The sequence below is a fragment of the Mauremys reevesii genome, linkage group 5 (assembly GCF_016161935.1).
Source record: "Mauremys reevesii isolate NIE-2019 linkage group 5, ASM1616193v1, whole genome shotgun sequence".
In the NCBI taxonomy this organism is placed as follows: Eukaryota; Metazoa; Chordata; order Testudines; family Geoemydidae; genus Mauremys; species Mauremys reevesii.
Window position 1 is genome coordinate 75645544 of NC_052627.1, and position 72089 is coordinate 75717632.

The 72089-nt window shown below is 40.2% G+C and overlaps 2 long non-coding RNA genes across 2 annotated transcripts; both read left to right on the forward strand.

Annotated features, from left to right (window-relative positions):
• The first annotated feature begins 10761 nt into the window (after positions 1-10761).
• Positions 10762-17229, forward strand: LOC120405536. The gene is made up of 4 exons (XR_005598649.1): positions 10762-10884; positions 13052-13192; positions 15092-15164; positions 17127-17229. It is a non-coding gene; the product is annotated as an uncharacterized LOC120405536 (long non-coding RNA).
• Positions 17230-28997: 11768 nt separating this feature from the next.
• LOC120405537 lies at positions 28998-41962 on the forward strand. Its single transcript, XR_005598650.1, has 3 exons — positions 28998-29025; positions 29923-29998; positions 41907-41962. It is a non-coding gene; the product is annotated as an uncharacterized LOC120405537 (long non-coding RNA).
• Positions 41963-72089: the final 30127 nt, after the last annotated feature.

The following is a 72089-nucleotide window of genomic DNA, read 5'->3' on the forward strand; positions in this document are numbered from 1 at the left end:
TTGTTTGCACAAATCTTTCAGGTAATCCGTTGGTGGACGGATGATATGGTGCTGACGTGATGTGGTGTATCCCATTTGCCTTCATAAAATTTTGAAACTTCTGAGAGACGAACTGCGGTCCGTTGTCGCTCACAAGTTGTTCTGGCAGACCAAAACGACTAAAGAGTCCTCGTAGTTTTTGGATAGTACTCTCTGCAGTAGTGGACTGCATTATAGAGACTTCTGGCCATTTAGAATGGGCATCTATTGCCACCAAGAACATGCTTCCTTCAAGGGGGCCAGCAAAGTCAATGTGAATACGTTGCCACGGGTTTTCAGGCCAGTCCCAGGCATTCCTCACACCCTGACATGACATACAAGCTTTTGCCTTCTCTTCAATAGCACTGTCCAATCCAGGCCACCAAAAATAGCTTCGTGCAATTTCCTTCATGCGCACTATTCCACAGTGACCAGAATGTAGCTGTTCTAACATCTGTGATCTGAGTGGTGGTGGAATAATGACACATCTTCCCCACAACAAACAACCAGATTGGACCGATAACTTCGTCCTCCTGGACATGTAGGGAACAAGGTCGGATGAGACCGGAGAGGTTTGTCGAGATTTTCCATGCATCACCAGGTCCATAACTTGGGACAATACTGGGTCAACGCGGGTTGCCTTCTTTATCTGAGCAGCAGTGATGGGTGTATTCTCTACCTGTTCAAAGTAGAAGATTTTCTTTTGGGCACTATCTTGATGTTTGACCGGCAAAGGCAACCTTGAGAGGCCATCTGCATTGCCGTGCAGAGTGGATTTCCGATATTTGATTTCATATGTGTGTGCTGAAAGTAACAATGCCCAACGTTGCATACGACCAGCAGCTAATGGGGGAATGCCTGTGTAGGGTCCAAAAATTGATGTCAGAGGTCGATGGTCTGTGAGAAGAGTAAACTTTCGTCCAAACAGGTACTGATGAAACTTCCGAATTCCAAAAACAATTCCTAATGCCTCACGTTCGATTTGGGCGTAGTTAGTTTCTGCTTTGCTTAGAGTGCGTGAAGCAAAAGCAATAGGTCTCTCTTCTCCCGAGGGCATAATGTGTGACACGACTGCTCCCACTCCATAAGGGGAGGCATCGCAGGCCAATTGTAGGAGTAAGGATGGATCAAAGTGCGTGAGAACTTCAGAATTTAGCAATGCATCCTTAGCTTTGTTAAATGCAACATCACAGGCTTCAGTCCACTTCCAGGCCTTGTTCTGCCCAAGGAGCTCATGACGTGGTTTTAGCAGTGTGGCTAACTGTGAGATGAACTTTCCATAATACTTCAGTAGTCCTAGAAACGAGCGCGGCTGGCTTACATTTCGAGGTGGGGGAGCCTCCACAATAGCTTTAACTTTTGCAGGGGCCTTATGAAGACCTGCAGAATCAATGATGTGTCCCAAATATTCAACAGAGGGCTTGAAGAATTCACACTTGTCTTTGCGAACTCGTAGGCCATACTCTTCCAGTCTTTGTAGGGTAGCCTCTAAATTCTTTAAGTGATCCTCTTCATTTCTTCCAGTGACCAGGATATCATCCAGATAGCACTGAACTCCCGACAAGCCACACAAGATCTGGTCCATAGCCCTCTGGAACAGGGCGGGAGCAGATGTTATTCCGAAGGGTAGGCGACAGTATCGATAAAGCCCCTTATGAGTCACAATAGTCAACAGCTCTTGGGACTTTTCATTGACATGCATCTGTAAATATGCTTGACTCAGATCAATCTTACTGAACTTTTGTCCCCCAGCCAGGCCTGCGAAGAGGTCATCGATGCGGGGAAGCGGGTATTGCTCTGCACACAACACTGGGTTGACAGTGACTTTAAAATCACCGCAAATCCGGAGAGAGCCATCTTTCTTCACTATTGGAATGATAGGAGTGGCCCATGAGCTATGGGTAACTGGTATTAGGCCTCCATTGGTGACCAGGCGCTCCAGGTCTGCTTCAACTTTTGGCCTGATGGCATATGGCACAGTTCGGGCTTTTAGATATTTTGGTGGACTGTCAGGTTTAATGTGCAGTGTCACAGTGATTCCCTTCATACTTCCCAAATCATCTCCAAAAACAGCAGCATGTTTCCATAGTATAGGGGTTAGACTGGTTTCTTCTTTAGTCATCCGGTGCACTTCTGCCCAGTTCAGTTGAATCTTCCCAAGCCAAGACCTACCCATTAAGGCTGGGTAGTTACCTCTCACCACAAACAGTGGCAATTTAGCCGCCTGTCCATTGAGCTCCACCTTAACATCAATAGTGCCCAACAGGAGCACAGCTTCTCCCATATACGTCTTCAGAACAGTTTTTGTTGCCTTAAGCGGAAGATGTTGTAGCTTTTCTTTATACACAGTCTCGGAGACCAGCGAGACGGCTGCACCGGTGTCCAGTTCCATGTGTATAGGTTTGCCATCCAATAACGGGGTTACCCAGTATTCATGTGAGCCCACTGGCAAAGACAAAACATGCAGTAGCACTTCCTCTTGCACTGAGGTGTCACCTTGATCATCCTGGGTCTGCTCTAGGGTATGCAAGGTTCCTCTTTTTGTCGGCCAGACCACAGGCCTCTTTTTCTTTTGTTTACAGACACACTCAATGTATCCCTTTTTGCCAGTGTCGACACACCAGGTCCTTACACCAGCATTCTGATGCCTGGTGACCCGGCTTACCACAGCGGTAACATTCTTGACTCTGCACCATTTTGTGGGTTGGTCCTTGTGACACTTTTTGCACCCTAGGGGATGCACCGATGTATTGCGCCTCCCTTGTAGCCAGTTCCATGGAGGCAGCAATATCAACAGCCTTCTGTAATGTAAGCTGAGCCTCTGTCAGTAGGTGCTTCCGTATAGCTTCACCGTAGAGGCCACACACTAACCTGTCACGCGGGGCATCATTTAACATCTCTTTAAATTCACAGTGTTCTGCTAGCTTTTTTAAAATTGCTACAAATTGTACAACTGTTTCATCTTCCTTTTGGTCTCTTTTGTGGAACCTATATCTTTCAGCAATTACCAGTGGTTTTGGGGAAAAATGGGACCCCAGGATTTCCACAATGTCACTGTAAGATTTAGTCTCAGGCTTAACAGGATGTAGTAAGCTGCATAGCAGGGAGTAGGTTTTAGCCCCTACAACATTTAAGAATATTGGCACCTTCTTCGCTTCTGTAATGTCATTTGCAATACCAAAAAGCTGAAAACGCTCAGTATACACATGCCACTGCTCTACATTCTCATCAAAAGGTTCCAGTGGCCTGGTCAGAGTAGCCATGATTTTTAGTTTCACTTTCACAGTCAGTGTAAACAAGCTGTATTATTCTTTGTTTGTTCTTTACCTTGACTTCTACTTCCTTCTGTTACTGGAGCAGCACCAGGATCCCATCCTCAACACCACTTGTTATATCCTTGGGGGCAGCCGGTTTAGGAAGAAATCACTTGAGGCCAGAGAGCAGATAGCTAACAAAACTACCATTTTATTTCCAGACACAGAGAGCTCACTCAGCCAGCCGAAGCTGGCTGAGCTATCCCCTAATAATCTAACTCAGTTGCCATAGGAACAAAAACCATGACAACCAAATACACAACAGCTATTGTGACTACATCTACCTATGGGCCATGGGTAAACATACATGATAATTTGTACTCTCAGAGAACTGCACAGCCAGCCTTCCCATCCCCTCCAAATTTCTGGACTGCATACAACCCCACTGCTGCAGTTTAGACATCCTCCTTCCTTCCCTCTCTCCCCCTGCCCACCCCACCCATGTATGACATTCCCTCTTCCCTTATACAGTTTACTGTTTACAGGAAGTTCATAATCCTGTGGTGTGGCCAATTTGCAGAGTGAGATGTACAAAAAAGGAAGGCAATAGAATGTACTAGTTTTTTATACCCCAACACATCTTTGTAAGAATGTGAGAGTATCTAGTCTATTCTCAGGACACAAGTCTGGAGACTTGGGCCAAAGCTCGAGCCACACTGCAAAATGATACACTGTGGATCTGAACTCAGATCTGTCACCTTGCTGGGTTCAAAGGACTTACTGGCCCAAGTCAGACGTGCGTAGACATAAGGGAGTTTGAGCTCAAGCCTGAGCTTAAGTCAAGACTTACATTATAGAGTGGACATACCCTGACAAGGGCATCTGGGAACAGGGGTAAGATCTTTACTTTTCTTCAGTTTTTACAAATCCAAATAAATTTCTGAAAGAGCACTGCTATTTTTTGTATTTTTTCTATATTTAGAGAGCTTGCTCTGCTTTAGCATTTAGCCATCATTTCCAGAAATGACAGGAGGCTTGGGTATTTTAGGGGAAACAGCTTTAATGAGTTCAATTATCATACACGTGTGCTCAGCACTTTCTGAAAATTAGGTGTTTCAAATTGTGTACACAAAAATGGAGGCATTCTAAATTTCTAGCTGCTTTTGAAAATCTTGGCACTGTCAGCTATTATTAATCCCTTTGAGAGACAGGCGTGTGTATTTGAGTTCTCCGTACCAAAAGCAGCATTTTCTAAAATGCCTAAGGGCCAGACTCTGTACCAAAATTATAGACATTCAAGTACCCAGGTTGGATAGTACAGAATAATGGTGAACTTAATGACAAACTTATAAGCAAATAGGAAAGGCCTGGACTAAATGGAGAGAAGAGAGTGGAATGGTCTCTGATAGGAGACTGCCTATCAAAGTAAAAAATAAGATCAACAAAATCCACACTAAGGGATGCTGAGACCAGGGGCCATGGGAGGAGCAATGAAGGCCATGCCCTCCCCCACCCCCTGCTTTTTAAATGGTATGTAGACGACTAAAGATACAGGTAAGTGTTTAATGGGATTTTCAAAAGCACTGAAGCAGCTTAGTCACCTAACTCCCATTGACTTCAATGCTCATTTTTGGGTGCTTGCAGCAGCCAGTCTGTTACTTGTCTAAAATTATTTATTGCTACTTGGTAGGGAAATGTTTTGTTAGTCAAAGCTTAATGAATGGTTATGGCAGCTAGAAATTACTATGTGGCTGTTGGTGAAATGTAGAGAAATACATAAAATATCACCATTTGGTAAACGTTACTACACAGTTGTTTCTGAGAAATTTAATTTGCCTCCTCTATTTAGACTATTTGATAACTTCAGCATCTAAAGGACCACAGTATGCTAACTTTATAAATGCAGGCATTTTTTATGGTAACCACAGAACCCAAGCCTTACAGCAAGAATATATGTAGTGTTACTCAGAAAAATCAACAAATGTGAACTTTCTTCCATTTCAGGCATAGCATATGTAAAGATACTCTTATGTCCATTAACACACTACATAAAATATAAAACTGTCACCATGTCTGTTTTTCTGTTAAACTGCTAAGTTTTCAGTGATCACTTTCTTGGAAACATAAATAGGCTCATCTTCCCCCAAATTAGAAATAATATATCTCATTGCCTGGAACAAAGAAAACTAAGTTTAAATACTGTGACCATAAGCATGAACAATTCTAAATCAATAATCTGAAATTGCTTCAGCAATCATCTATTTCTTATGTTAGAATGTTTAATTAAGTTTTATACTGGAATTGTATTAGCATATTCTACAAATGACATGTCATCACATTTATTTTTCTAATACCAATCAGTCGCTATATCTTTGCTACTACTTTTTGGTTATGCAGCTAAAATTCATAACTATTAATGGTGTCAAAATGAATACTAACATCATGGGGAATAAGAAAAATCAGAATCAAATACATGGTTCATAGAAGTAAAATGTTCCTACTTAATTTCGTAATAGATTTTGTGCGTAGCAGCTCGAGAGCTTTAAAGTAACTATCAGGTGTTAAATGATGAACTAAGGGCTCAATTGTACCTTAAAGGGAAAGTCCCATGTTGGTATGGCATGAAGCTGTGCCTCCCTGGGGAAAATCAGGAAGAAAATCAGGAGCTCACAGTGCACAAGATATACCCACTGCTATACCTCTTTAGCGTGCTAGGGTCTTGTCCCCCATCTACAGAGAATGTGCATTGCCATATGAGTAGTGGAGCTTTCTGCATACCTGAGGCCTGATTTGAAGTCACTGGGATTTGGAACAGGTCCCCACAGAGTAGCCAGGCACAATCTGGCACTAAAATATTAATTACAAATAGGGCTGTCAATCAATTAAAAATAATATGAATGTTTAGCATATCTGGCATGTAAATACCTTGCAAGGGCAGCTACAAAAGTGCCATGTGGACACCTATTCTCACTTTCAGGTGACATTGTAAATAAGAAGGGAGCAGCATTATCTCCCATAAATGTAAACAAACTTGTTTGCCTTAGCAATTAGCTGAACGAGAAGTAGGACTGAGTGGACTTGAAGGCTCTAAAGTTTTGCATTGTTTTGTTTTTGAGTGAAGTTATGTAACAAAAAATTTACATTTGTAAGCTGCACATTCACAATAAAGAGATTGCACTACAGTACTTGTATGAAGTGAATTGAAAAATACTTTCTTTTGTTAATTATTTTATAGTGCAAATATTTTTAATGAAAATAATATATAGTGAGCACTGTACACTTTGTATTCTGTGTTGTAATTGAAATCAATATATTTGAAAATGTAGAAAAACATCCAAAATATGTAATACATTTCAATTAGTATTCTATTGTTTAACAATGCAATTAAAATTCTGATTCATCATCATTCATTTTTAATCATAATTCTTTTTAGTTAATCCCATGAGTTAACTTTGATTAATCTAAGCCCTAATTACAAACAATGAGCTTGTTATAACCTGTACTGCGTCACTATATTTATGTAAAGCAAAAACTTATTTTAAATATAATTTTATTAAAGTAGTACTGCCCAGCATCTTGTCTAGTAACAATAGATAAAAAAAAATTTACCAGTGGAGTCTCAGGGTACGTCTACACTACGGGATTATTCCGAATTTGCAGAAACCGGTTTTGTAAAACAGAATTTATAAAATCGGGTGGAGCGCGGCCATACTAAGCACATTAAATCGGTGGTGTGCGTCCATGGTCCGTGGCTAGCGTCGATTTCTGGAGCGTTGCACTGTGGGTAGCTATTCCCTAGCTATCCCATAGTTCCCGCAGCCTCCCCCGCCCCTTGGAACTTCCGGGTTGAGATCCCAGTGCCTGATGGGGCAAAAATCATTGTCGCGGGTGGTTCTGGGTAAATGTCGTCAGTCACTCCTTCGTCTGGGAAAGCAATGGCAGACAAGCATTTCGCGCCTTTTTCCCCTGGATTGCCCTGGCAGATGCCATAGCATGGCAATCATGAAGCTTGTTTTGCCGTTTGTGACTCTCACCGTATGTGTACTAGATGCCGCTCACAGAGGCGATTCAGCAGCCCTACACAGAAGCATGCTTTTGCTTTTGCATGACAGCAGAGATGGTTACTAGCCATATTGCACCATCCAAACCCTTCCATAAATTGGAACTGAGGATGATCATGGCTACCAGTCCTTTTGTACCATTTGCTGCTACTGCCCCTTGCCGATCAGCCAGGGGCGCAAAAGCCAAGATTGGTTACTAGCCATATTGCACCTTCCATCGTTTTGTACCATTTGCTGCTGTCATAAGTGCCCCTGGCCGATCATCCAGGGGTGCAAAAGCAAAAATTGGGAATGACTCCCTGAGTCAATCCCTCCTTTTTGGTATCTAAAAATAGAATCAGTGCTGCCTAATATAGGCAAGTGTACTAAAGAACCACCGTATCATAGAACCAGAGAGCACAGCTGCTCTGTGTCAGAGCCTGCAGAAATTATGATCTGTATGCTATTCACAGGGGGTGCTCCTGTAACAACCCCACCTGTTGATTCCGTTCTTCCCCCAGCCTTTCTTGGCTACCGTAGCATTGTCCCCCCACTTGTGTGATGAATTAATAAAGAATGCAGGAATAAGACACACTGACTTGTTAGTGAGAAATGAGTGGAAGGCAGCCTCCAGCTGCTATGATAGTCCAGACAGGACATTAAGCAGTGTGTAGGAGAGAAGCCCAGCATCCCACTGCTAGTCCAGGGGCAACTGAATCTTTTCTTTACACATGAAGGGTGGGGGCTGATGGAGCTCAGCCCCCTGTTGCTATGATGAGGATGGTTACCAGCCATATTGCACCATCCATCCACCAGAAAAAATTAGGGCCAATAGGCTGATGATGAGGACGGTTACCAGTCCTTTTGTACCATCAGCTGTGGCTGATGATGAGGATGGATTTCCATCGTATTGTACCATCAGCCACCCATGGCGGGGGGGGGGGGGAGCAAGGATGTTGGTGTTGAGTGCTGCACTATCACGTCTATCTGCAGCATTCAGTAAAGATAGGGTGACATGTAAAAGAGTCAGAGGATTGTTTTACCTTTCGCTTCTGGGGGTGGGTGGGGGGTGGGTGAGTAGATTGCCAAGCTATGCCCTGACCCGCGGACACTGTGTTTGACCCTAGAAGCATTTGGAGCTCAGCCAAGAATACAAATACTTTTCGGAGGCTGCAGGAACTGTGGGATAGCTTCAGTCCTCCAGTCCATGAGCATCCATTTGATTCTTTGGCTTTCCGTTACGCTTGTCACGCTGCAGTGCGCTGAGTCCCTGCTATGGCGTCTGTCTGGAGATTTTTAAAAAAGGATTCTGAATTTCATCTTCTGTAACGGAGCGCTGATAGAACGGATTTGCCTGCCCTTACAGCGATCACATCCGCATGGTCCCTGCGGGAGCTCTTTTTTTATTTTGATTTCGGACTGCATCGCCACCCGTGCTGATCGGAGCTCCACGCTGGGCAAACAGGAAATATTCAAAAGTTCGCGGGGCTTTTCCTGTTTACCTGACCACTGCATCCGAGTTCAGATTGCGGTCCAGAGCGGTCACTGGTGCACTGTGGGATAGCTCCCGGAGGCCAATACCGTCGATCAGCGTCCACACTAACCCTAATCCGATATGTTAATACCGATACTAGCGTTACTCCTCTCGTTAGGGAGGAGTACAGAAAGAGGTTTAAAGAGCCATTAAAATCGATATAAGGTGCCTCCTAGTGTGGACGGTTTTGGTGTTAAATCGGTTTTACGCTCCTAAAACCGATTTAAACGCCTAGTGTAGACCAGGCCTCAATTTCCTCTGGCAATATAACACCAGGATCAAATTAGAGGCAGAAGGAGAATAAATCTTTGATTTAATAATTTAGGTGCTATACTTTCAAATGAAAATGTGAATTTGGTCACAGAATATGGTGCAGTTTATGTTAAATTATTAGAGCATTACAAGTGAAGAATCTGTGATAGAAGCAAACTGTAGAGAGAGAGAAATACAAGCAATACAATTCCTATTGTGAATCAGTCTCTGAACATCTATTGCCATCAAGTAATTAATTATTGGAAGGAGGGTTTCCTACATATTCCACATATTTGAAAGGTATTTTGTCTTACTGGTAGAAAACATCACACCTTAATATTCATATATAAAAAAGTAAAAATGCCAATAAACAGATCTATGAAAAAGAGGAAAAGAAAATGGAGCGATAGAGTACAGATGGGTGTTTTACTAAGTAAATTCAGCAGTTCCATTAGCCCATATTCTTATTATTCACAACAAGTAATTCCATTTAAAAAGTCAGTTTGGGCCAACAGCTACCACAGTGGGGCCTCTGAGACACCACTAGTAGTACAAGGAAATCATGTAGTACCATGATGTGGTAACTGACCATAAAATTTGATGTTTTAATCCTATACCTAAAACAAGATTTTTTTAAAAAATGAAAGAAAAAGATAAGATAATGTTGCTCAGATCCCATGGTTATGACTATGGTACAGACAAGAAAGTCAGACAGCTTATTTCATCACTATGTATAGCCTAGTGCCATCTGATGACAAATTTTAAAGCATCTGTAACGAGCACATTCATGCATACATGCACCAAATGCTGTGATATTTTTGTGATTCAGAAAGAGTAGACATGGATTAGTGCCCAAGTCTTGTCGGCACTGCCAGAACAACAAATTTTGGTGGCATAATGTGAGAATCCTTCAGGGAAAAATCTATTCCACTGAAAACATAATGCTGTAACAATTTGGTATTATAACACATGGCAATATAATGAGTGTTTAGTGAGTGTTTTTTTAATGGATTTTTATCTAGCTCAATATTTACTTTTATAGCAGTATTTGTGGTATTCCATATACTTAGAATAGGAATAACTCAAGCTGCAATAAATTTAACTACTGTCAGTGATGAATGTTCAATTTTAATGGTCCTTACTGTGTACAATGACCCACACTTTCATGCATTGTTATTTATAACAGTATAGTGTCATAACAGTACACAATTTTACACCCTGTAAAATATACTAAAAACAAAACATAAACTTTGCCCTGAAGAGCATGTCTGACTGCCCGGGATTTCACATGCATTCAAAGCTTGGTCAAAGAGACAAGTCTTGCATGTCTTTCTAATGTGGTCAGGTGGAGGAAATCCTGAAGTTCTCTCTCTCCTAAGAGAGCTGACTCTCTACCACATTTGTTCCTCATCCTTGAGACAGTCATTTCTTTCATAGAACATATGGCATGTCAGATTTGGATGGTGGTCTTGTTATTATCTTGGGTCTAGGCTGTAAATGAAGGGGCTTTGTAGCTAGCAATGAGCATCTTGAAATTCAGCTAATATCTCTCCATCCATACAAGCTCTATTATGATGCCATTACTAGGAGAGTTGATCCCCTATGTCATCAATTGACAACTAATGCCCAGAACATAACACAGATATATGTCCTTGCCAGCCTACTTCCCTTGGAGGAGTAGGCAGCTACCATCAGCTCTGGCTGGAATATCCCATTGCTTTGCAGAGGTAAATCAAAATGAAGTCATTATGCAAAAGTAAAGATAACATGGGCCTGGCTGACTAAAGTAAGTTCTGCAACTGAAGGTAGGGGACATGATGATCTGGTGTTTCTGGCCATAGATAGAGTCTGGGTCTCAGGGAACACAATGATTAATAATCCGTGAAGATCACAAAACAGTGGACCACTGAAAAACACAGTCAGTTGTTGGAATGATAATTCAATAAAGTAATGTAAGGCCATTAAAATGTGTTTGATATTTAGTATTTACAGTGTGTGTGGAAAACTAATTATGTAACTGGTAGAAATAGACTCAGATAAGATATGTAAAATGTTAAAAATGAAATTAAATAAAATTTGAAACTAGTTATTTAGAACCTCTTCCCTGAATTTTGGGTGTTAGTTAAACACATCCTAGCATCCAGAAGACCATTGTTTCATTACAATTTTGAAAAAACAAAACCAGTTTTGATTCTCTTCGCTCAAAGTACAAATGAATAAGAATCAGAACCATTTTTCACCATCCTCACAATGAAAATTTTAGCGTTTGTATCTTTGGATCTGGATAGGAAAAAAATGCAACTCTAAAGGAGGAGGGACTCCTAAATTAAAATCCCAAATGCTATCACCTCTGTGCCCTTTCAGTACAGTTCAGGCCAGAAGCCCTGAAACCCAAAGCCTCATTAGCTGGAGGACTCCCTCTTGCTGCTCTGAAAATATAGCTAGATACTTTTTATATAGACTAATATAAAAGATTTGTTTGAAAAGTGTAATGTAGTCAAAGCATATTGCCCTTAACATGTATTTAGATGTGTTAAAATTTAGGGAGGAGCTTAGAATTTAATGTGACTAGCTTAGAATTTATTAAAGTATGCATTGTCTTGTCTACACTGGACATTTCAAATAAATCAGAATATATTAGTTAATGTGTTCTAACATCACACCTTTAACTCATAGTCTATTCCAGGCCAGAGACAGGTTCTCTCGCTCTGCCTCCTCTACTTCCCCCAATCTGGTGTCTTCCCCTGTCCTGAAATCCTTTTCCTTCTCCTTTCAAAGATACAGATACTGTAATGGCAGAGCTAGCATTCACAAAGCAAAGGAAAATAGAGATAGACATGTTTTAAAGATATAGGGTAGAACTTTTCAGATATACAAGAGGGGATTTTTATTTATTGTTAAATTTGTTAATGTAAAACCATGTTTGTGTAATTATTTCTAACCAATCAAAAAAGGAAAATGTATTAATTTATTATGAACTTCTTAGTGACTTTAGTAGCAAACATTTTAAAAAAATATAGGTTTACCCAAATAGCTGAATATATGGGTGATACTTCTTCAGACTGCGTCACAGTGCTCATGTTTTAGGGCGACATTTGATTCAACTTTTACAAACTATTTATAAATAGAAAAAGAGAATTAACTGAAGTTCTTTGACAGCAATCTACATCAGCTTATATTCTTGATTCACAATTTAAAAGGAAGAAAACATGTAAAAAATATCTTGCCTGTACTAGCAAATTTTCCTTTCTTTCAATGATTTCCATCAGGGGATCATAGGCAAAAAAATAAAAAAGCTAAGAGTTACTGGGAATGTTAGGAGGCAATAAATATAAAGAATATGAGAAGAGTGGTGATACAGTAGTTAGGAGCTCAGAGATTCTTTGAGCTCTGCTATGATGGATTGACTTTCTGAAAGGCTTTTTCCATTTGAAAAAACAGGAATCCTTTTTAGTTGAGACATGCCAGATGGTTTAGCAGAACATCCATTAGTCAGCCTGATAGTAGACTGTGTAATTTACTACCTGTAATGCTAACTAAGGTACTTGCATCTCTAAAATAGATGTGAATGATTGTTACACAAGTACTTGGCAGGTACTGAATCCGAACAAGAGAGGAGGAGTAATTAGTCTTGAAAGTGCTGGTGTGTATCACCATATTCTACTAGGCCATATCTGATTATGTCACGATGATATAGCCATGTGTCATTTTTTTTATCATAGCAGTCTTAACAGCAAGTTATAAATTAACAAATTACAACTTGAAAAAACACATTAAAATATGATCCAAGAATAATTTTGAGGAAGTTCTATGACCTGTGTTATACAGGAGTTTAGACTAGAAAATCACAATGGTCCTGTCTCACCTTGGAAGCTATGAATCCATGATAAGAGCATTTGTTAACTGATGTTTTTAAAAATGTGATGTGCATATATAGAATTTATTTCATATAGGGTGGATTATGGCAGGGTGAACTTAACTAAAAGAAGATAGCAGCCTGGCTATTTACATCTGAGAATTATCCTTCAAAATCTACCAAAGACCACATAGATACAAGAATAAAGTAAGAAGCGAATGTTGGCATCATGAGTCATGTAAGTGGTATTCAAAAAGCAAATAAACATCCTCTAGATTTTGCATAAATTGAATGGGGGCATATTAGTGTTCGTCAATTTTTTCTTGTTCTAAGTTTTGGCTACACATTTGCACTCCAAATAGTTTCTGAAACCATTACACAAATGGAAAGAGAATATGTCACGTTGCTGCTGATTTCCGTTTTTCATTCATAGCATGTGTTGTATTTACATTTTACTCTAGATGTTTCTGGTAGCACCTGCAATACTGTTAAACATTGTCTAAGAAAAGAATAACAGCACTTAAAGTACTGGGGGTGGGGGAAGAAGAATCCCCTGTGAGATGCTCATCATTTGGTGAATCTGCAGAAAGGTCACAGCATTTCTAATATATCTGTTATCTACATGGCAGTTCTGAGGTAAATCCCCATAGGACAGCACATTCAAGAGGTCTCCATTTAAAGAGTCCTAAATACAGTTAATTCCTGATTCAGTTTATATTTAATAGAATGTTTGGTCTAAAATCTGAAGACATGCAAGCCCCTCACTGTCACAGAAGAAACGTTACAGTGGCCTCACCTATCCTACAATTGCTTTTCTAAAATCCAAATATATTACTTACTTGGTGTTCTCCCTGTGACGTTGCACTCTGTATGATTTTATGAAAGTATTCTGATGAGTGTGAATATAATCTAACTAAAATATGCTTCATGCAAAAGGTCTCTTGTAAGGTATCATTACAAAGCTTATAATCTACTGAGTGTGGTCATCCTATTTGTATAAATGTATCACTCTTGTATCTGAAACTAGAAATATGAAATATAACTCTGAGGTCCTATTGTAGTTATGCAAAGTGTGGGCCATTAATGGTGGTTTGGAATCTTGATGGCTCCCATCAACCAGGATAATTGACTGTGGATGGCTCTGTTTGCAGGCAGGCCTTCCTGTGAGTCAGGCTGGGAGGAATGAAGCCTTGGGGTCTTACAGTGACATGTGATCATGTCACCTGAACTAGAATCCATCTTTAACATAGTGTTTTTTCCATTGAGAAGGAGGGGTGGGAACCCAGAGAGGGACAAAGGATTCCCGCCTTATGCAAAAGATATATAAGAGGGTGGAACAGAACAAAGGGGGGCGGCCATCATGAGAAATCCCCTAACTACTACCTGAGCTGGAACTAGCAAGAACTGTACCAGGGGAAAGGATTGGGCTCAGACTAGGAAGGCATCCAGTCTGTGAAAGAAATGTATTGAAACATCTCTGAGGGTTAGATTTATCTGTATTCAGTTTTATTACTGTACTAGGCTTGCATGTTTTATTTTATTTTGCTGGGTAATTCACTTTGTTCTGTCTGCTATTACTTGGAACAACTTAAATCCTACTTTCTGTATTTAATAAAATCACTTTTTACATATTAATTAACCCAGAGTAGGTATTAATACCTCAGGGGGCAAACAGCTGTGCATATCTCTTTATCAGTGTTATAGAGGGTGAACAATTTATGAGTTTACCCTGTATAAGCTTCATTCAGGGTAAAACAGATTTATTTGGGGGTTGGACCCCACTGGGAATTGGGCATCTGAGTGTTAAAGACCGGAACACTTAAGCTGCTTTCAATTAAGTCTGCAGCTTTGGGGCATGTGGTCCAGATCCTGGGTGTGTGTTGGAGCAGAGTGGCATGTCTGTCTCAGTAAGACAGGGTGCTGGAGTCCCAAGCTGGTAGGGAAATCAGGGGCAGAAGTAGTCTTAGCACATCAGTTGGCAGCCCCAAGGGGGTTTCTGTAATCCAACCGGTCACATTCCCCTCATCTCTTAATTTTAATTTTATAATATGTGAAAAAAAGCAATCAGATTTGCCTGGGAATCTGTATGATCTATAATTCCATGCTATTTATTTAACATACATTTATTATTCTCTAGGATTCAGATTAATCTTCTATGGCCTTGAATCTAACCACTACAGCTCACAAAGTGAGAGAAGAGAGTCACCCAGGTAAGCTGAAACTCTCCCCCCTCCCCATCCCAGCCCTCCTTTTCCCCCAAAGAAAAGGAATCAGATAAAGGGGGCATGATTGCTTCTTCACTACTAAGCTCCAAGACCCTCCCTCCACTGGAGGCTGGTTAGTCATCACTTCCCAAACCTGTCTTTCTCCCTCATGGCTGCACCGCATTGCTACTGCAGTGCAAGAGAGAGAAAAGAGGCAAGATCCACTGAATGTCCCTTGGAGATCGGGCTCTTGTTTGCATGAGCTTGCTTATTTCTTCAGCTCCATGAAACTTCTGTAGAGCTCCTCATTGCCCTCTGCCCCACTGGGCCCACAATGTGCAGACATTTGGGCAGGGATGTGGTCCTGTGTTGTTTGAGCCCAGGCTGGTTTGTTAGACTTCCAATTGGAGGATGAGAATTAGGTAATAACAGAGAGACTCTCTGCAGCTTGAGTGTTACAAATAATAACAATCAAAGAGGAATTATGTATATGTTTTCAAATATTCTACATCTTTGTAAAATTGGCCAATCATTGCAAAACACACAGTAAATATATTTTACTATTCATTGTTATTAAAAGAGTACACAAAATAAAAACTCCTTTTTATCCACACAACTATTTTAAAAGAAAAGTGGCCTTGCAATGAAAACCACTTATTATCCCACCCTTTTTATGTGCATTACTCCCATTGAAGTGAATGGGAGTCACACCCATATAATTTATGGGGTAATTAAGGTTCTATATTTTCTTTCCTTGATCTTTTGATTAATCCTAAATTGAGTGTTCCATTAAAAGTTGGGCCTCACACAATGTTTCAACATCATATTCAGTGAAATTTTTGGAGTCTTGAACATGAAATCAATAGGTCTGCTGTCTTGTTCAAAGAATTGAGTTTCCCTTAGGCAAGACCTACACTGATCCCTGAAGTGAAGCTCATTATGTTTCTGGTGGACTAAGACTTGACATGTTTTCTAATAAATTATTAATATAACATGGTTACAAACACAAAAGAGTTTACTTAATAAAAGGAGAGTTCTTTGCCAGCCTAGAATGCAGCTCCTAGGTAAATGTTAACATAGGACAATACAAGCCTTTTCTATTTAAAAAATATTAGAAAGACAAGATTTGATAGTAGAAAATGACTTACAAGAAATATACTTAAAATCTTAAATGTGAACAGGGTGGTATCAGATATGGAGATAAATTATGAGCAATTGCAAGAAAGGCAAGAAAAATATAGACAAAGACAGGGGGAATGATTCTTGTGCTACATAATAGCCTAGTCCTGGAAACACTTACTCTTGAGTGTGGTGCTATGATCAGTAGTGTATGAAGGATTGGGTCCTAAAACTGCAGATATTTGGTTCAAATGATGATTAAAACAGTATTACGGAGAGACAAGACTCGTCTATCTACTACTTTAAATTTGAATTCAATTAAAAGCCTGATTTTGACTGCCTTCCCCCCTCTCAACTTCACTGCAGTTTAAGTCCACCTGAAAATTTACTTATGGAAAGAGAGAATTTTTCTGGAAACTTATTTGAAGTAAATAAGAAAAGACATTTGGGAGATATATAGGTACTGGAGAGAGACCACCACACTGGCAGATGAGAAGATGGTCTGAGGAGACTGGGAAAAAGGGGGTTGGGGACCAGGAGGGAATGACCAAAAGAGGAAAAAGTCTCTGAAGGAAAGAGAAAAGAGACAGAGAAACATTGTGCATAGTGGGAGCTGGTTTGGTGAGGAAATGGGTCTCATCTAGCAATCTAAAGATGGATCCTCCTATACGTCTGCTAAATCAAGTTCTTAACTTCACTTCTCCATTTGGGCCTTCATGATGGGGAGAGTGGGAAGCAAGGAGACACATAGCCACAGGGCACAAAGGTGGCTGGGGACCAGAAGGAAAGAAGAGGATGGGGAAGTGCTGGGTGCTCTGGAGAACAACAGAGTTTTATTTGTTACTACAGAGCTTCCAAGGACCCCCAGAGTCGCTGTGCAACCTGCAAGCAGCACAAGATTTCCTGTCAGTGAGCAGTTCTTAAACATGTATTAAGTCAAGGAATTTTCAGGTAACACTAAAGGTGTAAATATTTATCGTTTACTTAATTGAAAAAAATTTAAAAAAGAAAAGTGGTTTACTAAAAAAGGCATGTTAAAATGTCTGGAAACTTTAAAGTGAAGATTACATTAAACAAGAAAGTCAATATGAGCGTATAAAATTATCACTTCTTGCCACCCCACCAGCCTTAACTCTGCCCCTCAGTCTCCACTAATAAAACAACCATAAACTACGAGTCAATTCTATCCAGAAGCAATGCAGTTCTTCACAGCATCAGTGACTTCAGAAATGAATAAGTAATCACAGACTGACTGCTCAACAAAACTATTCCTGCCACCTTTACAGACATAAGTAATTCTCAAAGAACAGAGGCTTTTAGATCCCCCCAAATAAGGAAATCAGATAGAAGACAATTGCTCAGGACAATTCCTTTTTGCTAAGAGATCTGTATCTCCCCAATGTAACAATGAATTGGAGCTTAGCAAGTCACATGTCTACCTAACCAAGCCTCAGCTGTGACCAAATTTCTGATAAAATAAGACAGGTTTATTTGGCTACATAAAAATGAAACATCAAGTATGGGCCACTATTGTGGGTAGGACATGGGATGACCAGAACCAATGGTCTCTTGTGTTTTTGTGATCAATTCTCACATCTTTCATCCGTTTGTCTATCTTTGGGTCTTGCTCTTTGGGCTAGTGATCATGCCTTTCAATATGTTATATATCATGTGGCACTTTGTGTGTCCTATAACTATGCAAATAATAATTGAACCTCATCTTGAAAATATATATGCACATACTTAACTTCAATTACCTAAGTAATCGTATTTACTTTAATAGGGCTATTCATGCTTAAAGTTAAGCACGTGTGAATAGCCTGATTGAAGTAAATAGGATTACTTTTGTGCTTTAAAATTAAGCACAATCAGAATGATAACTATAGTTTGCAATTTTTGAGAAAGTTCATTGTACAATGTTCTCATAAAGATTTTTTCCCTGAGCAGAACACTGTCATCTTAAAACTCAAGTTTATAATAAATATTCCTGTATGTAACAAATAATACCTTTGAAATCTCAGTGAAATTAGTTTTCAAATTGGATTTTTCTTTCTACAGTGTTTTCATATGCTATTTCCTTACAGATTAAGGGTGCTTGTGGGTATATCCTGGTACTTGCTGCTCATGTGCACTAGCATGGTAACATCACACCACCGTGGAACCCACATGCACTCTCTCCCCTAGGAAACGACTTTACATTGATTAAATGCATGAATATCAGCAAATCTTTAAGATTATTTCAATTAGAATAAAATAGTTGAAAAAGAGAATGTGGGTTATCAGCACCATTGTGCCACTCAGATGGCATTAAAGAGCCATCATACGGACAAAAATCATCATCACAGAAATCCTCTGGCAAAGATGAACTCTCTGCTGGGGCATCTGTGCTCTTGCTGGTTCCTACATCACTTGGTGGGAGGGGGGTGGTGAAGCTAAGCACCATAATCCAGTGGTGTAAATTAGAGCTGCCCTACTACTGCTTTATGTTGTTTGGGGGCTATCCTCAGAATCAGTAACCAGCTGCCTCCTTCTCCAGATTTGAGCACAACTCTGGCAGAGGATAAAATCTGAGATCTCTTGTTTTATTTATTTTAATTGGTCCCAGTGTCATTGCTTAGATACCAGGATGATATAGGCCTTTAAAATATCTCAGAAAGATATCCCCTACCAACCAGCAACACCATCTGTCTTTAATATCCTATGAGGAGTTCCCAGCGTGGGTGCTTATATTCCTTCCTGGTAAGGGGGATCTCATCTTTCTCCTCCTCCATCCAGCAGAGAGGATGTGGGGGGGGGGTTGCTTCCTAGTCTTATGGGCTCCTGCTCACCATTGCCAGACCCATGGAGCCAGGGAAGAGAATCCTGAATTGTGCTTAGAGCTGCTGTTTGTCTTTCCAAAGGAAAATATTTCTGCAGTGGCAACAGATTGTGCTGCCCATCATCATAGCCCACTGGTATGAAGCACCCTGATGTAGTGGGGAAGAGAACTCTGTCCCTGGAAGCCCTGTGCATTCTAGGTGGACTCGTGGCAGGCACACAGTCTTCATCAATATTTGTGTTTTGGTTACATACACTACAAAGAGAGGATTTTGGGGGAGGGGGAGGGGGGTAATGTTTTCAGTGGGATTTATTTAAAATAAATACATGGAAACTTTTATTTTATTAAAAAGTTTTAGGAGGGAAAATCTTTCCAAAGGCTGATTTTGGGGCTTATTTCAGGTTGGCAATGTCCCTTTATATATTTGACAGCTGTTACAACTGTTTACAACCTTTACTTTGACTTAACAACGTAATTTGCCTGGGATTGTACCTAGACTCAGGATTCTACAGGATCAATAGTATCATGTTACTAACTAAATGATGTTTCATAATCTTAGCCAACAATCCAACAAAAGACTTCAGACAGAATTGAGCTGTTCCATTTGATCTTCATTTTTTAAATATTTTTAGTCAATACATTAATTTAGTCTTCTCAGAAAAGGCATCTTCTAATATTGTGTCATCTTTAATTAGCTTTGAAAGCATATTCTAATGGAATTTGCTCAGATAACCTTTAACAGTTTAAACAGGTTAATTTTTAATGTCATTTATGTTGGAAAGGTGCTCAAAATATTATACTATTAAATATTTAATTACATCATTACATAAATTTTTGGCATTTCAGCCTCAGACTCTGGAGGAAAGGAATATCGTTGTACACTAGTTTTTGAAACGTTAAACTGATCCATTGAGACTTGTCCTTTTTTTCATAATTTAATAATGTGGTTTAAGTTGTTGCTAACTTTGCAAAATATAGCATTTTTGCACAGATGTGACTGTTAATTAAAAAGTCTCTTGTGAGAGCAAATGGATTTCAGGGTCATGTTTCTGTTCACGTTATCATTTGGGAAATTCAGAGTATACAAGTATATGTGAACTAGGAAACCTAATGTACATAAGATTGCAGTCATTCCTAAATATTACACAGAACTATAAGAAAAATCACATTTAAGTTTACATGCCTTCATTGGCTTATATCTACCATATTGCTGTAAAGTTTTATCTTTTATGTTTGACAATCAAGCTCTGGAGTAAAAACACTTGTACCGTGAATCCACTGGAGCACTTATTCCTGTGAGATGTCTGCAGACTGTGATTATCAAGTGTTCTGCAGGAACGGAATCACAGAAGAAATTTTATTTAGAAGTCATTTGAAAATGCTTCAAGAAAATCTTGGTTTCAATGGGAAGATATTGGCAGGCCCTTATCAAAAATCAGAAGAAATACACAGATACATGACAGTAACACATTCATTTCTGTATAGAGTAAAGAAATACTCCAGTGCTAGATTTCATAAATTAAATTATCCTGTGAGCACAAGGAAATGCGTTCAAAGTTATTTTTCACTCATGTAACAGTGATTATACTTGAATAAAAAAGACAAGTTAGATATTATTACAATAGAGGTGAAAGTAGGTGGTATAAGTTTCTTCCTGGAGCACAATATATCTTTCTAAAATTTTCTGCATTTCTTTATACTTCAAACAAAGAATAATCCATTTTCTAGTTCTCATGTAAATGTGTTAAAACATAAATCAAAAGTAACAGTTTTAATCGCTTAGGCACATTGCTGTTAACTCTTTTTAGACTGCTCCCTTTTAAAAATTTCATGGAAAAGCACCATAATGATGATGTACTGTATGGTTTTATCTTGGTAGGTTCCACTATTTATTGATTTTTTTAAATGGTGATTTAAAAAAAAAAGTAGATGGTGATATATATGATTCTTTCCCCATAATTATAATCCACACCCAAGCCATATATAGTATCCCACCACTAGTCAGGGAAAGTATTAAAATAACATAGTGAAAGCTACTTAAAAGAGAAATAAATAAAGCATGGGACTAGTAAGCTCATAGTTGATTTGCAAACATGGTCTCCAGCTTTTATTTTATTTTATTTTTTTCCCCTAGGTGAACCTGGGATTTTTTTAGCATACGAAATATCTTGCATGTGTTTCTTTTGATTCTGATAGAAAATTGTGCATGTCTGGGATTGATATATTAGGATTTGGCAAATGTAAGATAGGAGCTTAAACATTCTCTGAAAAGTGAATATATACATGAGAAACCATCTGTAGACGTGTGGCCTCAGCCCTGCGGCACCTCCTGCTGGTCTCTCAGGGAATTAGCTCATTCCAGCATCAGGAGCGCCCTCTGAAGGCCGGTGATCCACCTGTCCTCTTGGCCCCCTGTGTCCCTCCCTGGACCCCAGTGCCCCTTTAACTGGGGTGCTGCCTCCTGGCAGTACCCCACCAATCTGGGTCTCCCCTCCCTGGGGAACCCCCAACCCACTATCCCCACTTTGCCTCAGTATATTGCTACTGCCTAGTCTCCATGTAGCCCCTGTTCACTGGGGCACACTGCAGTATCAGCCACTCATCATAGGCAAAGGGGTTTGGACCTGCTGCCTTTGCGTACCCCTGGGCTGCCCGCTGCAGCCCCCAGTACCTCTTGGCCTAATGAACTGTTCCTCATTCCCCCCACCTTGTGGCTCTATATAGACCAGGATCCCATTGGGAATCCTGTGATTTCCTGCTAGCACAGGCTTTGGTACTGTTTTATCTAAAAGTGAGCTGTGGCCCTGCACAACTACATCAACAAGCAGAACTGTTTGGAAATAGAGTGAGAAGCACAGCGAACCCTCTACAAATTGGCTAAGTTACCATTTAATGTATCCTGGGAAATGACATGAAGAATCATGGCTGACTCAGCTAGAATTCCACATCGGAGCTCCAGCTGCTGTGCAGTCCCTCCGTAGCCTGTGTCAGTGCAACTTTGTGAAGATCAGAATCCTACTCATATTCTTTAATACTCTTCAAATGGTATTACAGCATAGCACAAGAGGTGGGAATACCAAAGCATCTGCAGCTATGGTTGCACTTGAAGTGTAATCCATTTTTAGAGAGTGATTACTGATTCCAGCAGTATTTCCTATTTGACACATAGGGGATATCTCTCAGATTGGTAGAAATTTTCAGAATAGAAGAAACTTTTAAAGTACAAATGCTGTGATTCATCCTTCCTGTACAAAAAGTAACAACAAACTAATCTCAAATAGTGTTGTTTCTACAGCAATCAAAATGGGTGTTTTTGGTATTTTTCTTCATATGAGTAACCTACACACATACTCTTACGCAGGAAATAGCTTTTACCCCAGAATTGCCAGAAGGAAAATGAGCAGTTCTTGTGTAAACAAAATATAACAAATTATTGCACTTAGTTTTTATGAATGTTTGAACTAAGAGCCATATTATCCTCTCATACTTGTGTTATTTTTGTAGCCAAAAGAAAAGTTTAATAAAACACCAGAAAACATACTATAAGAAATAGGGTGCTCAGAAGGGGATGAAGTCGATGATCTAAAAAGACTTTTCTGAGTCCAACATCTCTGATTATATGGAGAGCACTCTCCTGTTGGCATAGCACGTCTTCACCAAATGTGCTACAGCGGCACAGCTGCATTGTTGCAGCTGCATCGAAGTAGTTCTGTAATGTAGACTTGCCCTCAGAGTCCCAATTTCTTTCTTCCTTCCCCAGTGCTGCAGGGTGTGAGGTAAGTAAATTAATCTCGTTCCCCCATTTCTGTGGGGCAGCTTTATTCCCCACTGTGCAACTGACCAGTTATTCTGGCTGGTGAGTGGGACTAGGGAAATAACAGCTCTTCCCAGTCTTTAATTCCCTTGTTCACAAGAGACAGCACTGGACAAGTAGTCCCTGTTCTCCTTCCACAGTCAGAGTCAGAATCTGGACAGGCCAAAGAGGGTGACCTAACCCCCCCTCACTCCCTTGCACTGCTGAGTAAGATTTGTGGCAATCTAATCCGAAACCCTTTAATATAACTATGCTCATGAACAATATTATAAGTAAAGCTCAGTTACATTTTAACCATTATTTCAAACATTTTATGCAACTCTCCATTTACCATAATTGTTTCTCTAAAATAATGCAAGTTTGGTTTTCTGGTCTGTTCAAATTAACATTTGAAATTTCACAGATATTTTGAAGTGAAATTTCAGTGCAGTATGCTGAAATCAGATAGGTAATTTTCATTACAAAATGTTTCTGAAACTAATTTGGTGAATGCTATTTAAAACAAATCTTGTAATCCTCGCTAACAGTTTTTTGTATTTAATGTGTAATTGCTTTTCAAATTGAAAGGTATTATAATTCACATGCAGACAGTTCTTTTTACAATTTGAGGTTCCAGTCCAGCCACACCTATTCATATAAGCATTTCCCTTAATTTCAGTGGAACTGCTTTCACGGAGAGTCTGCCATTGGTCACCAGTGTTTGCAATGTGGGGATGAATGTCTTTGGATCCATAAGAACATAAGAACGGCCGTACCGGGTCAGACCAAAGGTCCATCTAGCCCAGTATCTGTCTACCGACAGTGGCCAATGCCAGGTGCCCCAGAGGGAGTGAACCTAACAGGCAATGATCAAGTGATCATTCTCCTGCCATCCATCTCCATCTTCTGACGAATAGAGGTTGGGACACCATTCTTACCCATCCTAGCTAATAGCCATTTATGGACTTAGCCACCATGAATTTATCCAGTCCTCTTTTAAACATTGTTATAGTCCTAGCCTTCACAACCTCCTCAGGTAAGGAGTTCCACAAGTTGACTGTGCGCTGCGTGAAGAAGAACTTCCTTTTATTTGTTTTAAACCTGCTGCCTATTAATTTCATTTGGTGACCCCTAGTTCTTGTATTATGGGAATAAGTAAATAACTTTTCCTTATCCACTTTCTCAACATCACTCATGATTTTATATACCTCTATCATATCCCCCCTTAATCTTCTCTTTTCCAATCTGAAGAGTCCTAGCCTCTTTAATCTTTCCTCATATGGGACCCTCTCCCAACCCCTAATCATTTTAGTTGCCCTTTTCTGAACCTTTTCTAGTGCCTTAGTGCTTTTAGATTATTGTTATGGAATTGGCCTTCTAGCTGGATAAGAGATGTAGCATTTTTTCCTCTCTGATGTGGAACTTGTTGCTGCTATTCAGGGATCAGGATTACTGGTGCTACATGTAAATCTATTCAGAAACTGAATGATGCAGAATAGAACAGGTCTCCTGTTAAGCAGTTTCTCAGTATGAACATATCACCAGTGTTCTGTGACCTACAGTGAGTGCCTATTAAAAAGTCAACCTGGAAATCGGATGTTGTTTTTGATCTATAAAACTCTAATTGGCTTGGGAACTACCTGCCTCAGGATCTACTTCTCTCCCTGAATGATACTATCATGGTTAAAGCCAGCTGAGATGTTTGAGCTGGAGTCCTCCTCTCAGTACAAAAGAGAGCTACTGATGATAGGGTGGTTCCTCGAATGTCCTGTTCCCCCACACCAGCCCCTGAAGAGGCTAAGTGGGAACTGTGAACTGTGGCCATTGGGAGCTGTGAGCGGCAGTACCTGCAGACACTCAGGTAAATAAAGTGTCTCATGGCCCGCCAGGGGCTCACCCTGAACAAGCCGCGAACCAAGTTTGGGAACCCTGACCATAGAGGAATTCTTTTTTTAACTTTCATTTCCCCCATCTTGAATCTAACCATAGCCCTACCCTCCTCCAGCAGACAGGTAGTCAAGCAGCTTTTTGCATTTAAAGTTGCAGTATACAGAAAACGCAACTGTAGCTACATATAGTGCTGTCCTTTCCTGATCTGCAGTATCACCATCTGTAACTGGTCACTAATTATAGATTACACAGTGGACCTCTTTTGGCCAGGTGCTAGCATGGGTGCCTGTTCATCCTGCTATTAGATGAGGCTGACTCTTTGCACTTTGAATCATCTTTTCAGGAGCAGAGACACTCAGTAATGAGCTAGGAAGCTTAATGTTTTTTGTATGCATTCAAACATTACTGTGAGATGCTTCTACTAGTTACTACAGTAATGAGTGGGGTGACGGGAGCAAGAGAGAAAGAATATGGTTAGCAAAAACAGAAGCCATTTGAAGATATATATCAAATATGAGACTTTTTGAAGGTTGAAACTTATGGTTATGCACTGCTTTAGCTCCCATGCTTGAATTTCAAGTTAATAAAATGTATGCAGTATTGTTGTAACTGTGTCATTCCCAGTATATTAGAGAGACAAAGTGGGTAAGAGAGACAAGCTTTTGAGCTACACAGAGCTCTTACTTGGGTCTGGGAAAGGTACTCAGAGTGTCACTATTAAATACATGGAACAGGCCACTCAAATATCCTGAGAGAACCTTATTCAATATAGAAATAAACCCCCTCTAACATCCCTAATAGTCATCTGCCACTCCAATCTGGAAACCATAGAGGGTAATGTCAGACTGGAACCCATACTTGATGAGGAACCAAGCCTGAAAGAAATCTTTCCTGGACCCATCTTCTGGCCTTCAAACAACCCCACAACTTCTCCAAGCTCATCATCAGAAGCATGTTCCCCCCAGACCAGGACACCTCAACTAAAGCAGCACCAGACCCTGCTAAAACAACAGATGCAAGACCTGCAGACATATCTCCATACTACAATGATCAATACCCCACACAACACACCTTTCAAAATCCATGGATCCTACACAAACCTATCACAACATGTGGTGTACCTCCTCCAGTGCACTAAATGCCTCAATAGCAACTATGTGGATGAAACCAGACAATCATTACAGTCTTGAGAGAACTCACACAGGAAAATGATAAAAGAAAAAACTCGCTAATACTTTTCACAAAGCAAACACTTATATCTGACCAATCAGTCCTCATCCTTAAATAAAACCTGAACAACACTTTCAAAAGCTTTAATTTGCTAGACGCTAAAAATCATGGTCTTAATAAAGACACTGGATTTATAGCTTATTAAACAATCTGTAACCCACTAACCCCCTTTTTGTCCAACGATTACACGGGTGTTAATGGGCACTTCACCTTAAATGGTCTCTTAGAATATGTACTAATTACTTATGCTAAACAACACTCTTTGTACCTTTTCCAGACCTGAAGAAGAGCTCTGTGTAGCTTGAAACTTGTCTCTCTCCCCAATAAAAGATATTACCTCACTCACCTTGTCCTACCTCACCTAAATTCATAATAGTTCACCCAGAAAAGGCTTTATTTACAGTTTTCAGAAGCAAAAATACTAGTTTTCTAATACACAGTATATAAACCAAAACTCAGTTTAAGGGAGATTAGCATATAATGAATGTGTCTCAGATCCTGTTACAAAATTGATCTAAGGTGACATCTTGATGCACTGTTAATGAGAATGTTTTATGTAAGGCTATCTAGAAATAAGATCATCTCTAATAAGATTATTCTGAAATAATCTCATTAAAGATTAATTTAATGACTGATATTCTTGCTTCAAGAATGCAGAACTAAAAGAACAGTTAACTTGGAGAAGCAAATAATAGCAATTGTATTTGTGGGAATGAAGGATGAGAATGAACTAAAATGGCATGTTGGTAATGTTCTTGTACAACTGCTGCCTGCCTGGTAATAAAGGAGGGTAATGGAGATATGTTTTTGGAAGATGATGGAAATAACTACTTTCAAACAGTACACCCTAAATGTCAGTTTTTTTAAATCTGTTTCTTTGGTATGGGAATGGTATATGTAACAACAAAGCAACAACTCAATCAAAACTATAGGCTGCATCTGTAATTATGATTCTGTGATACATAATGGTCTCACATTAGCAATTTCTTCAGAATTTAATCATGTATAATTTCTTTTTTGTAAATATTTTTTCATTTAAATGTTGAAGAGTGGTTACAAGAGCCCATGAACTATATCTCTACACATGGGGTCTGTAGGAAGTGGATTTGGTAGTTTGTAGATCCACTGGTTATACACACATTTAGTCATGGAAAATAGGCTACCAAAGAACTCAGACTGTCTATCATGGAGTGGGAATCTGTGTGTACCCTCTTCATGTACAGCCCTCAACCTATGTACTGGAACCACAGCAAATGGGAGAGGGAGCAGGAGTTCACCTATTTGAAACAATGCATCCTGCCATACACTAAAATAGTAGCTGGCTTTAGTTTAATTGTTTCCATCCTTTTCTAAAAATATACATTTAATATAATATAACATTTTAATGATTAATTAACAATACTGTAAAACAATAAAATATGCAAAAGCTATAAATGATCAAGAATTATGTTGTCATTAACCTGACAAAGGCTTCCAGTTCAGATTACTTGGGTCCATTGCTCAAAACGTTGCCAGTGTTTTTTGTCTTCTTAGGAACTGAATTATGAGCTAAAGGATCACCTGCAGCCATGTATTGCAGTACATTACAGGGACGTACCACTGTTATCAAATGAGGTGATGTGAACTTGGTCAGATGGCATGCTCCTTATAGCTAAGCTAGCAAAGTTGCTCCTTTAGAACATTAGTTAGATCATTACATTTGCAATTGGAATACTCGAAACACGTCTACACAGAACAGCAATGTGCTCTTCCCTAGTGTTTTACAGTAAAGCAAACTAGGAGGATCTACGTGAATCAATTAGTGAACAAAAATTAGTGCACTTTAGAAATTATATCCCTTAGTGTGCATTGCTGCATTGTGTGGACAAGCTCTATAACACAACTACTGTGTAAGTCTGTTTACTAAAAAGTCCTAAATCCAGAACAAACTATCACTAAGGGTGCATATAATGTAGAAACTAGATATGAATTTTTCTTGCAAAATGAAGAAAACAGTATTTACTATTGTGTTTTGATAACCTGTAGTAATGGGGATGATGTAAAGGTCTTAAAGCTTTTTTCCCAAGGAACTAGTTTACATTGTTTCAGAAAGAACAGCTCATTGAACAAATAGTACAATTTTCCTGCTCAGACAAATGATTTTATTTATAAGATCTGAATGCTCAACAATTTCCCAACTTTAGTATAAATGTAGTAAAATATATAAATGCAAGGTCCAATTGCCTCTACACTCAAACCTTCATTGATGTGTAAGAACCTGATCCAAAGTTTATTCATATCAGTCAGACTTTTTCACTGACTTTAATGGGACTTGTTGGGGAGATTAAGGTGAACAAAGAATGGAAGATCAGGCTCATAATTTCTATTAATTCAGTTGTCTCAAGCCTGTCCTGCTGCAACAAGAACATAGTGCTGGTGCCTTGTTTCCTCATGGGGGTTATCACACTCTAGGTGATGTTTCTACTGGATACATTTGAATAAAATCTTATCTGTAGCACTCCCACAATCTTTCTAATACTGTATTTGATCTAAAGAATTGTCCCTTCTGGTATCTCTTTCCTCCAAACTTCTCAGGATGGACAACACTGCTAAAAACATGTTTAATCTTCATATATGATCACTTTTTAAAGTTAAAGAAAGAAAAGCTTTATACAAACATATAGTAGTATATCTTTCAGCTAAGTGAGAATGATATTGTTACAAGCCTAATGCATAGGGTGTCTCAGGGTAAGTTAAAGTATTCATTTTATCCATAAACATTTGCATATTTTACTATATATACACACTCTCATTGTTTTAAAATAAGTTATTTATAAAACACCAGCTTAGACCAAATTAATGATGCCACCAAAATACATCTGCAAAACCTACTGAATGCAGATGGCAATTTATAAAAGTTGCATTGATTTGTCTAAAGTGTTAAATGACATAATGGCCATAAACTAAAGTATTGAATAATTTAAGTAAATCAATGTTTTCTGAATTTTGTAGGAGGACAAACTGTCTTGGGTGCTAAGGTAAATCAATATAATAAAATAAAAATGAAGCAGTTTATAATGATGAATGTATGGGCTGATAATATCCAGAGGTAAAATCTCATTTTACCGTTGTAACAAACAACTTCCAGTCATCTTTTCCGATATTATTCCCATCAGAAAACATGGTATTATATAGCCAATTGATTTTAGCTCTTAAATAGCTTTTCATTTGCAAGACACCTAGCCAAAGTATAAACTCAATGTTTCTCAAACTGTCATCATTTATGGTTTGATATGGAGTGATAATACATATTTACTGACACTGAAGTTTTTTCATATATTTTATGTGGTTTCTAAACACTAATATATAATATTTTATAGGGAGTATCACTTTTGATAGCCTTAGAGTGAAGACCAGACTATCTCTTGGGTTAAGCCATGAAATTTCTGCCCCTAGACTTAGGCATTTAAATATATAAATAAATAAATAAATAAATAATTCAGAGCTCAAGAGGGACAAACTTAAGGCTAGTAATCCTATTTTCAACAATTGATTGGTGCCTATTACATCTAAACATTATGTCCTTCCAATAATATTTGAATTTTGCAAAGAGTCATAAAAAAGGAATATGTCTTTTAAAGTTGCCCATAGCATTTACTCTAAAAAAAATTCTCTAATTTATTTCAGAAGTTGCCCTAGATTGTAAATCCTTTTAAAAATGACCCACAATGCTTCTTATAGCAGTATTTATGAAAGCTATTAAATTCTTGATCCAAAGACATAAAGGGAATTTTCCTATTACAATTACTTAGCACAGTACTTCATTTAGAGATTTGCAGGCTTAGAACTCTTGTAGAAATAATATGGTGAATATCAGAGCTAGCTGAATACAGAAGATTATGCAAGTACAGTAACTGGAGTATTTTGCCTTTTAGATGTGCCTCAGCAACAGTGGGCAATATTGATCTCCTGATGCTTCGACACAATTTCCAAAAGCAACAGGTTTTGAAGGTGAAGGAATCTGAATCAAAATGTGGAAGCCCCTATTGTTTATCCTAGAACATGCTGTTGAGTATAGAAATATCACTTCTGAGGATGTATAAAAATCTTAATTCAGCTAGTAAACTTTTGACAGTTTTATGTGAGCAATGGATAAATTTCTTAATCAAATTTGGTTTTTACACAGATCCACTAAAAGAGAAGGATTTCAGATTCACTCTCAGGGTTTTAAAACATACTGTTGAGTTGATATATCACTTTCACTCTGCCATATCCCACAGTTGATTGCTAGCATTCAACAGCAGCCAATCAGACAGGTTTGAGGACAAGGTCTTCCTATTCTTTTGGGGGTAAAAGGAGTGAAAGGAAATGCAATATAGTCTGTGTATAGTTTCTGTATATTTCTAACTCTAATTCCAAGTTGGTTATTTCATACAAACTGCTCGGACAGCATTTTTCATAGTACAGACATAATTTAGGAGAATACATCTATCATAATTTGAATTTGTATTCCTTTGAACGTTTCTTAGTATGTGACCTGATAGTATATCAGTCTATACTGGTGTAAAAGGTTTTTTTTTACACAAACATCAGAGAATGTTCTAATTCTACAAGAAAAAATGTTTTAATACACAGTTTTCCCCATAAGTTATTGTTAAATACTTTTATATACTACTTGTCAAAAACATAGTTCTTCCTTCAAATTTATTGCTAAAATACCACTTGTGTATAAAATTTCCACTGAAAGGATGAACTAAAACATTTCTGGGTTTCTTGCTTTCTGATGGGAAAAATGCAGAAGCTCAAAATATTAAGCTATCCATAACTTGGAAAGATACAATAGTCTCTTTCTATATATGTATAATTGCAAAGTTCCTGGGGAATTATCCTATTTTCTCTTTTCCCCCTTGAATGTTATGATATTTACTTTTTTATAATGTTATATTTTGAAATACATTTTATTTTTGGATTCTTGCCAGTGTTCTGCAATTTTTCTGTCTCCTTAACCACTTCTTTTCCAGGGTTAAAGGAATTATATGGCACACTTCATGCAGTTATCTTCTAAGATTTTTATATATGTATTCAAAAAAATTGTTTAAGGTAAAAAGGGTAAAAATGTTTATCAGTGGAGTCCAGCTAACACCCCAAACCAATATTAATTCCTTTACAAAAAACCAACACCTTTAAGAAAAAAGAAACATTAGACCGTGTGTTTATTTCAAAATAGCCAGACATTTTGAAAAGAGTTAGTGTTAATTTTGTTCTGTCAGTTAACTAGCTAACTGGGCAATTTTCCACAAAGTTAGAACAATTATAGAACGGTTTATTTCATTCAACAGAATCATCCAGGCCTAAATTCAGTCCAGTATCCTATAAGCAAAGATTTCCAAATCCTGCTTTTGTTCAATATGCACTCCACCTTTTCAGCAGAACTTCTTTGCTTTTTATAGCCCAACCATTTTTGAAGCTATAGCTAAAATATATATTTTATACATTTGGCCAAAACAACAGAATCACAACCTCCTTCTTTACTTTAAACCAACCAAATTAACATTGTGACTTTTCATTTCCTGATATACCTACAGTTGTTCACACAAGGTACAAGCCTACTATGTCAAACCTCCTTTTCATAAATGAAATGTAAATAGAAATTCAAACTAGAGAGGTCTAAATGATTTTAGAACCTCATGTTATTCCTCTGAACTTTAAAGGCAAAATTCTCAATGCTTCTTACAATGGGAGAATCACACACATCACATGAACCCCTTATTGTGAGCAAACTTTAATATCCGTGTACATAAATCCAGTAACTGAATGCCCAAAGTGGTGTTTAGGTGGCCACTTAATCTGATATGTGCTCACAATGGCCCATTTTCATGAACAAACATTAGTTTGCCTATACTGTAGGTTAACTAATAGGCATTTTCTGTGATTAATTCATTAGTGCTGGGGTTGAAAACTAGTGCTCAAAATATTTCTACATTCTTACCTACTGTACATATATAGCAAATAATTGGCTTCTGCAACAATTCTGGTATATATCACCCTTAGGGCTGTGCTAGTCAGTCTTAGAATTCCCTCTTTGAAAAAGATAGACAAAACAGCCAGGACAAAATTAATAGACTATGCCGGCTTAGTGAAGAATGAGCTTAAAAAGTTCTAGAGGAGGATCAGAAAAAAAACCTGAGTGGAAATGGAGTTTTCAGTGTGGCTGTCTCAGCCCAGGAAAAGTTGGAAAGTGTACATATCAAAATAGAATGGACGGCTGAAACATCTGCTAAACATGGGTGTGGAGATTAATGAAAGAAGGAGGCACACCTCAGGGCCCCAAAGGTGTCCTGGGTGATTGCTGCTTTCCACCACCCAACAAAGATGTAATGAGGTTAAGTGGTGTCTGCATAAAGAAATTAAAACTACTGATTATTCCTCATGAAAGGGTTTTAATGACTTATGGCTATAAATGCAACACAGACAGAATAGGAAAAGAAAAGTTAAAAACCAGCATTGAATCAGGAAGACAAGCAAAAATACAAATAATATTATACATTAGGTACTTACTACTATTTTTGTTACTGCAGCATTGATATAATCTCAGATTAAATTATTCCTACACTACCATTTTTAATACTACAGTGTTAATACAATTTGACATTAAAACAGCTTGAGCAACCCAGAATTTTTTACTGTGTTATCTTATTTTGCATGCAACCAGACTATTTTATTTTAAAACCTTACCCTGTCGAGAATACCTTACTCTTTAGTCGACCACTCTTTGCACTGGCCAGGTACAGATAGTCGGTGTGATTCAGGTTTCCTTGGTTCAGGGGGTGTGGGTTAGACAGTCAACGAGAACAACATCCTAGACCAAGACACACACACACACACACACACACACACACACACACACACACACACACACACACACACACCTGAGCCTTTATTCTTAAATAATAACACATTTATTCTTATCTGCCCGCCATGTTTTCAAGCAGGTCAACCAATTAGGTTAGACCAAATCTTTAATGTGATTACAATTGTTGTTTTGGCTGTAAAATTTATGCTTACATTTTTTTTGTAGCCAATTGTTGTTTTAGTTTTATAAATTGTGCACAAGGAGATAACTTATGTGCATATAGCCCATTGTCTTGACTGTGGTTTGTCTAATAGCCAAATGTTCTAAATATGGTCAATGTGGGCTAGACAAGCTGTGCCCCGGGGTCGGGGGGTGGGGGGGCTGTACAATTTATCTCACTTTATAGGAGTTAGCATAATGTGGTAACTGGTAACAGAGCGTTTTGACCACAAGACTGTTTCCTTTTGCAAAGCTTGCTTCTTAAAGCTAATTCTACAAGGCTTACTTAGTGAAGCTTCTGGAAGTTTTAGGCCTTATACCGACAATACTATTGTTCTTTTTAAGCTTGACAACACTTTTGTTCAAATTAATTACAGTGGGGAGCATGAGCTGAATAGCTATAGGTTACTAAGGGACTATTCCTGGTCTCTCTCAATGGTTTTCTGGGGTCCAAGATACCACCCACTGGGATTTAGGCACATCGGTGCATAGTGGGATTTTCACTATGGGATTTTCTGTATGCCTTTTTAAATAGGTCTCTTATTAGCCTAAATTTTGAAAAATGAGCCTTAGGAGTTTTTGACAATTTTATCCTTTGTCACAATTTCACTTGTTTAGGCTTCAGGGAAATTGTCTCAATTTTAAGCCATTGTCCTTTTCTTCTTGTCTTCTTTTTTTTTTTCATATGGAAGGCTCTGATTCATATAGATACATTTTCATTTTTGACTATTATATTTGGTACACCCAGCCCAATACTAACAGTATGCATATTAACTTTTCCATCTGTTGCAGCATTCAACCAGAGATTGGTCCTTTCTTAATGATGATGTTAAATTCCAGGCAACACTTTGACTGCCTTATGGCAAGGAACATCTCAGAACCCTGAAGCATCCCAGCAAGCTCCCAGTGCACTAAAAATACTGTGTGCCAGGTGCTGCATAGTTGACTGAATTATTTTTAAACAAATGTGCTGTTTTGTGTTCAGATAAAATCAGCACTGCTAAAAAGAAACTGATATTTTTAATGTTAATTTTCTATCTTTTTTGGAATTATGAATTTTTGGATACTGCAAATTTTGGGGCCCTGGGCTTAGGCAGTCCATTTGTCTTGCCACATCACACTCAAGAATTGTCAGTGGAGGAATCTCTATTATGCATATTATTAAGTGCTTTAGAGAACTGGCCTATGAACCTGTGCATGGATACCTGGGCCCTGACCCAGGGAACAATTTATTGGACTTACAGGAATCTTGGGTGAATAGTGGTGACTGGCAGAGAGCTCAGTGGACCTTCTGAATTCTTCTAACAGTTGGAGAGGAGAGACATGGGTACGGACAATGAGTGGATTCCAACCTGATGCAGACTGGTTGTCATAACAAGGAACCAGACATATCAGAGTGTAGCAAGAGACTGGGACATAGCAACAGGCTTCCTGTGAATGTAGTGGCCTTGTATGGATCAATGATCTGGCTGGAAGGAGACTTTCGATTCTTAATTCCAGTGTCTTTTTTTCCTGATGTATGCCTTGCAACCTACATTCAACACAATTTACTAAGAAGGTATGGAGGGAGAGGAAGACCTTGAATTAAATGAATCATCCGATCTGTGTCTCTACAATGAGCTTTGGGGAATAAGGCCAAGATCCACAAAAGGACTTAGGTGCCTACAATGGAAGTAAAGCAACTAAATCCAAAATGTAGGCACCTCTGAGAGCCTCAAAACCTCTGCTTGGCTGCTGCCTAATCCTCGAGGTGAATAAAATCCCTTAGCACCTAAGACGTTGTCTATTCTTGCAGTGGCATGTAAGGTATGTGTATGCACCATAGTGAAAGGGAAGTTACAGCCACCTGTGATGTTTAGCTACAGCAGCAGTGAAAGGCTCTGGCAGAAGGAAATTCTCCATCATGAAGAGCTGTCGGAGTCTTTCCCTACCACAATGAAAGGCTCCAGCAGTGGGGAAAGGTCTGGTAGCAGGAAGTCAGGGCGACACTATACTGCTAAAAGTATCATTGGAGACATGGGAGGCACTGTAGAGTGAATACCATAGGGTTATGGGGAGTCTTTATTCATCCAAACAGTGCCTCATTGTCTACACTGCTACTTATACCCATGTTACATACCACTATACATGGAGACATAGCCTAAATTTCCTCTTGCCACCTTGATTTCTGCCTTTGAACATTAATACACTGCCTCAATCTAGGTGCCCGGATGCCTTTGTCATGCCAAAGGCCTAGTGGGATCATCAAACCAGGTGAAATTAGGCATTATCCTACCTATTTTGCCTGCCAGGTCCAATTCAGTAGCAACCACATCCACACAAAACAGGGAGGAGGGACTACTGGAGAATGGCATATTCAGATGTGAGTCTCTCCTGTTGAAGTTGTTCCACTGTGTATAAATAATTAAGTATGCACTGGGCTAGTGAGAATGACTCTATAGGCTAGCAGTTAGAGAACTCATCTGAGATGTGGAAAACCCATGTTCAAATATTTTCTCCTCATCAGGCACAGAGCGACATTGAACTGTGATCTCCCACATCTTGTCTGAGTCCCCTAAATACCAGAATAAACGTTTATAAGCAGGGCTTTGGAGCGGAGCCCAGAGCTGGAGCGCGGAGCAGCTCTGGAGCAATGGAGCTGCAGGTTTTTGCCTGGAGCTGGAGCGGAGCTGGAGCACAGCTCCAAAGCCCTGTTTATAAGGGAGTCACTCCTTCCCTTTCTCCACTTTGTATGGAGTTAGGCACCATTGCCATTCTTGCAAGAAACAGCATAGGCACCTGACTGCAGGAGAGGAGTTCCCACATGTGGATCACAAATGGAGATAGGCACCTCCCTCCAGTCCAGACTTTGATGCCTAACTCCCTGAGATGGGCAGAGTTTAAGACACTCCCTTCTCCTTGGCATCTGCCATTGGCTAGCTTAGGCAGCTACCTCACCTCACCTGCTTGCTTTTGTGGATCCCATTCTTAGACACCTAAATCTTTATTCTTTGTATAGGGAGTCTAGGCTCTAACTCAGGGTTCCTGGATTCCACTGGGAAGCTAGGCACCTAAAAGTTAACTCCATCAGTGATCATCTGCACATGCAAATAAGCTCCCTGTTTGTCAGTTGGCATGATGATACTTGCAAATTGCAGCCACAACTTTTGAAAATCAGGCCCTAAATTTAAAGAAATAGAAATGGTTTACAAGACTGTAGGAGAAGAAGAGTTGATAGATATTATTTGAGATATAGGGACAGAATGAGAAAGGAGAAAGGTGAGTGTGAAATCAGACAGGAATGGCCACACGATTAAATGAAGGGAGACCTGTAATGAGTCCCCTAGTGAGTATAGAGGAAAATGCATATCTATATTATTATTTTTTCTCAATGAAATATGAGCAGTTTAGCGAGGCAACCTTTGTCCCTCTACTTCCTCAGAAATTTATTTTAGAAATTACTGGTGGAGCTACTAGTGGGAAACTGCAAGTTCCAGCTCAAGAAAATGATTCTTTTAGCTGGCTTGTTTGGCCTCTCTTTATTTGGACTTCTGTAGAGTTATTGTAATGTTGTAAAATGTTTAAACCTTTTGTTATAACCCAAAATGTTTATTTTCATTGAGGTACTTTCTGGGGTCAGTCTCCTGCAAACATTTTATAATCTCTACAATTCTCAGTTCCCAAAATAATATACAAAAAAGAAAATAAGACAACTTTTCAGTATCATTTTCCCCAAGGTTACTAAAAAGAGATTACATATTTCACATTTATATTACAATAAAAAAAACTTTTACATCATTTTCATACAAATTCCTTAATAGCCAGGAGAGTCTGTAAAATGGTTATATCGGTTACATTTGTTTTACTACAAATGCATTTCAAACATCTGAATTATCTAAGGCCAGATCAAGAAATTGTGTTTGAGGCGTCTTGTATGTTTCATGCAGGAAGCACTTAGCTGATCATCTCCTCAACTAAAGTATTCCATTCCTAGATGTCTCCCCTAGAACATGCTAGAAATATTAAGCCAGATTGTCTACTCTGTTCAGCTTCTCATTTGCACAGTGGGAAAAGAGAAAGGGGGCTGTCAGGAAGCCAGCTCTGCCTTCCCCATTCTCTGGCTAGCCCCAGCCCTGGGTACAGGTTAGAAGAGCCAGGGGACTGTTCTAAACTGTGCCAGCTGGCTGTGGTCCCCAACAGACCATTTGCCAGCTGGAGTTGCAGAAGCATTATGTACTCCAGCTCCTCCCCATCTCTGACAAGCCTTGGCATGCTCCTGTTACACCCCCCACTACCTAAGGCTATAGTGACGAAACCTCCAGGTCCATTGACTTTACACCTGCTGATAACTTTCCTACACTGGTAAGGAAGTGACAAGCAATCTCTTCTCACTTTGCACTGCGTGAGTGGCACCAAGGGAGCTGAGTGGGACTGAATGGCCCAGTATCATCACCTCAACAGTATCAAAAGTATTGCATCAATCAAAAGCTTCCTTCTAGTGTGTTTAGCAAGAAGCAGTACTATGAAGCTATGAAGCCTCTTCCTCCATGACCAGATACAGCCAAATCATCTTAAAATTCTTGCCTTGATTTGATTTTTTCCAACTCTCTGCCATTGATGAGTAAATAGTTCGCACTGAATAATTTCTGGAAAAAAATTAGCCTTGCCCTCTACTTGTAGAATATCTGACAGCAGATTATAATTTCCTTTAATTTATTCAGATTTTTCATATTTATGTAGGTGGATTGATCATGAATAACTCTTTGAAGCATTCAATACTCAAAATATGAACTCTGTTGTCCCATTGCAATTGTTCAGATAAATCAAATAATATTGTTTTTTCCCCAAAATTAAGTAAGCATACTATCGAGAATACTTACTTATACTGTATGTGCAAATTCTGTTTCCATACATACTCATACATGTGACTTGGAAACTTGTTTTCAATTAACATTAATGGATCTTAATCTCTTGGAATATGGAATAGATCCTGGAAAACAAACATAAAAAATATATGAGAAGGACCAAAGCAAATTCATTTACAGATTCAAGCAAATATTTGCAAACTCTTTTTTTAGAGTTCTCTCTGTTCTCTACCTTATAATAATTTAGTAGTATATTGTCTTTTAGCAAGCTTGCCAGTGATCTGTTTATTTTTTCAAGGCCTCAACCTTTCTTTTTTAAATATAGGATTGTTCATTCTCTTTTTTATCTTCCATTTTGTCAAAATGTTTTCTAAATTAATTACTCCTGCAAATATATCATCCTAGTTTGCTTTTAAAATTGAAGTTGTGGCACAAACACTAAACACTACCTAATACCTTGCAAATTCAAACAGCATCTCACTAAAACGCTCATTATGTCCTGACGTGCTTGTTCAAAGTGTTTCTCCAGATGTAAGTGGTGACTCTAAGGCCCTATGTTTTCTGCATGGAACATCCTTCTGGTTCACCTTCTGTTTGTTCCCTGACATTCCTTCATGGCTGTGTGTATTAGTTCCCTACTACAGGCATAAAGATTTGTGTTGCATTTGAAAAAGGATTGTAAATGGTGTCTATTCATTTAATCTCTTCAGAGCTTCTGAAACACACATCCCTTTTCATCAGAAGTTGTATTCGTTCCTTATAGTCCTCTTTAAAAAAACAACCCCCCCCGCTATTATCCAGAGGCCAAAATATGAAATAATGGAACCTCTTATTAGCTTGAAGTTGTGCTAAAGTTGTAAATTGCTACACTGTGCCAATCACATGATCAAGACTATTTATCTACTGTAATTTTTCTCTCCAGTAATCACTTTGACTTAAGGTATGTCTACGCTGTACCACAGTTTGCTCTAAGCAGTGAGAATGGGGGACGTATTGTGATTCACCTACGTGGATACTGCAGACACAAACGTAAAGGTCATGACTATGAACTAGTGTAGTTCTCTTCAAACAAGAGTATGTTAGTGTGATCTCGTGACCTTTATGTTTGCACCCACAGCAAGTTATAACACAGTACTTTGGTGCACAGTGCTATTTGCACCCCATTACTCTGAAATGTGGTGCAGTGTAGACATGCCCTTAGGTAACATTCATGGTATTTCATATTGCTAGCATTAAGTCTGAACCTCAAATTAATACAGCAATATCTTCCAGCAAACCAAAGCACATTCTGACTCTACATATACAACTGTTATTCTATCATTAACATGGTGAGACTGAGATGTCAGCTATATTGGGGAAGGAGACATAATATTGCACTTATGTGGGTAAAAATTGACACATGACAGGAATCAGAAACTGCAACATTCTAATTGGAAAATATGCACTACAACAGGGTATAAAACCATTAATATTTCAGAAGTACCATAGACAGGATTAGATGTTTGGATATTTACAACTATGGGAAAAAGTCATACAAGAATGGCACCAGCCTTACATAGGTTAAAAGACAGCAATTATGTAAACAGAGAACAGGTATCAAAAAAGCAATGGATCAAAAAAGCACAAATATTGAAAGAAAAAAACAATAGCTAAGCCCATGTTTGAGTCTGACTGAACTCTGATTTGGGGAACTAGTTTCCCATTAATTCACAGAGTTACAAATATAACTCAGTGAATGTTGATGGTAGTTATAAACCTCCCTTGCAAGAATAAGCCCCTTTTGCTGACAATTTGGAGAGGAAAGCTTAGGTAAAAATCAGAGTATGTGCTTTAAGAATTTGTTTGACTCAGTGATCTAAAATCTCCTTGGAAGCAGGCAGCTGTGGAGTGGTTGCAACTGATTCTTGTACATTTCAGCTGTGGCTGCTGGTTGAGACCTGAGATTATGTAATCAGTTTTTGTGTGTATACACCCATCTGTTCCTCCATCTGGCAAAACACACAAGTGCTTTATAAACTCTTACCAATACACCGATTGTTTGCTTCCTGCTGATAGCCCTGGTGAAGGCTTCACTGGGTAATTATTTCAAGCAGAAAACAACCAACCCACATGTTCAAGAGTAATTACTAGTTCAATTAAGTAACCAGAAGCAGTTTTTTTTTATTAAAGTATCCCGGAAGCAAAGCAGCAATATCTCTGTATCTTAAATGTAAGTATTTAAATAGCATCTGTGCAATGTTATACTGCAACCGATTTTCTTAAATTAGACAAAAATAGTAACAGAAATTTTAGCAATTAGATAATAAATAAAGAATGGATGCTTGAAACTTACCAGGTACTGGTTAGGGGAGGTTCAATATTAAGTTTAGTCTTATTTAGCATCTACATTAATTATTTAAAATGTAATTAAACAGCAACATAAAAAAATCACAGATGATCTTAAGTTGGAAAGAACTTCAAACATGAGTGAGTACAATAATAGCAGGCACATGAGAAAGCTAAGTAGCACAAACAGGAAATAAGTCACTGAAAAATAAAAATAAATAAATAAATAAATATATGCACTATAGATCCTAGAGCTGTCAGTATTGCTGTTTTCAAAGTTTCTATAGTGGACAGCCAATCAGATTGAAAACAGACCTGAGCCAGTGCAGAGGATGGAGGGGAGATTAAGATGCACCTTATCAATGATTGCAATAAATTTACTTTACTTTTCCCTTGGAGCAATTCATTCCCTGAAACCTCCAGTTACTTACCTGTCTACTTACTCTAGGGTTTCTTCCACCTTTCTCTATAGCAGTTGGTACAGGCTGTTGTCTGAAACAGAATGTTGGACTAGATAGACCCATGGTCTGATCCACCATGTTGCCAAGTGGTGGAAGCTTTATTGTTTGGGCATTTAAACAGGGGTGGCTCCAGGCCCCAGCACGCCAAGCGCGTGCTTGGGGTGGCACGCCGCAGGGGGCGCTCTGCCGGCGCCATGAGGGCGGCAGGCAGGTTGCCCTTGGCGGCTTGCCTGCGGAGGGTCCACTGGTCCTGCGGCTTCAGCAGACCTCCTGTGCTTGGGGCGGCAGAATTCCTAGAGCCGCCCCTGCATTTAAAAACCAGACAAGACAATATGCTAAAGAATGTGCTCTAGGGAACAATCCTACATCAATGTGGAAATGGATTGGATGGCCTACAGAGGCCTTTCCCATCTCTAACTTCTGTGGTTCGGCAAATAATTTTCCATTTCAGAAACTTAAATTTTGTTTGAAAAAAAATGAACATTTTCTCCAGCTATAAATGAAACACCAGAGCCTTAAGGCAAGAAACACTTACACTGGGACTTAGGCACCATAGATCAGTAGTGGCAAATGTGTAGAGCCACCAACTGGAAAAAATGTAGGCATCTAGGGGACCTTACCCCTGGAAACTTACGTGCCTAGGAAATTAGATGCCTACAGTATTAAGCAGGCAGCTGAGCATGGAGGAGTTTGAGGATCTAACTTTTGGACTTTAGACTTTGTCAGTTAGTGCCTAACTCCTTCTGTGGGTTCAGTGCTCAGTTACCACTTCTTTGAGATTACCTTCAGAATCTTCAAATCAGCTCCTAGTTACAACCAGTGTCAGTGTTTCAAAGCATGTTCTCAGCTGTTGGTATCAATATATTTCTGATCATTCAATTTGTGTGTGATTATGTATGACATATTTCACTGCTCTTGCCTACTGAGTAGAACAAATGACAGAAACCAGATGCTCAAATCACTAATGTATTTATTGTGCAACATAGGTGGTTCCAATTGACATAATAATGAAAAAATATCAAACATTCAGTTTCCATTAGAGATGTGAACTGCCTGTCAAGTAGGTAAATAGATTTGTGAGTGGATGACTACCATAAGTACTAGGTGAGGATTCCTGGAGAATTATCCCATATATCAAACTATTTATCTATTTATAGTAAGAAAAAATACTGGCTACAAAGCATAATTCTGATGTGTCTTGTGCTTGTGCACTGCAGGAAAGAAGCCTCTTCCCGTCTTAACTGCTGGGTATATGGAGCGCACTATAGCTGGGTGCAAGCCTACCTTATGATAGTTAACTACTGTATTAGCTATTCACGGCATTGTACAGCCATTAACCTTACAAACACTCTTGGGAGGTAAGAAAGTAAGTATTACTATACCAGTTTTATGGATACATTAACTGAGACAGAAAGGCAAAGTAACTTCTGCAATGGCACATAGTCTGTGGTATTCGACTATTAGATGAGAATTCATGGTCTCCTGATTAGATCAAGGTCTCCTGATTCCCAACCCCATGCTCATCCCTCACTCCTCCCTGTCTTGCATACATCTGGCAGTGTTACGTGGTTGTGCAGGAGGCATGGCTATGCTGATGGCCACCAGTGTGACTACCAACATCCACCAGCAGGTCTTGGGGAAAGCATGCAAATTCCTTTAGATGCTGCAGTAAGTAGCTCTGCAGACTGGAATAACCATGTTGTTCAGGGAGCATCCACTAGGCCACTACCATCCAATTCCTTACCTACCCTATCCTCATGAAGCTCTGAAAACCAAGAGCAGAATTTCACCTCTAATATCAGCAGTAGCAAACCATAAGGAAAAGTTGATTATAAAAACTGGTTCTGTCATAAATGAATAAGTGGAAGGTGAAGGAACTCTAATAGCAAGAGAGAGAATCCTATTTAAAGCAATGACTTTCTTTTTTCTTGACTGAAATATAAAATCTGAAATTGAATTTCTAGGCTAATATGCTTCCTCTAGCAAAAAATCTATATTTTATTGATTTTAATTCACGTGTTTCTGTTTTTTTTTTCTTTGTCATAACTTGGTGTTTTACATGTATTACATTGTCTCTTGTCAATGTATATGCACTGCATAGATTTGACTTGTTAGTATCTTCATATGGTCCATAATATCTACATAATTCTATAAACAGATACATCATGGTATGGTGCGATATAAAGTTCAATTAGCATATGTTTTAAATGGCTTCATTACCCGTGAGAAGAAGCCAAGAGTGAATTATGTAGGTCACCCATGATGAGTGCTAGTAAAACCTCTCTCAAAAACTGAATACATTGTTGTTTTTTAGCTTTTTTGTTTGGAACACATTTTTCTCCTCCCCTGTCCCACTGGTAATAGGGGGGGAAAGCAGAAGGGGGAAAATATTCCAAATTTGTTAGTTTTTTAATCAATTTTATTTTTTCGGTTTTTGCTTTTCTGTCATTAAAAAAAAAAACATGAGAATTTTGACCAAAACATTTTCTGCAAAAATATTTTAGTCTCTGATTTTTCATGGAAAAGTTAAGATTAAAAAAAGGAAACAGTTGTAAATCATCTGTTGAGTTTTCTCAGCTTCTTAATTTTAACACTTAAGTCTGTGGAAGCTTTGAGGGGTTGAGCAAGAGAGTGTGGGAAGGGCACTGCTGGACACCAAAAGTCTAGTCACCAGCTAAGAGGCAGAGCCACCTGCAACAATATAATGAGAAGCAGCATCCCAGGTTCCAGAGGGGTGATTTCTTTGGTAAAACATTTGACAAGATAAGACACATCATCTCTTTTTTCTTTAAAATAGTGACTTACACACTTACATTGAGATGTGCAGATGCAACTCAAACAGATCCTGGATGTGGTGCTCTGTCCCATGTAGTGGCACAGAGACCACGTAGAGAGAGATTAATGAGTTTTCTCTGCAGCCTTAGCTAATAGCCATATGGTTTTTAGCTCATACAGGAGAGACTCATGTACTAAGTTTCAGAGGTCTCATGTTCAGTTCCACCTGTCGATGACTGGGGTCTGTTGGTGTTACAGGGACACTTGTTTGAATGACATAACTCATTGGTGGATTATACCACAGCACACTGTTATGGATTCTCTTTCAGCAGAAAAGTTTCCTACTCTAAGAATCTATTTCTTCTGGAAATGTGTCAATTCTCAATTATTACATAATATAAGTGGAGTTATAGCTTGCTTTAAGATTGTAGCCGTTTTGTTTCAGGATTAAAGTCCCTTTATACTTGCTATATCCTTTAGCAATTAAGCTAGATGGTTTGTTCTCTTAAAATGTTTTTTTGCACTTCCATTTGTATGCAAGACCTCATTGTTGGACTGCTCTTTACTGATGCAAAAAAAACCTTCCCGTAAACATTTTGTAGTTACCATTAATAGTTCTGCAGGAGACAATCCACATTCTAATAGTGCTGCATTATTAGCTGATAAAGCCAAATGTGGATCTGTTACCCGCTGATGCTTTTCAACAGTCTTTAACAATCTGTATCTCCATTTTTTTTGCCTTGATGTTACAGTGCATCTGGAGACTAGATTACTAATATTTCCAAAGAAGCATAGAAATCTTGTTTCTTTTTGTGTTGTCCTCATAGGATTACTGAAGAAAACTGAGAAGAAACTGATACCATTTAGGACAGGTATTCTTTGCCAAGACCAGTGCCAGAAAAGAAGTGATGCTACAGCAACCCTTTACAGCACAGGGGCTGACTTTTGTTTTTGCCAGCAGGTCCTTTCTGCCTTCCAGTTTCATTGTGCGCCATATATGTGTTCCTGCTACCTACTGCTGAGCACGCTTGTTTGTTTGTTTTTTTTGGTAGGCACTTCAGCCCTGGAGCACCCACAAGTCATCGCCTATGCTTTACAGCAATGTTCTCTGACTGGGCAGCTCTTTAACATTGCAAGATGGTGGTTGTATCCTGCTAATTCATTTATCAAGACTGAATTTAAATCATTATAATGCAAAGCGTGATCCTAGTTTGTTCAGGTACATTGGAGAAGCAGGTTTCCTGGATACTTCTGATTCTTTATTTATTTTTGTTTGTTGAACAGCAACAGTGTTCTCAGAGATGCACTGAACAGAGAAGACATTTGCCCCTCTCTTCATGTCCATCCAACTTCTTCTTGGTTCAGTGCCTGAGGATATGAAAAAGCAGCTCTGTCTTCTTCAGTCCTGGAGCCAGCTGATAAGAACATAAAAACATAAGAACTCTAGTAGATTGGTAAGGCATGATTTCCCTTTACAAAAACCATGTTGACTCTTCCCCAGTAAATTATGTTCATCTATGTGTCTGACAATTCTGTTCTTTACTATAGTTTCAGCCAGTTTGCCCAGTACTGAAGTTAGGCTTACTGGTCTGTAATTGCCAGAATCACCTCTGGAGCCCTTTTTAAAAATTGGCATCACATTAGCTATCCTCCAGTCTTTTGGTACAGAAGCTGATTTAAATGATAGGTTACAAACTACAGTTAGTAGTTAGTTCTGAAATTTCACATTTGAGTTCCTTCAGAACTCTTGGGTGAATACCATCTGGTCTTGGTGACTTATTACTGTTTAATTTATCAATTTGTTCCAAAACCTCCTCTAATGACACCTCAATCTGGGACAGTTCCTCAGACTGCAGTGTAAAAGCCATTCATCATAGGCAAGGGGGTTCAGACCTGCTGCCTTCCTCTGCCTCCTAGTACCTCTCTGGGCCTTGGACCAGGCCCTGCAGCCTGGGGAGTTGCCAGCCTGGAGCTCCCCTGATCCTCTGGCCTTTCCCCAGCCCTGCTTCACTCCCAGTACCCTTTCTGCAGACAGCCAGGCCCTGCTCTCTGCCATCCTGGAGAGAGACTCCTCTTTGGCCTTTTTATACAGGCCAGCTGTGGCCTGATTGGGGCGTGGCCCAGCTGTGGCCACTTCCCCAATCAGCCCAGCCTAGCAGCTCTCAGCCGCAACCTTCTCCCAGGGCTGACTTTAACCACTTTTCCACTGGAGTGGGGGAGCCGCCCCACTACAGCATGGAACTGGAAGCATTTCAGAGAATGCTACCATGGAGGTCCTGGACTTCAATCTCTTACTTACCTGCCTAAATTTGGCCTCCAGGACCTCTCTCCTGTTCTTCCCTATGTCATTGGTATTTACATGCACCAAAACCACCAGCTCCTCCCCAGCACTACACATAAATCTATCTAGATGTCTCAAAAGATCTGCAACCTTCTCACTAGGCAGGCAAGTCACCAAGCGGTTCTCCCAGTCATCGCAAACCCAGCTATCTATGTTTCTAAAGATCGAATCACCCATTACTTATACCTTCCTAAAAATTGGTGTTCCCTCCCATGGAGAGGTATCCTCAGTGTGGGAAGATACCACACCATCATCTGGAAGGAGGGTCCCAACTATGGGATCATTTCCCACTGCTCCAGTTGGATGTTCTCCTTCCCTGAGAGAGCACAGAGGCTGTCAGACCAGGGCTTGGACAGTTCTACTGTGTCCCAGAAAGACTCATCTATGTACCTCTCTGTCTCCCTTAGCTCCTCCAGTTCAGCCACTCTGGTCTCCAAAGCACATACACAGTCTCTGAGGGCCAGGAGCTCCTTGCACTGAATGCACACATATGCCCCTTACTCACTGGGCAGTGATCCTACATGCTGCATGAAGTACAATAAACTGGATAACCCCCACTCTGTTGTTGCATTCTGCTTGCATTGTCTTTTTACTCCTGCAGCTTGTTCCTTTGCTGAATTTTTTATTTCATCAGGGGATGGTTTTGGTTTTAAGTTTAAAAAAGTTTAAAGAATGTTAAGTGTATTAGCACACCACTCTCCCTCTAGATTTTCTCACAAAACTCCCCTGTTAGCTGCTCCTGTTCACTAGTTCCTCTGGTTGCTTAGGAGTGGGCTTTTTAAAGCCCTGCTCTTCCTGAGTAGCCCCACCCCCTTGTTAAGGATTGATGGGGATCAAAGCCTTTTTAAGAAGCTCTCAGCCTTGCCTTGCAGGTTGCTAGGCTCAGCACATGATCCCCCAAACAAACAGACCACACGGTATATCTCTGTCAAGCAGCAAGTACACCACAAACACACACACTACAGACAAAAAACTTACCCCAAGGGTCATGTAATCACTTGTCCTTTACCTGGAGAACTCAATCAATCCCATACCTGGCATAAGGAAGTCTAATTCATGTCTGGCTGCACTAACCCCAAGGGGTTCTTAAGGCAGCTGGGGGTTGCCAGCAGTGCTCTGATCTTTCCCCTTTTTAATGACCAGGCCCTTAGCATGCTCTGGATGGCACATGATGGGGTTTGGAGTTGACCACACTTACTCTATGCCACTTCAGGATTCCAGCCAAACTGTGAGAGCAGTTTTACAAGCCTTTTTGCACTGCTGAAACAGCACAAATGGGACTTGTCCAAGGCCATGATCTGTGCCCCAAGAACTTCACATTCTGAACTAAACACAGGCAAGCTCCCCATTGATGCCAGACCTGGTACAAAGGTATTTTTGTTCTATTGAAACTGGGTTGTTTGCTAGCGATCAGATGTGAAATGGGTTGGAGGTCGAAGTCCTGTCTCTTGTCTACAGCTTTCCACAACACAAAAACTCTCTGCATCACAGCAGAATGTGAATGGAACCCTTGTGAGCAGTTACAAATAGGTCAAAGGATCATGAAAATTAGCCTCTCTTCCATTTCTGGTTAGAAATACGTAAGGGAAAAGGGAGAGATTTGTAAGGGCAGTACCCATGTTGTTTTCTGGATACATGGGGAACTTCACTCTTCTAGGCTGTCAATCTTATGATTCCAAAAAAATACATATAAATCTACTGTAAATTCCTAGGACTCTTGTGAAGTCTTGCAGCCATGAAGGGATTGAAATATGAAAGGGTTTTTTTAAATATCAAATACCAATATGAAGAAGGGGAAAACACTGATCTGATTTTTCATAAGTGCTAAGTACCTTCAGCTCCCCCCATTCACTTTGCAGGGAGCCTTGAACTCTCAGCTTCTTTAAACAATCAGGCTGTATAACTTTGCCTTAAGGGAATGATTGTTAAAAATATGCAGGTCCGCCCGGGGGGGAAGAGCAGGGGGCAAGTGGGGCAATTTGCCCCAGGCCCCACAGGGGCCCCGTAAGCCCTGGCCTGGCAGTGGTCTGGGTCTTCGGCTGGCATTTCAGCGGCGGGGGACCCTTCAGTCACTCCAGGTCTTTGGTGGCATTTCGGCGGCGGGGGTCTTTCAGTGCTGCCAAAGATGCAGAGCGACTGAAGGGCCCCCCACCGATGAAATGCCGCCGAAGTCCCGGGCTGCCGCCGGATGAGTACAAGCGCTGCAGCTCCCCCGCTTTGCCCCAAGCCCCCTGAATCCTCTGGGCGGCCCTGAAAATATGCAACAGACTTAAAACTGGCAAAGAATCCTGTGGCACCTTATAGACTAACAGACGTTTTGCAGCATGAGCTTTCGTGGGTGAATACCCACTTCGTCGGATGCAAGAGTAGAAATTTCCAGGGGCAGGTATATATATGCAAGCAAGAAGCAAGCTAGAGATAACGAGGTTAGTTCAATCAGGGAGGATGAGGCCCTGTTCTAGCAGTTGAGGTGTGAAAACCAAGGGAGGAGAAACTGGTTCTGTAGTTGGCAAGACATTCACAGTCTTTGTTTAATCCTGAGCTGATGGTGTCAAATTTGCAGATGAACTGAAGCTCAGCAGTTTCTCTTTGAAGTCTGGTCCTGAAGTTTTTTTGCTGCAGAATGGCCACCTTAAGATCTGCTATTGTGTGGCCAGGGAGGTTGAAGTGTTCTCCTACAAATTTTTGTATATTGCCATTCCTAATATCTGATTTATGTCCATTTATCCTTTTCCGTAGAGACTGTCCAGTTTGGCCGATGTACATAGCAGAGGGGCATTGCTGGCATATGATGGCGTATATTACATTGGTGGACGTGCAGGTGAATGAACCCCTCAGACAGAGACTAACACCTACAAAATCTCCACCAAGCATTCTCAAAACTACAGTACCCGCACGAGGAAATAAGGAAACAGATCAACAGAGCCAGACGTGTACCCAGAAGCCTCCTACTGCAAGACAAACCCAAGAAAGAAACCAACAGGACTCCACTGGCCATCACATACAATCCCCAGCTAAAACCCCTCTAACGCATCATCAGGGATCTACAACCCATCCTGGACAATGATCCCACACTTTCACAGGCCTTGGGTGGCAGGCCAGTCCTCGCCCACAGACAACCTGCCAACCTGAAGCATATTCTCACCAGTAACTGCACACCGCACCATAGTAACTCTAGCTCAGGAACATGCAACAAACCTCGATGCCAACTCTGCCCACATATCTACACCAGCGACACCATCACAGGACCTAACCAGATCAGCCACAGCATCCCTGATTCATTCACCTGCACGTCCACCAATGTAATATACGCCATCATATGCCAGCAATGCCCCTCTGCTATGTACATCGGCCAAACTGGACAGTCTCTACGGAAAAGGATAAATGGACATAAATCAGATATTAGGAATGGCAATATACAAAAATCTGTAGGAGAACACTTCAACCTCCCTGGCCACACAATAGCAGATCTTAAGGTGGCCATCCTGCAGCAAAAATCTTCAGGACCAGACTTCAAAGAGAAACTGCTGAGCTTCAGTTCATCTGCAAATTTGACACCATCAGCTCAGGATTAAACAAAGACTGTGAATGGCTTGCCAACTACAGAACCAGTTTCTCCTCCCTTGGTTTTCACACCTCAACTGCTAGAACAGGGCCTCATCCTCCCTGATTGATCTAACCTCGTTATCTCTAGCTTGCGTCTTGCTTGCATATATATACCTGCCCCTGGAAATTTCCACTACTTGCATCCGACAAAGTGGGTATTCACCCACGAAAGCTCATGCTGCAAAAAGTCTGTTAGTCTATAAGGTGCCACAGTATTCTTTGCTGCTTTTACAGATCCAGACTAACATGGCTACCCCTCTGATACTTGACAGACTTAAAACTGACAGCTAAGATATGTGATTGGCAAGTATTTCTTTATGAGTTGTTACTAAAATATTTTCTGATTTTATTTACAGTTTAACTTATAATTTGTCTTGCCAACTGTTACACAATCTTGATCAGTTAGGATGGCATTGAACTTCATAGGACAATTATAGTTTAGTTCTTACGGAATACTTAATTATAAAACCTGCAGCTTTTATGATTTTTTAAATATATATTTTAATATGAGTTTCACCAGGGAAATTTTTGTCCATTTAATTTCTAATTGGAAATAATGAAATAACACACCAGTAAAAAGATAATCATAAGAAAATTGATGTCTTTTATTATATGTGTCAGCAGTTTTTTTATATGCTCCTCTGACGTGTCAGCCATGTTAAGTACTGCAATTGTCAAATGTAGGATAACTGAATTTTTGAATATTTTAGATATTTGTAGAGAAGACATAGATGGAAATTACACATTTCTCTTCAATTGTACAAAGCACTTACAATTTCCCCTTTTAATTGCACTGCTTTGAACTATGACACCTCCTGTGCAGGGAGATTTGATCATTTGACAACAGGCTTCCAATGATTGGGTACATTTTTGTGAACTGCCAAGAGAGGGCTTATTGCTGTATAAGATCCAGAAGTAAACATGGTTCCTGCCCCAAATAACTTAAAACCTAAGATCTGTATAGAGCCTTTCAGATCCCCTCTGCACACAGAATTGCCCCTGCCTGTGCAGAAAAATGAATAAGACTCCTCTATGCCATCATCCCCCCTCATATCCAGACCTTGTGAAGGTAGCTCCACAAGGTCAAAGATCCATGTGCATGAACTCACACATCACATTTAACCCTCTTCCCACTGCCTACCCTGTGGTGGCAATACTTGGGAAGTTATTACAGCCGGAAAGTCACATCCTCCAGTGTATTAAGGCTGATGTGTGCTGCTATGGTAGCACAAAACAACCCTAAAGCTGATACAAATGGCAACATGAGGTTGGCTGAAGTTCAAGAACCTGAGACTTTATTAACCTGCCTGTGGAATAAGCTGCATGCTGTGGAGTACCACATTAGGGTATTTTCCAGGGGCAGCTGCAGGTGCCTGGATCTGCCTTAGCTGTGCTGCTAAATATTTATTCCCCATAGTGGGTGAAAATCTGCTATACAGTCCACTGCAATGTTTTCTTCACCCACCAAATATATTTTTGAGCCATTCTTAAAAAAGAAAAACAATCCAAAAAGCTAAAGTAAAAAAACCCACAAGCCAATCTAGACATGAAATTAGTTTTATGCAACAGTTTAAAGTCCATACCAAATTCATTATCTCAAAACCCCAGCACATTTTAATGTACTTTACTGTGAGCTTGCTAGCTGGAAGAATACTTTGTTGTACATCTAGCCTACTTCTACCAAAATACTTTTTTTGTCCTTCGTATAGCATATTACATTTTTGCATTAATTGACTGGATTTAATATAAAATTTAAACTGTAGTGCTCAAGTAGCATTTAGGTACATGATCTACTGAATTCACCGAGTAACCAATTTTAATTAAAATGCTGTCAAAAATCTTCATAATAACTTGTCAGTTGCTTTTTATTATTCAACAGTAACATGCCAAAGAAACATACTTTCCTTTATAATTCTAATGAGGTAGTATTTTAAATTAGTATATTATTTAAATGTGTAAATTGCAAATTGACAACATCTGGTACTTTAATGCAGGATGATCTGACATTGAGTGTAAGATCAAGGTTATAGAATTTGACACCAGTTCTTTATACAGCATAAAAATACCAGTGATTAATCCAAAACTGCAAATTACTACACTTTGATGCCCTTTGAACTTTGAAATGGGAAGACTCATAGTATACACTTAATTGGTGCACAGCAGTGACTTTGAAATGAATTAAGACAGCAAATATACCAGAAACTGTCACTATATACAGCATTTGATGTTCTACCCACACTACTGCACCTTTACTTTATATGCAAATTTAGTGTAAACTTTTAAAAAGGAAATGATTGGTCAAGCACAAGTTTCCATTTTTCCCCATCATTAGGATTCACAAAAAGTCTTCCTGATAAATTTAGTTTATTATGAACTAATTATATTAACACTGGCATAAATTAATGTGCTTTGTACATAAAACTGTGGGACTCAGAAAGGAAAAGATTAGTAATTTATTCTCAGATCCACACAGATTTTTCTAGCTAAGCAAGAGTTCATATTTGATTGATTATGATGAGATTCAAAAACACAGTTTTATGACTGTTTAAGCTACCATTTTATGAGTGTATCTAGCTGGTGAAATTTTAGCATCAAATGAATGGGGGGAGAAACAAACATTCCATTTAATTCCACCTGCTGGTGTTGGTATTTACCTAAGAAAAAAACATAGCTATAGTTAAGAAAAATCTCCTAGCTTCCTAGGGCCATTTTATTTGCTAAAAGTTAGTCTACAAGGAAAAAAAGTAGAAATATATATTTTACTGTACTCATTAGGGTTCCATTATTTGTTGTGCAAAATGCTCAATAGAAAGTTATTTTTTCCCCACAAAGATCATTATATACATGAGTACATCTTGTTAGCAACTGTTACAAAATACTTATTCTTTTCTAGTTACTTCAATTAAATGTGAACATTAAAAATGAAGCCAAAGGTTATAACAGAAACAGCAAATCCAGGGCTGGTGTAACCAATATGCAAACTAGGGTGACAAGATTTGGGGGTGCCAAAAAGCGGTGCTACAGTGGAGTCACATCTTAAGCAGGGATTAGGTTCTAAGGTCAGCGCGTAAGAGGAAAATCGAATATAGTGAAAATTACCATAAAGTACAGTACACACATTATACACAGTATACATTGTATGCAATAGAACAGGGGTCCTCAACCTATGGCATGCGAGCCATTTTTTTTTAATGGCAGGCTGTGGGTCCTGGCTGCCACTGAGCCCACTGCCGGCCTGGGGTTCCGTTCACGCAGCTGGCAGCGGGCTGAGCGGGGCCGGCAGTGGGCTGAGCAGGCCAGCGGCCAGGACTCTGGCTGGCAGGAGCCAGTGTACGGAACCCCAGACCGGCAGCAGGCTCAGCGGCGACTGGGACCTGCAGCCTGCCATTAAAAAAAAAAATCAGCTTGCATGCCACCTTTGGCATGCATGCCATAGGTTGAGGACCCCTGTTCTAGTGTATACTGTGTATACTGTATATACTGTACTTTATGATAATTTTCACTATACATGATTTTCCTCTTACACGCTGACCTTAGAACCTAACCCCCCCATAAGATGTGACTCCACTGTATTCATTTTTGAAAGTTTATAATAAGCAATGCTCTGGGGGGAGGGGAGAGGGAGAAGGGTGCAAGGTGGAAGTTTCACCTAGGGTGCAAAATATCCCTGAGCAAATCAGTATGCTTATTTAAGAATATACAGTAAGTGATGTCACTCTTATAAATCAATCCATGTAGTCATGGGATTTCAAGAGTTTTGAAGTATGTTTTCAATGTACTGCCTTTAAGAAAAACTTTTTCACTCAGAGAGTGGTGAAGCTCTGGAATGGGTTACCTAGGGAGGTGGCGGAATCTCCTTCCTTAGAGGTTTTTAAGGTCAGGCTTGACAAAGCCCTGGCTGAGTTGATTTAGTTGGGAATTGGTCCTGCTTTGAGCAGGGGGTTGGACTAGATGACCTCTTGTGGTCCCTTCCAACCCTGATATTCTATGATTTTGTGATTCTAACAGTGGGGAAGCCTGAGATTAAACAAATAGCAAAAATCCAGAAAGACAGACAAAACAATGGATGGTATTCACAAAAGTTTTAAAAACAGTTGGTTATGGATTCAAAGTCCCAATCCACTCTCATTAAAGAAGGTGGAGAAAGATCATTTGATACAGTTTTGTCCTTAATTCAAAACATCCCAGACAACCCATGTTATATCTATCTTTATTGTAGGCTGCTCCAATGATATCCTGGAAGTCTGTGATTGCTGTGGACAGGAAGATAATATAAAGGGTATAGGACACTGGGTAGAAGAATGGAAAGGTAAATATAGGGACAGAAAGACAAGGAACTGTGAAAGCATAAGGATGGTAAATGTATTTGAGTATGTATATGGACGCTACCATTGTTGTATCTGTAAGACATATGGTGGTCAATGTATGGTATGGAACAATATAACTGCTACCTCAACATTATAAAATAAAAAGAATGAAATTAAGGAAGTTGCAAGGTTCTATGAACACAAATCTTAATATGTTCTTTCTATTGCCAAAGTGTGAACTCACATGGCCAAATTAATCTCTGGTATATCTCCAGTATATACAGTGATGCCAGGGATGAATTTTGCATGTAATATTTGATAACATTCAAAATTTGGCAAAATGATGTCTCCCAACCCTACTATTGGAAAGCAGGGTAAAAAATGGAATAGAAAAATAAAAGACCTTGAGCAAATAAAAGAGCAGCTAAGCAAAACATTGTGGACTACACCAAAAGAGAAACCAAAAATAGATTAGGATTCAAAATACTGACAAACTCTACCAAGAATTTAGCAAATAAAAACAACACAGGATCCTGCACAACCTTATTCCCAATTTGTTTATTTGGAATAGGGCACAGTTATTCTAGAATTAATCCTTCCACATGTGGAGTTAATCAGGAATAGCTATTCCACTTTGAAGTCACACCCCATCTTAATCCATATTAAAGTAACAGTGTAGGCAGGCCCTAAGAATAAGATGACACCATAGATTGGATACAGTTAACAAATGAAAGCAGCAATGCATTGTTCACTTGAGCTATAACTTGACTTTTGCCCTTAACCTGACTCATATCCACACACAAAAATCTCTAACTCACTTTAAATGATGCTTGAAACTCAAGACAGCTTCAATGAAAGCTCGAGTGCGGCTGCTGCTCTAGCTAGTAATCTAGTGGGGATGAAGTTTCTCAAGTTACAATAACTCCTCAAATGTTAATGCTATCACTCTGCATAGTGATAGTGTTGTTTTGCAGAATGGTCACTCTACTTGAGCTAGGCTACATTAGCTCAAGTGGATTAATTCAAATGTACTAACTGTTGCAGTTAGACCAAGTCCCATGACATCACATTCATCAGTATGAAAAGCGGCAGTCACAACACACCAACTGCATAACCATAATATAGATATTTTATACCCAAGCAACCTTATATCTATGCAATATGATAGCCTTGCCTACATCACAAGGAAATGCTGTGACAGATGCAGGAATAGAATCCAGCTCTCCAGTATTCCAGTCCCGTGTCACATGTGTACTGTAAAGGTAAGTACATTAAAAATGGTGACGTGCTCATATACCATAGTGATGGGGACAAAATAGGTACCTTAAACAGATTTAGCATACTCATTCTCTAAGAAACTGTGATTAAGTAGATGAGGCTTAGTCTGGATATTAGAGACCTGGGGCCAGATTCCAGTCCCCACTCCAGTGACATGCAGAGGCCAATCAGCTGCTTATGCAGAAAACTACCTTTTCGCCTTGAGCCTGCATCTGCTTTGCTGCACCTCCTGAGAGACACAGTGTAGAGTCTGTCCCCTGGGTTTTATCCCCAGTGCTGCCAAAAATGACCTTGTGCAAGCTTTCAGTTATCTCATCTGTAAAATGATGTTTGGCTGCCTCTTATTGTCTCTTCAGTGCTAAGGTCTGTGAAGTGTACAGATTTAACACCAGTCAGTGGAAAAGAGAAAACTAGAATGTATGTTCTCCTTCTGGCTACCAGCACATTTTAGTTAAACCTCCCTGTCCTCACTTCCTCTAACTCATGATTTCTCCTAGGGCAAAGAAGAAAAAGGAGCAGCTACTGCTGTATCTAGTTCAGTGTCCTCCTTGCTGAGTTCTGGCTCTCTTCCTAGAACCTGCTGTTTGTGGTCACCATGTTATAAGGAGTTCCAAAGGGCTGGAATGTACTCAGTGCAGATTGAGTGAGTATGTATAAATGATGATTTTCTGGGGCTTATCATTTGGTCAAACCTGGAGGTGTTTAAATGGGGATAGCAAAAGTAATCTTGCTGACCAAGACCACTCCCTTACTGAATTTCAAGTGGCTGCTCCAAACCTTGGAAGGTCTGAAGCTCTTCAAAGGAATGATAGGAAATGTGTTAACATTTCTGAAATCTATTTTTCTCTAATTTAATTCTCAGAAATAACTGATACATTCTTGCTGAAACTTTTACAACATTATTCAGCCTGAGGCAGAAAGCAAGGGAAGGTATGGGGGGATGTCAGCTCATATGATGAATAACCAACAATGTTATAAGAAATTAAAAGCAGGGATTTATAATAGAAACTGTTCGGCAACTTTAAATATTGACGTCACTACAGGCATTGCTTATAACAATAATAATAAAAAAGCTAAGGTCGGAGGGTAGAATCTCAGCAGTATTTGGCTAGGACACCTTCAAAACACTCCACTAGGTGCAAGAGGAAGTAGTACTAGCAAATTAGTACACAACACCAAAGCTTGATTGTGTAGCATTGGAAATGCCACCTTTGGATGAGATGTAAAACTGTGATCCTTACTTGCCATTAAAGATTCTATCCACTTTTCAAAGGAGTGTTAAATCCAGATTCTGGGCCAAATTCCAATGCGAGTAATTACATTCTGCCTAACTAAATTCCCCATGTAGTTTCAATTAGCAAAGTTGTTATTCACTCCATCTCCAAAAATTGGGTAGTGTTGGTAGTGCAGAATATTTACTCTGTTTCTGCCCAGATATTGACACATTTTGTCATAGAGCTTATCCCTGTATTCAAATTTTCTAATAGGCTTTAAGTAAAGTATTCAGGTTTGATTATGATGATTTTATTTTGCAGCACAGTTTTTTAATTGGAATAACTAAAAATGGCTACAGTTCAAAGCTTGAAACCTTGCTTATAAATAGTCCTCAGTGAAAAGGGCTTGCTTCATTAAGCGTGAAGGAAATTTGGTACTGATTTAACAAAGTTATGACTGTTTGAAATTTGCATATTGAGCACTTAGTGGAAGTTTTTTGTTATAATAAATAGGCTCCAATTCTGCAAACACTTCTGCAAAAACTACTCACTTTCAGCAAATGCATAAATATTTGTATGATCAAGGCCCTAATGTGCATTTGTAGAGCAACAAGGTCATGTGCTTTGCTGTTATGTACACAATATTTAAAATAGGTGCAAGCAGAAGTTGGGCTTTGTCCAGCTGGTACCTCTTAGGAGACCTTCCTTTCTATAGTGAGCAAGTTACCCTGACTTGTCTCTCCTCCTGCATAATTTTTTGTTTTGCTTTTTGCACTCACTCAACTCCTACCCATATAGAAATGGAAGGCCATAAACACAGTAGGAAAATAGGTGTATATCCCTTATGCCCAAGTGCTGTAATGTCTCTTTAAGATCCCTTTCTACTTACAGTACTACCAGAAAGTGCACAGAATCTCAGCCCATGTGATATAAACTAATTCACAGTGACTTCCAGTTAGACTGAATTCTAGTAAAAATCATGTGCTGCATAACCGTCTTCACTGTAACACAAAAATGTTGGGATCCAAGCAACCACCTTACACAGACATCTATTATTTCTACCATTTGAATCACCCTGTGGAGTATGAAGGAAGCATGTTTAAATAATAAGTGCTAAATATCACCAAACTGAAAAGCAACCTCATTTGTACAGATTTAATGCAATAATTTTTGTAAAACGCCTCAGTTTTCCATGCTGTTGACATTTGGGAGCATTAGCAATGTTAATTAAAACAAACCTGCATCTTAAATGGAAATTAAGAAAATGAACAGTATATGCACCAGGCCTTGTGGCAGTCAGCCCCAGTGTTATCAAGGGAAAGTAAACTGAATGAAATGTTGTGTTCTGGACTCAGGAATAGTATCTCTACCACTTTGGTAGCAGGTAAGCAATACCAACTCAATGTTAAGGTGCAAAAGCAAAAAGGGGTTTATTAACAGGAAACTAGTAAAATATCTCATAGGTTTGTTCTCACAGGCAATGAAACCAAGGTTCCACTATAAACCCTTAAGAAACTATGGGCTTATTGACAGAACTTTACTTATAGGTAGATGACTTCTGGTGCACAGATGGAGATGAACAGATAGCTGGACGTGTCTCAGATCTGCCACGGCTACCAGTCGAATCCGGACCTCGAACTGCACTTTGGTGGGACACAGAACAACACAGAAGGAACATGGATCTGGATATAGGAGATGGTCTTCCAGGTAAGTAACAGTGATGGATCTTGACTCATGATGTATGTGCAAATAAATGGTACACGGGCTGCCTCTCAGATGGACAACACCCTGTGCTGGGAGCACTGACTATACAGTCTAGTCATGTGCCCTTTTCCTGTCCTTTCTTCCCGCCGTTTGGGGGGAAAGGTGCCAATATTTCAACAAGAAGGACACCCAAAATGGAGTCCACACAACAACTTTTATGAATCCAAGATGGTGATTTAACAAAATGGTGATCATAAACAAATAAACCTTAGACCAGTGCTCAAAAATATATTTTCCATAGCAAGCTCGATCAATTATGTGGAATTTCTCATTTTAAAAAAAAACCCAACAAACCAACCCACATCACAAAAATAAAGTTCCCTGTGGGAATATTCATGTAAGATTAAAATAAAAGCAAACAAAAAAAAAAACATGCGTACTCCAAGCCCCTACTAAGATGAAAATAGATAATGAACTGGGAAGAAAGTATAAAGACTGTTTGGGTTAGTTAAATTACTTAAGAAAACCGCTTGCTCCTCTCAGCTTCCTTGATTTCATCTTCATCTTCCATGCCCTGTGCAGCTACTAGGTTTAAGAGGCTTACAAGCTTCACCAGAGGCTTACAAGCTACAAGCTTCAGTGTCTTGAACTACAGGTATTGAGTTCACTGTGTCTGAAAGCCCCACAACTTGCACTTGCTGTGATTTATAAATATTACAGGGAAAGGGATCAGCCTACTGAGGTTAGAAACATAGAAATTTCAAAACAGAATAAGTTTCTGCTCTGAAATATGCCAACACTGAAAACTTTCTCCATGGTTGCTAGTTGTGGTACTTAAATTAGGGTCCACAGCTGATTCCATAGACCTTGGATTGACCAGGGTCAAACTCTTTGCACTGTAGTTAGATTCCAATACTAAGAAATGTTACCACAGCACATCAGCAAATTTATACTTTTTTAAACACACTAGTTGTTTCTGTAGTTAAAACAAATAAAACCAACCAGACGGTCCTAGGGGCTGACCTGCAGACCCTTAGTTTCATGAATAGGCTTAACTAATTTAGGTAATCTTTGAGTTCAGTGAGGCTACTTATGTGAGCAGGAACTGATTGATCTTGTCAGTAAGGATTGTTAGATCATACCCCTGGACTTTTGACTATTTCTGCCATTTCAGAGAGATGTGTAATCAAAAATCACCTTAAAACATACTTTTAAATAAGTTAAGTATTTTGCATTCCTTAAAAAGTGAGGGAGAGGGTAGGGGGAGATTCTGCTGAAACTTTCAAAACATGCCTCCAACCTAGTCTTCTCCATAGAAGAAAGTTATCTGTGGCCTGAGAACAAGCATGGACAGTTTCATCTGGAAGCAATATTCCCTCCACTTTCAGGAGTTGTTTTTAAAGGTTTAATGTGTCAGCAAATATAAGAGAACTTTATACCAGTGTTTCAGTGCTGGTAGTTGATGGCAAAATAAATCATAATTGGCTTGTAATACTGTTTCTCTATCTAAGGTTTTAGATGTGTGGGGGTGACAGGGATTTATCCAGTTCAGTGTCAGACCCTGCTGCTGCCTCAGCTTTCCCTTCTTGGGCTTCCCAATAATTACACTCAGGCTCTCATGTGAGTCAACTGACACCCTTCTTGGAGTCTAGTTTATTAATACAATATCACAGCTCAAATGTCAACGTAAACCAACACAAGTTTTTCCCCAGTTCCCTAGTTTCTTCAGGTCAGGACAGCGAGGGCATAACAGTTCCTTCTGGCCCTGCTGCTTTGTATTTCCCCCAGCCTCTTTAGGCTTCTTGTCCTGCTTCTCACTGCAGGCTGCTTCATCTGGCTGGAGTAGAAAGTCCCTTCCCCTGTCCTCTCTGACCCTGAGTGCCATCTAGCTCCACTGTAGGAGCCTCACTACAGCTCTCTCTCCTTCTCCTTGGAGAAGGAACAGGCTCCCTCTTAACAGAACTCCTTGCCTGTGCCCACTACTATCAGGTAATCCTGGTGATTTGACCTATCTACCTGCCCAAATTCAAATCCATCACCTGGGGTCAGATAATAAGTGGGGCTTGGACCAATTCCCTTACAAAAGCCAGCCCAATCTGTGACATGTGGTCTCTATTGTGAAAGGCCAAAGCCTGGGTCCATTGAAATCAATGGCAAAATTCCCATTGATTTAACTCTGATCATGAATATATCCTGGTAAGAGTCTCGCCAACAAAAATGTAATTTTTACTGTTAAGTAAAAGTGCCACCACTGATTTAGTTCTCTTCTGGAGTAATTCTTAAATCCTAGCAGTATCTCCCAATGCTATTTTGGGGTGTGATGGAGGTACATTCATCTATTTGAAACATGCAGGTTGAAATGTGAGAAGTTAAGATAAAAGTATTTTAATGGAATCTCCAAACCAATTTCTCTCTGAGAGACTCTACATCCTTTCTAAATTGTATCTAGCATTACATAATTCCTTGCTTTTTATATGAGGATCAATTTTGTAAGAGTAGCTTCTGCTTTTCAGCTTCATGAGATGAAATCTGTTTTTAATTAATGATTTCCTGAAGTGGGGGGTGTGCTCTTTTGTTTTTATTTTTTGCTTCCATTGAGATTGAGAAAATTGTTAATGTAACATATGTAATGTTAATACAAAACAGATTCAAATCCTCCTTGTGAGTCAAGGGTACATGAAGCTTACTGTAAGACTATTAAGTGTAAAGTAAGAAATATGAAGTTGGGAAGGGCAACGATATATTTGACAGATACCAAGAAAAATAACCTCTATTTTTTCAATTTAATTGATTTGGAGATATACCTACCTCATAGAGCTGGAAGGGAACCTGAAAAGTCAACGAGTCCATCCCCCCTGCCTTGACTAGCAGGACCAAGAACTGATTTTGCCCTAGATTCCTAAGTGGCTCCCTTAAGGAATGAATGCATAACCCTGGGTTTAGCAGGCCAATGCTCAAGCCACTGAACTATCCCTCCACCAAGCTTTGTTAAGTATGGTGAAATGCACTTCACCAAAACAGTGGAAACTTGGATAGGTTAGTCAATCTAGTTGCTCTCTATTTCCTGTCTTTTCAGGTGACAGGAAGGTTCACTTCAACATGGAGAATATATTTGGAAGGTCAGGTCAGTTGTAGACTGTAGAAACAGGCTAGGTGGGAATAATGTGTTATTATGACACTGAAGAACCAGCATTTCTCCTAGATTTTCAACTCATCACTGTGGTCTCTGGCCTCTGTAAATTCCAACTTTACATTTGTTCCTGTCACACCATATCTTTAGGTTCATGTATGCAAAGTATAACTGCAGGATGAGTGCCCTGAAAGATTGCTCAGTTGAACTCTCTCTCTCCACTTCCAGACAGCCTCATTTTTCCTGCACTGTCACCAGAGAGAGTGGACTTCTAGATTTCTAGCTCCACTAAAGAGACCGCAGCCTGCTAAAACTTTGAATGATTGCAAACTCATACTGAAAAGGTGGCTAAGGGCATATATTTTTCTACAATTTTGCCATGTAACTTTTATTAATGCAAATGGAAATTATGTATGAATGTCTAGAGCAGAATACCCCTTAAAATTTAATAAATAATTTCCAAGAGTGCCAGTCTCCCCAGTACATCTGTACAGGTAAGATAAGCCATGTGAAAATATAAATATTTTCTGTTGCTCTTTTGTCATTTTATATGAATATGACTATTCCATATGCATTCACCAAGGACGATTAAGTGCAAACATTGGCACAGAGCATGCTGGAAATAGAAGATGCTGTACAGTCCAAAGGCTTTGCTCCACAGTCTCTGCAAAAGGCAGTTTTCAGTCTAAACATTATTCATCTGTTTTTCCTACTTTTCAATTGTTTATGATTCAATTAAAAGTAATAGTAATTATGAATACTTTGTGCTAGGGCTCTTTGCTTCTGGGTTTCTCTCCAGCCATAGCATAGAAATGGTTCTACCACATGTAATTAGTAGTATCTCTTTTCTGATAATGAGTAGGGAGAAGAGGCAACTTCATTCTCTTTGAAGTCCTGGACCCCACCATAACTATCCAAGCAACTGTTTCCTACTGTTCTACATCTCAAACTGCTTTTTCTCTGTTTTTGGTGTTTCTTTTGAACCACGCTGCATCTCTGTGAAGTCTCAAAAGATTCTATTCTGGATCTTTTCCTCTTTTTTATCTATTTTTTCCATTCAGTCATTTTATCACTACCTTTAACCCCAGCTACCACTTTTCAGTAGAAGTACATATTGAGTCATTTCCATAAGTGGAGGTATCTGCCAATAAAAATCAAATTTTCTTCCCTAACAGGTATAATCAAGCAAGTAATATCAGTAATTGTTAATTTCCAAATGCAGTCACAGTGTAGTTTCAATATATACTTTCCTTTGGTCAAGACCCTGGCATGGATAAGCAGAGAATAGCTTGGGGACAGGAAACTAGTATGTATATCATGTGAATCTGAAACTAAATATGTTCTAATAGTAAGTCTTCTATTATTTATAGCTTTACAGATAAATAAAAATGACCAGTCTTGTCATTCACTTCTTATGCTCTAAATTAGAAACAACGAGGGATTATAATAAATGTTTATTAAAAGAGTGGGGAGGGATTAGAGAAAATGAGCATTAAAACAGTAGACTTTGGGAGATGAAGTTATGATTTTTATGCAGGTGTCTTGTTAACTCCTTTAAAAGTTCAATATATTAAAATTTTGAGATAAATTCCTAGAATAAAGGACAGAGGTGAAGAGTCTTCTACTTTTGAAGGCTGAGTCTAATTCAGAAAAGGTTAAAAAATCACATTCCAGTAAAATGGCATAAGTAGTATAAAAGTTATTTAGAAGTGTTGAAGATGTGTGGCACTGAGGGATACAATGTTGCACATATTAAGATAGCGTCATTCCATTTAAAATATTAAGTTTAATTCTGCCACAATTACTCATGTTGCATATACCTTAGTCCAGTGGTTCTCAACCAGGGGTATGTGTATCCCTAGGGGTACAAAAAGGTCTTCCACTGGATGCATCAACTCATCTAGATATTTGCCTAGTTTTACAACAAGCTACATAAAAAGCACTAGCAAAGTCAGTACAAACTAAAATTTCATACAGACAATGACCTGTTTATACTGTGCTATATACTATACACTGAAATGTAAGTACAATATTTATATTCCAATTGATTTATTTTATAATTATATGGCAAAAATCAGAAAGTAAGCATTTTTTAATAATACTGTGTTGTGACACTTTTGTATTTTTATATTTGTAAGCAAGTAATTTTTAAGTGAGAAGTGAAACTTGGGGTACACAAGACAAATCAGACTCCTGAAAGGGGTACAGTAGTCTGGAAAGGTTGAGAGCCACTTCCATAGTCCACAAGCAGTCCCAGTGGTTTCATTTGGGATCACTGCGGAGTGAGATACAATGCAGGCTGAAATAGGCTCACTTGAATGTAATTAGCCCAATCTTAAATGTATTAAGTGCCTCAAGGTCCAGTGACTTTCATTGTTGAACATGTGGATGTTATAAAGAATATTTCACAATACTGGTATATAGAATGAAATGGAGCAGTCAGCCTAGAAAATGATAATATATCAGTTAATAAGAGTTATTAAAGAGTACAAAATGGTATCTGAGACATTTGGAGTGCCTTTCTGGAAGTCTACAATTGATTAATAAGATTTGGTTTAATTAATATAATTCAGTGTTAGCAATTTATGCTTTTGCATTAAGGAATGATCCCATTGATAATGGGCCAAATTCTGTTCTCATTACTGCTTTCATTTAGATTGGTGTAGATCTGGAGAAACTCCACTGACTTGTCATTTTAATTACAATACTTATTGTAGCATATGATGTGTAGTTATAGCTTTTGTTAATAATTCATATCTGTTGGTGCACAGCATTCTATACACATCCAGTCAGTTTTCTCACTCAAAAATCACAAGAATTGGTTGGCAACACTGGTGACCAAAGTGCTCGGTATGCAGTGAGCCTTGATATGGATGATGAATGGAGGAGGAGGGGCAGCAGGACATATTTTCTTGAAGCAACACTATCCACAGTTTCATTTCTTCCAGATTCCAAAAATTCATAATGCTTAATGAAGCTTCATCTCCTTGCCCTTCCTCCAGCCTTCTCTTTTTCTTAGCTCTTTGCAAATTCTGCACAAATGCTTCTTTAGTTGAAAGGGTATTGCAGAGAAATTAATCAGAATTCATCTAAGACCTTTTTAGGCATGATTCTGATTTACACCAAAGCCCCTTCAAATTGTTCCAGCCTTACTGCAAATGAGAATTAAGCCATTTGTCTCTGGAGGGCCAAAAGACTTGGCCCAGCACTTTGTTGCTTCAACATGCAAATACAAAATCCCTCAGTCTCTCTCTCTCTCAGCTTCATTTTTTAATAACCTTAGCAAGCTCCACACAAACACTCCCTCAGCTGTATTGATTGTAAGCCAAACAAGTTTATTAACCAAACATAACACGACAGAATTTTAAAAAGGCATTAGCTCCTTAGCATTATCTGGAGCCCAATTGAGAAGTAGCTTTATAAACAAGACCCTCCACTGTATTGATTTTAAAGTAAACGAGAATGTGGAATAGGGAGGTGAGCCGAGCTGAGGTGTGTAGGAAGGACAGACTACTGGGTCCTGTTGCCTGAAATGTCTATGGTGCTGCTGCTGATGGTAAGGCAGGGGAGAGGGTGGGGATTTCAAACACCCACTCCTGGAGCTGTTCACTGGAACACAGCTCGATTCTGGGTTCTCTCCCCACCAGCCTTGGCTCATGGGGGAGAGTGCAGGGCGCGGTGGGGACAGCATCAGACCGTGCTCTTCCTCCCTTGCTTGGAAGTAATGCATCTGGGGAATTGGGGCAGCTAGTTCATAACTTCCTCTGGCAAACAGTTCCACTGGTTGACTGTGCATTGTGTGAAGAAGTACTTCCTTATGTTTGTTCTAAACCTATTACCTATTAATTTTATTGGGTGACCCCTGATTGTTATGCTCTGTGAAGGAGTAAAAAACACTTCCTTATTCACTTTCTCCACACTATTCAAGAATTTGTAGAGCTATATCATATCCCCACTTAGTCGTCTCTTTTCCAAGATGAACAGTCCCAGTCTTTTTAATCTCTCCTCATATGGAAGCTGTTCCATACCCTAAATAATTTTTGTTGCCCTTCTCTGTACATTTTTCAGTTCTAATATATCTTTTTTGAGATGGGGTGACCACAACTGCACACAGTATTCCAGGTGTGAGCATACCATGGATTTATATAGTGGCATTATGATATTTTCTGTCTTCATATCTAACCTTTTCTTAATAGTTCCTAATATCCCTTTTTGACTGCCACTGCACATTGAGCAGATATTTTCAGAGAATTATCCAAGACTATAAGATTTCTTTCTTGAGTGGCAACAGCTAATGCAGATCCCATTATTTTGAATGCATAGTTTGGATTATGTTTTCCAATGTGCATTTACTTTGCATTTATCAACATTGAATTTCATCTGCCATTTTGTTGCCCAGTCACCCAGTTTTGTGAGATCATTTTGTAACCCTTCATAGTCTGCTTTGGACTTACTATCTTGAGTAATTTTGCATCATCTGCAAATTTTGCCACCTCACCATTTACCCCTTTTTCCAGATTATTTATGACTATTGACAGCACTGATTCCAGTACAGATTCCTCTGTCCATTATGAAAACTGACAATTTATTCCTACTCTTTGTTTCTTGTCTTTTAACCAGTTACTAATCTATGGGAGGAGCTTCCCTCTTATCTCATGATAGCTTACTTCGTTTAAGAGCCTTTGGTGAGGGACCAGGGGCGGCTCTAGAAAGTAGGCTGCCCCAAGCAGCGCGGTGCGCTGCGCCGCCCTTCCCCGGTCCCGCGGCGGGTCCCCTCTTCCCGCAGCTCCGGTTGAGCTCCCGCCGGCATGCCAGCGGCAGGTCCACCGGAGCCCGGGACAAGCGGACCCTCCGCAGTCATGCCTGCGGGAGCTCAACCGGAGCCGCGGGAAGAGGAGACCCGCCGCAGTCATGCCTGCGGCAGGTCCGCTCGTCCCGGGCTCCGGTGGACCTGCCGCAGGCATGCCTGCGGGAGGTCCACCAGAGCCAAATGCTGCCCCCCCCGGGAAAGGGCCGCCCCACGCGCCTGCTTGGCGCGCTGGGGTCTAGAGCCGCCCCTGTGAGGGACCTTAACAAAGGATTTCTGAAAGTCCAAGTACACTATATTCACTGGATCACTCTTGTCACATCTCTATTAACCCCTTCAAATAATTTTAATACATTGGTGAGGCATGTTTTGGAATAACAGAGATGTGGTGGGATAACTCACATGACTGGAGTACTGTCATGGATGGATATAAACTGTTCAGGAAGGACAGGCAGGGCGGAAAAGGTGGGGGAGTTGCATTGTATGGAAGAGAGAAGTAGGACTGCTCAGAGCTCTGGTATGAAAGTGCAGAAAAACCTGAGAGTCTCTGGATTAAGTTTACAAGTGTGAGCAACAAGGGTGATGTCGTGGTGGGAGTCTGCTATAGACCACCAGACCAGGGGGATGAGGTGGACGAGGCTTTCTTCCGGCAACTAGCAGAAGTTACTAGATCGCAGGCCCTGGTTCTCATGGGAGACTTTAATCACCCTGATATCTTCTGGGAGAGCAATACAGCGATGCACAGACAATCCAGGAAGTTTTTCGAAAGTGTAGGGGACAATTTCCTGGTCCAAGTGCTGGAGGAAGCAACTAGGGCAGAGCTCTTCTTGACCTGCTGCTCACAAACAGAGAAGAGTTAGTAGGGTAAGCAAAAGTGGATGTGAACCTGGGAGGCAATGACCATGAGATGGTCGAGTTCAGGATCCTGACACAAGGAAGAAAGGAGAGCAGCAGAATACGGACCCTGGACTTCAGAAAAGCAGACTTTGACTCCCTCAGGGAACTGATGGGCAGGATCCCCCTGGGAAAATAACATGAGGAGAAAAGGAGTCCAGGAGAGCTGGCTGTATTTTAAAGAATCCTTATTGAGGTTGCAGGAAAAAAACATCACGATGTGTAGAAAGAATAGTAAATATGGCAGGTGACCAGCTTGTCTTAACAGTGAAATCTCTGCTGATCTTAAATGCAAAAAGGAAGCTTACAAGAAGTGGAAGATTGGACAAATGACCAGGGAGGAGTATAAAAATATTGCTCAGGCATGCAGGAGTGAAACCAGGAAGGCCAAATCACACTTGGAGTTTCAGCTAGCGAGAGATGTTAAGAGTAAAAAGAAGGGTTTCTTCAGGTATGTTAGCAACAAGAAGAAAGTCAAGGAAAGTGTGGGCGCCTTACTGAATGAGGGAGGCACCTAGTGACTGAGCGTTTGGAAAAAGCTAATGTACTCAATGATTTTTTTGCCTCTGTTTTCACAAACAAGATCAGCTCCCAGACTGCTGCACTGTGCAGCACAGTATGGGGAGAAGGTGACCAACCCTCTGTGGAGAAAGAAGTGGTTCGGGACTATTTAGAAAAACTGGACAAACACAAGTCCATGGGGCCGGGTGCGCTGCATCCAAGGGTGCTAAAGGAGTTGGCGGATGTGATTGCAGAGTCATTGGCCATTATCTTTTAAAACTCATGGCAAATGGGGGAGGTCCCGGCAGGGGCGGCTCCAGGCCCCAGCACGCCAAGCACATGCTTGGGGCGCAAGCCATGGGGGGGTGCTCTGCCGGTCGCCGCGAGGGCGGCATGCAGGCTGCCTTCGGCATGCCTGCGGAGGGTCCGCTGGTCCCGTGGCTTCAGCGGACCTCCCACAGGCATGCCTACGGGAGGTTCGCCGAAGCCACGGGACCAGCGGACCCTCCGCAGGCAAGCCGCCGAAGGGGCGGCAAAATGCCTAGAGCCGCCCCTGGGTCCTGGATGACTGGAAAAAGGCTAATGTAGTGCCCATCTTTTAAAAAGGGAAGGAGGAGGATCTGGGGAACTACAGTCCAATCAGCCTCACCTCAGTCCCTGGAAAAATCATAGAGCAGGTCCTCAAGGAATCAATTCTGAAGCACTTAGAGGAGAGGAAAGTAATCAGGAACAGTCAGCATGGATTCACCAAGGGCAAGCCATGCCTGACTAACCTAATTGCCATCTATGAGGAGATAACTGGGTCTGTGGATGAGGGGAAAGCAGTGGATGTGTTATTCCTTGACTTTAGCAAAGCTTTTGATACGGTCTCCCACAGGATTCTTGCCAGCAAGTTAAAGAAGTATGGGCTGGATGAATGGACTATAAGGTGGATAGAAAGATGGCTAGATCATCGGGCTCAATGGGTAGTGATCAATGGCTCCATGTCTAGTTGGCAGCCAGTTTCAAGTGGAGTGCCCCAAGGGTCGGTCCTGGGGCCGGTTTTGTTCAATATCTTCATTAATGATCTGGAGGATGGCATGGACTGCACTCTCAGCATGTTTGCAGATGACACTAAACGGGGAGGAGTGGTAGATAAGCTGGAGGGTAGGGACAGGATACAGAGGGACCTAGACAAATTAGAGGATTGGGCCAAAAGAAACCTGATGAAGTTCAACATGGACAAGTGCAGAGTCCTGAACTTAGGACGGAAGAATCCCATTCACTGTTACAGACTAGGAACCGAATGGCTAGGAAGCAGTTCTGCAGAAAAGGACGTAGGGGTTACAGTGGATAAGAAGCTGGATATGAGTCAACAGTGTGCCCTTATTGCCAAGAAGGCTAACGGCATTTTGGGCTGTATAAGTAGGGGCATTGGCAGCAGATCGAGGGACATGATTATTCCCCTCTATTCGACATTGGTGAGGCCTCATCTGGAGTACTGTGTCCAGTTTTGGTCCCCACACTACAAGAAGGATGTGGAAAAATTGGAAAGAGTCCAGCGGAGAGCAACAAAAATGAGTAGAGGGTTGGAGCACATGACTTATGAGAAGAGGCTGAGGGAACTGGAAAGAGAAGAATGAGGGGGGGATTTGATAGCTGCCTTCAACTACCTGAAAGGGGGTTCCAAAGAGGATGGATCTAGACAGTTCTCAGTGCTACCTGATGACAGAACAAGGAGTAATGGTCTCAAGTTGCAGTGGGGGAAGTTTAGGTTGGATATTAGGGAAAACTTTTTCACTAGGAGGGTGGTGAAGCACTGGAATGGGTTACCGAGGGAGGTGGTAGAATCTCCTTCCTTAGAGGTTTTTAAGGTCAGGCTTGACAAAGCCCTGGCTGGGATGATTTAGTTGGGAATTAGTCCTGCTTTGAGCAGGGGGTTGGACTAGATGACCTCCTGAGGTCCCTTCCAACCCTGATATTCTATGATTTCCCTTTACAGAAGCCGGGTTGACTCTTCCCCAACAAATCGTGTTCATCTATGTCTGATAACTTTGTTTTTTATTATAGTTTCAACCAATTTGCCTGGTACTGAAGTTAAGCTTACTGGCCTGTAATTGCCAGGAGCCTTTTTAAAAAATTAATGTCATGTTAGCTACCCTCCAGTCATCTTGTACAGAAGCCGATTTAAGTGATAGTTACATTCTACAGTCAGTAGTTCTGTAATTTTATATTTGAGGTCCTTCAGAACTCCCCGGTGGATACAAGCTGGTCCTGGTGACTTCTTACTGTTTAATTTATCAATACTTAAACTGTAATAAAATCACCTCTCAATATTTTTTTTGATAAGCTAAACAAATGGAGCTCTTTAAGTCTCTACTGTAAGATGTTTCCTCCAGCCCTCAAATAATTTTTGTAACTCCTATCTGCACCCTCTCCACTTTTTTTCAATATCCTTTTTAAAATGTGGGCACCAGAACAGTACACAGGCCTGGTCTACACTAGGCGTTTAAATCGGTTTTAGGAGCGTAAAACCGATTTAACGCCACAACCGTCCACACTAGGAGGCACCTTATATCGATTTTAATGGCTCTTTAAATCGGTTTCTGTACTCCTCCCCGACGAGAGGAGTAGCGCTAATATCAGTATTAACATATCGGAATAGGGTTAGAGTGGCCGCAAATCGACGGTATTGGCCTCCAGGCGGTATCCCACAGTGCACCAGTGACCGCTCTGGACAGCATTCTGAACTCGGATGCACTGGCCAGGTAGACAGGAAAAGCCCCGCGAACTTTTGAAATTCATTTCCTGCTTCCCCAGCGTGGAGAGCTCATCAGCATAGGTGACCACGCACAGCTCATCAGCACAGGTAACAATGCAGTCTCCTGAGAATCGAAAAAGAGCCCCAGCATGGACTGCACAGGAGGTACTGGATCTGATCGCTATATGGGGAGAGGATTCAGTGCTAACAGAACTGCGTTCCAAAAGACGAAATGAAAAAGTATTTGAAAGAATTTCTAAGGCTATGACGGATAAAGGCCACAGCAGGGACTCAGTGCAGTGCAGAGTGAAAGTTAAGGAGCTCAGACAAGCCTACCAGAAAACCAAAGAAGCAAACGGAAGGTCTGGGGCAGGTCGAAAAACATGCCGCTTCTATGCTGAGCTGCATGCAATTTTAGTGGGCTGCGCCACAAGTACCCCACCCCTGATCGTGGATTCCGAGGTGGGGGTTGTAATCTCTGCCATGGCTGAGGATTATACAGACGGGGAAGATGAAGATGAAGAAGAGGAGGAAGACCTAGCAGAGAGCACACAGCACTCCGTGAGCCCCAGCAGCCAGGAGCTTTTTATCACCCTGACGGAATTACCCTCCTCCCAAACCTCACAAGCAACTATCCCAGACAATGACGCCATGGAAGGGAGCTCTGGTGAGTGTACCTTTGCAAATAGCAAACATTGTTTTTTAAGCAAGCCTTTTTTAATGATTGATTTGCCCTGAGGACTTGGGATGCATTCGCAGACAGTATAGTTACTTAGAAAAGTTTGTTAACATGTCCGGGGATTGAGAGGAAATCCTCCAGGGACATCTCGATGAAGCGCTCCTGTAGGTACTCCAGAAGCCTTTGCAGAAGGTTTCTGGGCAAGGCAGCCTTGTTCAGCCCACCATGGTAGGACACTTTACCACGCCATGCATGTAGCAAGTAATCAGGTATCATTGCGTGGCAAAGCATAGCAGCGTATGGTCCCGGTGACTGCTGGCATTCAAGAAGCATCCGCTCTTTATGTTGTTGTGTTATCCTCAGCAAAGTGATATCGTTCAGGATAACCTGGTTAAAAATCAGGAATTTAAGTAAGGGGGGTGGCCATTTTACTACTGGGTTCGTGGACTGCAGCAGCTTAAAAAAAAACCTTTCCTGCATGTAGCGAAGCGGGGGGAGGGGAGGAGTGAAATGCTGATGATCTTTTTTGTGTTTGGTCACCGGCGATCTTCCCCAAGCTACCAGCCATGCAGTGGGTGGGGGGGTGGGAAGGTTGTTGATTAGCAGGGAGCTAGCGTGGTATTAGACATGCGTTGGGGGGGAGGGATAAATCACTAGAGAAGCCGAAAGACAGTGGCTTACCATGGCCGCATGCAAGCTGAATTCTGATGCCTGGACCTGTGTCTGTGAGATCTGTAACTCCAGGGCTGCAAGCACTCACTATTAAGATGAAAAATGCGACCTTGTAGGGAAATCACATGTGCTAGGTGAATAGTGCTGTTCACTGTGAAAGAGTATAACCATTGTTCTGTAAAATGTATCTTTCTAAATATTTATCTCCCTCATGCAGCTGCAAATTTTCAACCATCCCTCCTCCATCCCAAAGGCTAGCACAGATAAGGCGGAGGAAAAAGAAGACGCGAGATGAGATGTTCTCAGATATTATGGAAGTTACACGCAATGAAAGCGCTCATCTGAATGAGTGGAAGGACGTGGTATCAAATTACAGGAAAGAGGCCAGTGAACGTGAGGACAGGAGGGATGAATGTGAGGACAGGAGGGACAACTGAGATGAGAGGTGGCGGCAGGAAGACCGGCAGGAAAATCAGCGGTGGCGGCAGGAAGATCAGCGGTGGCGGGATGCAACTCTGGGGCTGCTGCGTGATCAAACTGACATGCTCCGGCGTCTGGTGGAGCTTCAGGAACGGCAGCAGGATCACAGGGTGCCGCTGCAGCCCCTGTATAACCACCCTCAACCCTCACCATGTTCCACATCCTCCTCACCCAGACGTGTAAGAACGCGTGGGGGGAGGCTCTGTGCACCCGCCCACTCCACCCCCGTGGACAGCCCAACCAGAAGGCTGTCGTTACTGTGAATTTTTTTT